We start from the raw sequence: 60,948 nt of genomic DNA on the forward strand, positions 1-60,948 counted from the left end.
CCTTGAGGCCCGTGGAGTCCCGGCTCCCTGCGGGACGCCCCCAGGAGCCAGGGTCCTGCGGGTCCAGCGTGGGAGAGTTGAGTGGAGCCTCTTCTCCCACCTGCTGAGGCCGATTTTCCCCTGGAACACAGCTCCCTAAAGGCAAATAGATTCTGCTCTTCGGCTGGCTTCTAGCCCAAACTTTGTTTCCCGCCTGGTCTTCCTCTCCGTCCTCGGGCACTGAACAAAGCTGCCCCGGCCCTGAGAGTTGTGTAGCAGGGAGGAATGGGAAAGGTGCGCCCCTACGATTTTACGATTATCACATTCATGTAGATGTTCTGTGCCAGGCTTAGCTTTCTCCCATGTTCAGATACTGCCGAAAGATTTCTTAAGGTATTTCACGGAAAGCCAACCAAACCCATGTGGCGATACCCCAGGCGATCCCCTGTAAAACGCCACGAGAAGCACCAGTTGTGTGCAAGGAGCGTGTCTGGAGCTTTTGGAGTCGGGCTGGTGTTTTGGGTTTTTCCACATGGGAAAATGTAGTGCGTTTGCACTGAATGTCCTTGTCTGCCCTTGAGATGGGAGGTGTCTCAACACCTCGGATTGTCGTGATCATCTCCCCTTTTCCTCTGCTTCGGGAGAGACCGACCCTCCAACAGGACCTGGGGAGAAGGGTCCTGATGGCAGCCTTCAGGGAGACGTCTATAAAAAGAGTCACGCCTGCTGCCTATTGCGTATGCAAAGAAAAAAAAAGGAAGGGGGGGCGTTAAAAAAAAAAGCGGAAAAACCTCTCTAAACAAACAGCGGGATCGCACGGCTACTGCCAGAGGTCCCGAGATGTCAAGAGGTCCCGGGAGCAGCACAAAGGACGGGACAAGACCGCTGAGAGTCCCTTCCCATCCCGGCCTTTCTGCTCCCTCCGCCGCGGTGGGATTGCCCCCCTCCACACCCTCCAGGTGGTCGCCCCGGGCCGCCGGGGCAGGGAATTGGGCGTTTCACTGCGGCCGCAAGGCTCCTTCCAGCTCGTTAAAATGCCCGCATGCCCCTCATGCGGAAAGGGATCTCTGTCAGTCGCTGTAGATCGAGATCTAAATCCAGGCACCCTGGAACTGACAGTTGGAGGAAAGTCCTCCAGGGCTTAAGGAAACGCACTTTTACAATACTGGAGGGATTTGTTTAAGTTTCAGTCTCGGCTTTAATTGAAAAAACGCTTCTCATCTGCAGAACCTCAGAGGAGAGGAAAGAGCCTGGAGCACGCAGTTAAAAAACGGAGGAAAAGAACAGAAAAAGAACAAAAGGGGGGGGGGGGGGAATGGACTCCAAGATAACCGTAAACATTTATCTTTCATATTTGTCTCCCATTTTCTTAACTGGTTTAGTCTAACTTATTTCATTTAGCTCACGAAGCAGAGGGAACTGTGTTATGAACATGAAACTGAAACCGCAATAATGAAGAGATTTCCTAGAATAAAAACTATGATTATACAACAACATCTGAGTAACCAAATCTGCCAAAAAGTTTAATTTCCGTATACTTTGGTAAAACAAACCAGTTGTGCTCCGAAACTAGGATCAGCTCAGAAATGGATACACCAACCAAAATAAACATCTCCACAAAACAGCAAATGCACTTCTGTTTAATCACAGGCAATTTAAATCATTTTTTAAAGTATCAGGATCACGTCTTGGAGACTTTTTAATGGTGTGTTTCGAACAAGCATGTGCTGCGAAGAAGAGGACGTTGCTAACAGGTAGAAGATGGAATGTGTTAGCCCCGATTCTCGTATCAGAACTGTGTCGAGTCAGGATTGAAGCAGCACGCGGCTCTGCCACACGGCTGTCTTTCCCGGCTTTGCTTCATTGTCTGTCCTGTCTCGCACCGCGGAGAAACCCGTGACACCCTGGTACATCGTGACATCTTGTGTTGGGAGTAAACGATTTTTCCCGCTCGACTAAAAGTGATGATCGAAACGAACTGTCTGAATCGGGGGCAGAATAGAGTGATTTACAGGCAACGATCCTCCCCCTTGCCTTTAATTCCTTTGGTCTCCTGAAGATCGCAGAGATTATTTGGACGCGTCACCTGAAGATGACATTTAGACAGACATCCCGCCGAGGAAGGTGAAAAAGCACCCTCCCTCGCCTATCTAGAGCAAGGAAAGATGTTTATATATAAAACCACGGATATTAAAAAAAAAAAAAAAGGCAGAATAAGTCGTTACAACGAGATCAGGAATCGCACATCGGCCTCCCTGCCTTTCCAGGGAACAACAGAAGAAAAAAAAAGATAAGAAGTAAGAAGATAGATAGATAGATAGATAGATAGATAGATAGATAAATTCAATTTTCTTCCTTCTTATTTTTCTTTTTTTTTTTTTTCTTTTAGTTATGGGAACAATTTAAATCGATGCCTCAGGAAAGGTAAACATGGTCTATGGACCGAGCGATTATTTTTTCTATTAAAAATGTGTCGTAAACATTGCCGGGCTTGGTAGTGTTTTTCTTAGCTTATCCTCAGATACAATCAAGCCATTTTCGGACACATTCCCATGTATGTAGCAGTGGTGATCTGGAGGAAGCTGTCGACGCCTGTTCAGTTAATTTAGGTTTTCTTTGTCTAATTACTGTGGAGCTTAGGGAAAAGGAGCCGGGCTCAGGGCAGTAAACTGACACTTGGGCTCTGTGTGTGGTATCCAGGCAGAGTTTGATGGAAAAAGCCTGCTTCCACTCAACTGCAGGTCACTGTCTGGGACCAGCCCCACCCCCTCCTTGCCCGTACCCACCAGCGAGCTCTCAGCACGGAGCTGCACTGGAGACAGACGGACACACAGACACACACAGAGCACTGCAGGCACGCTGACACGGCGTCCCGCTCTGCTCGCGTCCTTCCCACCCCCGTTCCTGTGCTCCAGCATCCCTGTCTGCTCTGCCTCTTGTCCTGCTGCCGTCCTCCTTGAGTCTCCAGTTTGATTCTGGAGCCTCCTCCATCATTCGTGAGCAGGCCTGTGCCTCCGCCGGCCTGCCCCCCTCCGGCGCCCCGTTTCCTCCGGCAAACGGCGTTTGCCAGCACGGGTGACCCACCCGCTGCACCGGGGGGAACGTCCCTGGGGCGTGGAGGGAGGGCGCATCCCTGGTCCTCGGACTCTACCCCTGCTCCTCTATAAAATGAATGACATTTTACAGGGCCATGGGAGGTGGCAAGGGGGAGCGAAAAGCCTTAAAAAACAGATGTCTTGCAGGCTTGAGGAGCAGTAAACACTGCTGCCTCGGGCTCCGCAGGGTGGGCGACCCCTTCACACCCATCTACACCCGCACCCGAGCGGATCAGCGCCCGTGTGTCCCGGCACGCACCGGCGGAACTAAGGGCTGGCAGCCGCTCGCGTCGCCTCGGGGCCGTGTCGGGAGCAGAGAGCAAAGCGGTGCCTGTGGGGCCGAGGGAACCCCGGGAAGGCGATAAGAGGGACCGGTGCGAGACCGGCAGCGGGAGCGAGCCGGGACTGGTGCCGCAGCAGCAGCGGCAGCAACAGCAGCAACAGCAGCAGCAGCAGCAGCAGCGCCTCTTGCCCAGATGACGGGTGGACAGAGGCCAGCTGGAAAAGGGGTGGTCTCTTTCTCCCCCCTCTCGCTCCCCCTCTCTCTCTCTCTATCTCTGCTGATTTCTCGGCCGGATTTAGGGGGGTCTGCGGGGAAAGGGAAAAAAATAATAGCAAGATTGAAGGAACTGATAGGCGATCGCGCTGTGCCTTTTACGTAAAAAAAAAAGTATATATGAAAGAGTAACAGTGCGGAAGAGATTGTGGGGCGGGGGGCAGGCTCTTGCGCTTCCTCTTCTTGCCGGATTAGGCAGCGGGATGGTCCCCAGGTGGGGGGCAGAGGAGGAAGCGGAGCGGCGCTGAGCGGAGCCTCCGCGGGCGGCGCGGCGCAGGGAGGGAGGGGGCCGGACCAGGGCCGGGGCCGGGGCCGGGGCCGGGCCGGTCCATCCCGCCCAGTGCCTGGCTCCGGCGGAAAGAAGAGGAGCCATTGCGCAAGGGACCGTGGGGAGGGATGCGCAGGGCGCTGCCGCAGCCCCACCGCCGCCCGCCGCGCTGAGGAGGTGCCCGGAGGACAGCGGCTCCCACCGCCCCCCCCCTCCCCCTTCAGGGCACCTCCCGCCCCGGTACCCACCCCGCCCGGCTCCCCCCCTTTCCCTCCCAGCCTCACCCCACCCTGCCCCATTCCCCTCCCTCCGCCAGATGACCACCGAGAGCGGGCAGCAGCGGCTGGAGCCCCCCCGTCCCTCTCCGCTCCTGCAGCCCGGCTCCCGGAGCTCTCCAGATGAGCCGGCCGCCTTCCTCCGCCCTGGAGACTCCACCTCCTCTTCCTCCACCTCCACCTCCTCCTCCTCCCTCCTCGGCGGCGGCGGCGTCCTCCAAGAGCAAGAAGGCCAGTTCGGGGCTGCGGCGGCCCGAGAAGCCCCCCTACTCTTACATCGCCCTCATCGTCATGGCCATCCAGAGCTCGCCCTCCAAGCGCCTAACCCTCAGCGAGATCTACCAGTTCCTGCAGGCCCGCTTCCCCTTCTTTCGCGGCTCCTATCAGGGCTGGAAGAACTCCGTGCGCCACAACCTCTCCCTCAACGAGTGCTTCATCAAGCTGCCCAAGGGCCTGGGCCGCCCGGGCAAGGGCCACTACTGGACCATCGACCCGGCCAGCGAGTTCATGTTCGAGGAGGGCTCCTTCCGACGGCGGCCCCGCGGCTTCAGGAGGAAATGCCAGGCGCTGAAGCCCATGTACCGCATGATGAACGGGCTGGGCTTCGGCGCCTCCATCCTCCCGCAGGGCTTCGACTTCCAGGCGCCCCCCGCTTCCCTCGCCTGCCCACTCCAGCGGCTACAACCTCGACATGGTGCCCAACGCCATGGCCAGCGGCTACGAGGGACTCAGCGGCGGCCACCACGTCCCACACATGTCTCCCAACCCCGGCTCGACCTACATGGCCAGCTGCCCGGTGACTGCCAACGGGGACTACGGCCCCGACAGCAGCAGCAGCCCCGTGCCCTCCTCGCCGGCCATGGCGAGCGCCATCGAGTGCCACTCGCCCTACACGAGCCCTTCGGCTCACTGGACAGCCTCGGGGCCTCGCCCTACATAAAGCAGCAGGGCCTCCCCGCCGCCAATGCCGCCTCCTCCGGCATCCACTCCAGCGTGCCCTCCTACTCCCTGGAGCAGGGATACCTGCACCAGAGCCCCCGCGATGACCTCTCAGGTAGGGCGCGAGGGGCGGCGGGGGCGGCGGGGAGCGCGGCGCCGGAGGGGGTTTTCGCCGGCGACAAAGGTTTCGCGCGGGGAAGCCCGGACCAACCACAGTGTCGGAAAAAAGAGGTGCATTGTCTGCGAGAGGGAAAAAAAATACGCGTGGGTTGGAGCTGTTTCTGTTTCGGGACAGGGGGGCTGTTTGAGGGGGGCGGCTGTGGGCACGGCTGCGAGCATCCCTTCTGCTTGCCCAGTGCCAAGAAGGAGCACTCCGAGGAAAGCCCGGCTTCGTCCCCGCTCCGCCCCGGCTCGCGCGTCCCCCTCCCGGTGCCAGCGACATGTGCCCGGCGGCGGCAGCGGCTTTGGCCCCTCCGCCCCGTGCTGCGGCTTCGCTTCGCGGGGAGCGCCGCCGGGCATCGCCGCCGCCTCGGTAAACCGCGCTCCGCGGAGACGCGCCGCGGGAGTAATCAAATAAAGGCATCAAATATTACCCTCTATACCCTACGGGGGGAAAAAAGGGAATTAAAAAAACAAAACAAAACAAAAAACAATCTCTAACACCAAAACCACCCGCTTATCTTAAAAAATGCTAGGGAGATTAAAGCGGATCGAGTATTTTTCTGCAACCGGAGGGAAAGAGTTCTCTGGTCGCTGTCTCCCACCCCCTCACCCCCTCCCCGGCCGGTGATTACAGACAATGTCTGCTCAGAAAAATCCGAGCACAAAAATGGGTAAAAGATGTTGGGCTCTTACGGGGAATTTTTCCAAATAGCCCTTTTAAACGTGGGTCCCAGAGGTTAAGCAAACAAAGACAGTCTGGGCTGGACCACACCGAAGAGGATTTTAGCCTGACTTAACCCCTATGAGAGCGGGGTCTTGTTCAATTTTATGGGAATTTCAACAAGTAACAAATACAGGCGACCCTCAGCTCAGGGTCCCCTCCCGCCCCCTCCCTAGGCTCCTGTCAATCACTCTCCTGTCCCTCTGCGAGCGCCGCAGCCTGCCCTGGCCTCCCCACAGCCCGCGGTCGCCGTGGGGAGGGCGGGCCGCCGTGCAAGTCGCTTTGCCATCACCGCAGAAGGGATGTGGGCTGTCAGGGAAAGCGAGCAATTGCAAACTTTGCTCTCTTAAAAACAAAAGACCCAAACCCTGAATAACGCTGATGTGCCTTCTGGGCAGAGGCGGCTGCAAAGCGGGTCGCCGTCTTACCGGCGTTTCGGCGTGGAGGAACGAGGGGACGAGATGCGTCCCCAGGTGGGCTCCACTGTGCCCACAGGACTCTGCTGCTGAGGTTTAAACCAACTTTTCGGAGACGTAGGGAGTCATTCCACGTGCTTTTTAGGGCCGGGGCGTGAGGCCGGCGGGTTTACAAGGGCATCCCCCGCCGAACTACGTACCTTCTCCATTAGGAATTTCTGCTTTGCTTTGTTGTTTTTGCTTGGATCTTTGTTTTCTTTTCTTTTCCTTCCTTTGGATTTTTTTCCCCTCTGTTTGTTTGACTATTTGCGGCCACACAGTCCGCCACGCAGGGCCTGTGAGGCCACGCGTGGTGCAGGAGTAGGACTGGCCGGGGAACGGGACTGGGAGGCAGCTGCCCCCTCCTCCTGCCAGACACTTGAGGTAAGAAAGCTGATTCCTGGAAGAGAAATTTTCATCCAGAAGCAGCTCGAGAATACCTCTTCAAAACAAAAAGCAGAGGGAGAGAGAGCAAGGGTGCTGGTCCTCCCGGAGTTCCACTGCTGTTTCCGAGGCCTGGGCGGTTTAAATCCGAATTGTTTTTGTTCAAGGACGAGTACAGACGCATACGGACCGCTGGACGCTGTCTTAATGCCGACCACGAGCGTCTGTTTCCAGCAGCTCAGATTTAATGCCACCGCTGTGCAAAACGGTGTTTCTCCGCTTGTTTTTCCGTATCTGGGCCCAGGACTTTAGTGAAAGCCATACCCAGTCCTTGATTAACTGAAAAAAAATCAAACCAAACCCTTTATTTTCTATTTTTAAATTTTTGAGTGGATCCAATCCTTATTTGTGCATGATACGTAAAATCTCTGTGGCACAAATATTTCAGAAGAGTGAAAGGAGAAGGGGAAAAAGGATCCGAGCTCTTTTATTTGTACTTATAACCAGCAATAATCTTTCTCCTCCTCGCCCCACTAAAGCAGTAGCAAGTGAAATTGGCCTTTTCCTTTCTCTTAGTTAAATGCAAAGCAAATTGCGTGGCAATCGGTGTTGATCGGTCAATAATACTCTGCCCATGACAGCGTCAGGGAGGACTTAAAACCGTGAATTTCTATCAGACCCAAGAATAAGAGAGGTAAAAATTAGAAACAGGAGGCTGGGTTCTGCTAAAAGGATTTTGAAGCTGGGGGGCGGGGGGAGCCGGATTTTTTTCGCAGACTATTAAATCCTGCTAAATGATTGAATCAGGATTGTAATAAAGTGCCCCAGTTTATGGTGAGCATACCAGCAGGGTTATTAGAAAGCCGAGGAAATCCAGCGAAATAATCACTTTTATAAAGTGAGCTCTGCAGGGTGAAGGAGGGGACAATGCCGGAGGAGAACGGGCTGTGCGCGCCGCCGGCCGACGCCGCCAAAGGGTTCGGCTCCGCCATCCTGAGGAAAACCGGGGACGTTTCCCTCCTGTTTTTTTCTTTTTCTTTCCCCCCTTTTTTTTTCCCCTCCTACCCCCTCACTCTCCATCTCTTTCTTTTGCTTTTTTTTTCTCCTCGCTTTTTTTTTTTTTTTTTCCCTTGACCCTCGGTCATATTTGACAGGATCCCGCTAGCCGAGTTTGACATCCACACGCCAAACCAAAACCCTCTCTGGCTCTACCCTGCGGGCCTTGCTCGGGCAATGCTCCCCTCCCCGCCGGATCCAGTAGGAATCCTGCCAGACCAAGGATCCCAGCACGGTCCTACGGCTCGGTGTTGGGGGTGGGGTGACGTTTCCCACGCGGCCCCCGAAAGGCTGCCTTAGGCTGTGGGAAATTACAATGGGAATTTGCAAGGTCATTTGCATGTCGGTGCCACGGATGTACTTGGCTTGTTGTTGACGAACCGTAGGGTGTATCTTATGTTTAGGAAAGCGCACACGCGAAAAGGCGTGAACGCTCTTACACACACACACATAAATAAATATATACTGTATCAACACACACATGGATCGTGATTGGAATCCAACCTGCAGCCACTCAAACTAGAAGCAAAATCCTCCCAGGAACCGGGTAGGGATCGGGAAGAGCAAGGGAAGGTGGGAATCAGGTTCAAATGGCTGTGGTGCACGCAGGAAAACACGCAAGTGGCATCGTCTCCTCCTTCTCTCTCTCTCTCGCACACACGCACAAAACACACTCCCTCATCTATCCCCCACACAGAGGCTGAACTACCCCTCCACGTTGCTAAGTACCCAGGCAGAGGGTAGACAGACAGCAGTGCGTGTGTGCCCACGCAGGAGGGATGCTCAGGGATGTCCGTGAGCCCGGGATGCGGCCGGGCACGTGTCCTTGGGCTTCCACCTCCGCATGCCGTCCTGTCCTCAGCCTGCGTGCCACACCGCGCTGTAGTCTAGAACCTCCTCGCAGAGCAGGCTCGGGGACTCGTGCGAGCACGGGTGCAGCCCCGAGCCTACCTGCGGGCGGTGAGGGACTCCGGGGAATCCACTTCCCCTCCTCGCTCGGGGCAATGGGACCCCAGGTGTCTCTGCCCTGCAGCGGATCAGACTCTGCCCCCGGGGGAATGTCCAAGTCCGCTTCCAGCAAAGCCAAAGAGGAGTTGTCAAACCTTGCAGGGGGAGCCGAGACCAGGGGTAAAGGGAGCGGTGTGCCAGCTCTGTGCAGGCAGCTTCTCCTTCCTGCGGGTGAGGGAGGAAGGGCTGCTCCACCCTGGCTAAGCTCTCCGACTTCTGAGCAGCTCTTGTTATTTCCTTCTCTTGCAGTGGGACTGCCTCGCTACCAGCACCATCCCTCCCCGGTGTGTGACAGGAAAGATTTTGTCCTCAATTTTAATGGCATTTCTTCGTTTCACCCGTCTGCTAGTGGATCTTACTACCACCATCACCATCACCAAAGCGTCTGTCAAGACATCAAGCCCTGCGTGATGTGAAGGCAGCGCCCCAACAGAGACAATCAGGTGTCACTGAACAGAGCCGAGGTGTAGACGGACCCACGCAGATTAAATATAATGTGCACTCTAATAGAATTGATAGTACACGAGTCACTTAGCAAATTTGCCTAAGGAAGCAGTGTTTTCGGTCCCGCTCCACCCCCTGAAGGACACGTACAGCCGATATAATGCTCCAAAGACCTTACTAAAAGAAAAATGCCTTGCGTGATGTTTTGGGTTAGGGGGGACGTAAGTGTCCTTATGCCAAGTCTGACCACCTTAATCATAAACCGCCTTTCTGTGATCTCCTAAAGAACCGAGCTTTGGGAAAGGGAACAATTCGATATATTTTTACACGAGAAAGTGTCTTTGCATAAGAAAAATAAATGTCTCAGCACCTGCGAGGACTCCCCCTTCTGTTACTGCGTTAGTGGGAAATTTACTTTTTTATTGTGTTCTCTCCCCGAGCCCCACCAAGGACACTTTGTATGGACTTCAGCACCGACCGATTGATATTATTAAAACAGTATTGTTTAGCCCTTTCGTGTATAGACTGTAAGAAAAGTTCAATTTTTTTTCCAGTATTGCAGCAATACAACGTTTTGTTTTTTATTTTTACAAAAGTTGTTTTCTACCACAGTATTTTTTAAAAAATTATTTTAAATAAATCTCGTGTATACTCACACAGTATTGCTTTAAAAGGAGAATATATTTGCACTTATGTATACTTTTTACAGTTTGCCAAAATATTTTGATGTAAATTTCTTTTTTTCCAATAAAATGTATATAAACGACTATCACTGGACAGGCACTTATTTTCCCTTGGCTCCTTCTGAGAAAACTCTTCCACCCCAGCATCCGAGACAGTTAAAGATGCAACCCCAAATCCTCCAGTCGGAGGAGGAGAGCGAGAGGTTGACTCGAGGAGGCCAGTGCCGTGGTCTCCGGGCTGCACGTCCCGCCGTCACCCACTTCCCACCCTGCTTTTCACCGCTGCTGGATAGACTTTGAAATAACCGAGGCAGAGGACGCAAAAGCCGGAGGGTTCCGACTTCATGATCCTCTCTTCGAGGGCGCCTCGAGGTCTGAAACGCCCGCCCCGTTCTTTAGGGATGCGTCCGAGTGTCCCCGTGTCGCCTTTCCCCACAGCCCCCTCGGAGTCGCTTTGTGCCCCCACGGGACTTTGCCAGGTGTGGGGGCAGGAGCCCCTGTGCAGTGCTGGGTTGGACATGTCACGGGTGGGCGGCGAGAGGATCCGTGATAAGACCGTGGCTTGAGAAGGTGTGGGGGAAGCATTGACAGAGGTGTGGGCAGCGAACGGGGCCGGAGGGGGGAAAAGAAAAAAAAGGTACAAAAGAAAACTAAAAGGGACCCCCGAAGTACCCCATGCAAAGCATCTCCTGCGCCCACGATGCCGCCGTGCCCCGTGGATGGCGAGCGGCCAGGAGTCGGAGCCGGGCGCCAGGAGCTGCTCGGCCGCGCGTCCTGCAGCGCCCACGGCCGCGCCAGCCCCAGGGCGGGCGGGTGCGCTCCCAAACCACCCCGCAGGGCCCGGCCCGGCCCGGGGGCAGCTCGGCACGGCCACCACCCCTCGCGCAGCCCGGCCCGTCGGGCGGGACAGAGTCGTCCCCGTACCCCAACGCGCCCCGACCCCCGACTCTGCCCGGCCCCGGGCCCGAGCGCTGAAAAAGGCGGAGAGAGATTCAGCAAAATCCTCTGTGCATGTGTGCACGCATATGTGTGTGTGTGTGTCTGTATATGCGTGCACGCACTCACACACACACACACATATATATAAATTATATCTATGTAATTATACATAGAGATAAAACTCTTCATCTTTAAAATACGTATTTATGCTCAGACATGCCCTTTTCTTCCCTGAGCTTCTCAGGGCCTGTGATAAATTATAAAGTCAGTTTCAGAGTTTGCTCCGACCACAGTGCTGTGTTTACATTCTTTCCGAGGCAAGCCTGCATGGTCGTAATTTATATCCTAAACACTTGAACGTAACTTGTTTACACAGGAATGACAGGACCTCAAAGAGAAAAAAACTGCCTTTCCCTGCCGGCGGCCGGGCGCGGGGCGCCAGTGCCCTCCAGCGGCCCCGCACTGCAGCGCGCCCCGGCCGCCGGGCTCCGCCAGCTCCTCAGCTCCGCAGGCTCGCACAATGTTGTCACAGTGAATTTTTTTGAATTATTATTATTATTGTTTTCCCAATTTTCTGGGTGCTGTTATATACCATAAGACGTGAGTAGTGCTCTCAGTGGCTCTTCTCCTAAGAAAGGGGAAGGATTTGCTCGGGCATCCTTCGTTTTTGGGTTTCTGTGTTCTCCCTTGGTGATTTAAGACTATTAAGGTTCTCTTTTTCCCGTTAAAACTTCTCAAACAAAGGACGTTTCAGAAGCAGTACTCTTTAGACATCAGTATGTTTCTGGGTGCTGCCAGTAGAACGAGCTCAACATCTTTCTTCTGAATTTAAGGGTGACTTAAATGACAGGGAGGAAAAAAGCGGAGAGATTTTTAAGTTAATTTGATCTGATTTTGTTTTGATATTTGATTTTATTGCTGTACCTTCTACCCTAGGAATTCAGCCCTTGTTTAGTCTAAAGAACTCCAGTGGCCACAGAGCCAGTGAGAGTCATGACCAAGAACTATGCCACTGTGAGAACAAGGTATTTACATTTTAGCCATAGCGTTAAAAATTCTCTGCATCTTTTAACATTTGTTAAGAGCCATTGAACATACCCGAATACTTCACATTTCAGAAAAAGACATTCTCTGTTAGAGAACCAGCACACTAAGCCTTCTAATCACAGCAGTAGCTATGCAGCACTCATCTCTGAGACTTCTGGGGACTTACAGTATCAGAGAAAGTATCAGAGAGAGCTGAAATTTCTAGCATTATAACAAAACCAGAAATCTAGATGTGTATATTTATTCTCAGCATTGTGAAAAAGTTCAAGAAGGTAGACCCAAAACTAAGCGTGCATTTGCTTCTCACCTTGTAGGGAAACTTGTAGCTGCTAGGCTGAAATGAGCACCACTTGTTATAAAATATGGGAAGATCTGTGTCTCTGCAGTTCTCAGTTACTGCTCTTTTCTTTGACAATACTCTATTCTCTTCCTCTTTGTCTCTGCATTCCTTGCCTGCTAGCATGTCCCTGACTGCTTTTTTCTCTATGTGTGGATTGTAAGAGGCCTAAGGGATACTTTTTTTCCCTTTAGCTGTGCTATAGCCCAAGTAGCACCCAACAGCAGCCACACACCTCTGCTGTGTCTGAAAACAAAGTCACCGCTGACTTTCAGCCCAGGGCTTCAGCCTCCACAATTCCTTCGTCCTTTCAGGTGGACTTGAAGGAGGATGAGAGCAGAGAACTTCTAGGTAGACTTCTGGTCTATCCCAATGAACAGCTTGTGTATCCAGAAAGCTGCATTAGCTTTTCCAGCCAGATCAGTCGGTCTAATGCATCAGTAATGCAAACCGTGCCTCCGTAATGACCTCGGACCGCCACAGCTACGAGAAAGCTACAACTAAATTACAAATAGTTAGTCATCTAGACTGATGGCATAGCTCGCTTTTGGTGAGGTGCTGAGGTAAATGGATTGAACATAGACTAATCCAAACATTTCCATTATTAGAACACGCTAGGCAGAGTCTCCGTGGGATGGGAATGAAATCACTCTGGAGCGCCTCAAACAGTTTGCGTGTGATCCACTATAATCTTATATATATATTTTCTCCATTCTCTGGTTTCATCACAGCCTTACTGCCTCAGTGGAGGGATTTTGCTTGTGAGGGTGTTTATATTACAGAGAAAGAAACCCCACTCAACCACTTGAAAGCTGGGATCATTTGAGCAATCATTTTAACATTGGCAAAATTAGCCAAATGCTGAGGTATCTTATGCGGGATGTTGAATTTCTAGCTGGTAGTGGACCAAAGCATTCTTTAAAAAAATAAATTTATCAATCCCATTAAATCTTCTTGCCCATTATTCTATTAAGACCAACATTAGATGAATATCTTGCTGCGTTTTGGCTCAGCTGGCAAAGTACTTTTAGCCAACACAATATTTTCAGTTTAGTGTGAGAGTTTTAGCTTGCTTTGGAGGCAAAGAAATGTAAAGATTTTTTTTAACTCAATAACAATAAGCCTGATTTTATTGAACTAGAAAGATTTGCTCATAACATATACATGAGGTAATATTTAAATAAGACTATTCAATAAAATGCTAGGTATGTCACTTAGGCCCTGAGAAAGCAAGGTGCTGTTTTCAATTATAATTTTAATATACCTGAGCATGTGAGTACTCCCATTAAAGTCAATGGGATTATGCAGACGCTTAGAGTTAAAAGTGCTTTGCTGAAGAAGGATGATGGGACTAGAATTAAACACTAGAGGTTCCTCCTATGTGCTGCAGCTGAGGTCTGTATAAGAAAAGGAGTAGAATATACCTGATTCATACACAGGATGAAAATTAATTCAAAACATACTCCAGCTTTGAATAGAGATGTATTTTACAAAACCTGCTGGCATTAATCTGCATGAAATACTGCCTTAGCTAATAAGAACACCCGGGCTTTATTTATATATTGAGCCATTTGATAGATACAAATGAAGAAAGAGGTAAATAGAAGCCAACATATTTTTGAATAAAAGCCCAGAGGTTCTTTCAGAGTTCAATGATCTTTGTGTCTAGATTATAAAGAATTCAGAGCAGCTTCATGTGCCTTGCCAACTACTGAATAGAGCTCCAAAACATCTGTAATATTAAACAACTTCAAGCCTCCTTTTTATGCTTGTTTTCATCCAACAGTGATTTATAGAAATCTGTTGGCTTCTCCACTGGTCTTTTCTAAAAAGAAATATGCAGGGAGGAGGAGGAGGTTTTAAAATATGTTGGGACACGGCTACCAAACTGCAGCTGGAAATTAGAGATATTTTAACAGTGGATTTAGATTTATTTAGGAGATTATGGAGAAATGCTAACTGCATTACATCGATTATTTTAAGCATTGCAAAATGAATTCGTGGTGGTGTGCAAAGTACCACCGAGTTCACAGGTAGTTTGGTGTTTTTAGGGTAATTCAGAGAGACTGTGCTGCTTCTGAGGAGCAGGATTTCTTGGACTGGATCCCCACTGGTAACATTTTCCTTGCAGTAGAGTTGCAGCCCATTAATTCTTACTGTCCAAATATAGGTAGCATTAGTTTAAATTAGAAGTTTTATAACTGATTTAGCTGAGCTACTGAAATCCCTTCTGTACACAATCTTATCTCATTTTCAGAGATCCTCTTTGGATTGGTTTATACCTGTCCCAATTGACATATACCAAACACATTTTACTTGATGAAAAATCTCTCAAACTAGTTTAAAGTTACTCTTTGAGACTGGGTCCCATGCACAACAATTTTCTGATACGATGAAAAGTGTGATTTAGTTCAAACTGCATAACTGATGTTTATGGACACTCCATCACTGTAATCCCTCATTTATACATGTACAGCTGCAAGCAGCACCAATACGACCAACTTTAAAGTGGTATCAGCTCCCCAAAGCTGATGGAAACTAAACAGGGCGGTGTCTGTGCCTAGGAAATCCTTGTGTTAAAGGGCTGTAGCTTTTCCTTGTGAGATAGCTGAATGTTAGAAACTGGATCTAAAGCATGATCAATACTATAAGTTCCTGGACAACCTTATTTGTGGAATCAAGACCTTGAAATCAGGCTTTGGGCCTTCTTGAATTAATTTTTTTTTTGTGGGTTTTTTTATCTGTATGTTCCCTTGCCAGAAATTTGCTGACCACTGATGGCTTGCAGACAGCTTCTGCTGTCTTAGAGAAAGTTATTTGGTTACAGGACAATACTTCTCATCCTTTGTGCTGGAGAGAATATGAAAAAATGGGAGGGGGAAGATGCAGTGAAGGTTAGAGTCACCAACAGGATTTGCTCTTTTTTAAAAAAGGAATGAAGGGCCTTCAACAGGCTCAAATTAAAGACAAATTAAAGTTTCAGAACATGGAAATGTTTCCAGGTTCTTCCACTTCTCCTTCAGCATATGGTCTCTTAACGCTGGTAATGCCAGATGGTCTCTTGGCCATTAATGAAGGGAGAGCAGAGTTGTTCACCAGGGAGGAACAAGGAACATCAGAAAAGCACTGGAGGAGTGTACTTTGATTCCAGGTGACTTAACCAGCAGAGCCATAATAGAGAGGGTGAAGATTCCAGGGTGCAATGTGAGTGTTACCAAGTTGGGGTAATCATTGAGAAAAGAAGTGCAAGAACAGGAGTAGCTTCTGCAGCCACCATGGGACGATCCACTGTGTCATAATGAAAGGCAGAATTATTAGGTGCCTTAAAAAATAGACATCAAGTTCCACTCCTCATATCCTTCTTTAGAAGGATTTTATGAGGAGCTCCTTTCATTTCAGTGTACGCCTTTTTCCTTTCTAAAGCAGAAACAAAGCTGCACTGGGAAGTGGGAACACTTCAGTACATCAGTATATTGGTTTTGCTTAGTGTGAGGCAGCTAGGAGAAGTAGATAGGAAAAAAGGAATAGCTCAAGACAAGTGACCTCTGGTAAACAAACAAGCTTGTTCCAGGGCAGCAGAGAAGCAGGGGGTAGGAGGATTCTGGCTTGACTACCCATTGAAGGTGTCCAAAGTAGTCTGAACAAGCACTACCAGAGTGCAGGATGCAGCCAAGTTACTCAGCAGGCTCAGAGGCTCTGTCAATAAAGCAGTAGAAACTGTTTGGTGAAGCCTATCTTAGACACAGGCACATGTGAAGCAGTCCAGCCTTGCTCAAACTTCCAGCAGTAGGCAGTATGGAGAGACATGCAGAGATGGTAATCCTTCAAATTTCTTCTTTCTAAAAGCATTATTTTTAGCTTGGAAATCAACCAATAGTCTGAATTTCAGAAGACTACTTTATCCCTGGGTATGTGCCATTTCAGGCTTCCCCAAAGATGGCAAAGGCTCAGCCCTGCCAGCATGCTGGGAAATGCATCTGGCACACTGCAGCCCACTGCAGCCTCCAGAGTGAAGCCTGAACTTGCACCCAGGAAAGGAAAGGACCACAGCTCTGTGCTTACCTTCAGGAAGACCATAATGAGGACAAGGATGGGTCTCAGCTGGAGCACTTTACGCCTGGTGTCCGTGTGTTTGTGATGGTAACAGAGGTGAATATCCAGGAAGGTGGCAGCAGCAAGAGCCTTACCTGGCCAACAGAGTGCAGAGAGGTATTCTCCCAGCATGCTTTAGCCTTCAAACTCTCATCTTTTTAACCTTCTTTTGCTGTCCCCTCTCACCTTTCCACACCTGTTGATTACCCCAGAAGATTTCTCTGCCTGCCAATTGAGTTTATTTCAATCCTGGGACACAAACCTTGCTCCCATACTACTTCAGACAATGGCCTTTGTTACCAAAACCATGGAGGCAGGGAATGACTGTGAGTGATTCATACACTACTGTTTCTGTTCTAGCATTATAACACCAGATATGCTGACCTCTGCAAGCCCTTGAAATTTCTTCTACTTTTCCCCACTGATTTCCTCCTTATTGTTACTGATTAATTGCTTGCACTGCAGTCCTGCTGTAGGACCAGGGTTTAAAGACATCCCTCAGTAGAAGACATCCACATGTACTTGTTTTCCAAATCTGAAGAGAAGAACTAGTTTTCCCAAAACCTGTTTTTTTTTAACTGTAGCCTGCTGATTCTGAATTCTCAGTCTCTAAGTTCCCACTCACTAAAGGAAATACCAGTTTCCTCTAACTCAATTTCTGAAGGAAGGGGTCAAGAGAGAAGATGGTCAGAATATATGAGGGCAGATTTGTAGCAACTCAGCCCATCAGACCCACAGGAGACGTAGGGAGGAGCAAGAGAAGGACAAACATTTGATTTAGCCCAGCAGAAGTGGGCTAGTTCTTCTACTCGCCAGTGCTGTGTTTGGTTAGATCCTTCTTGGCCCCATCCTTCAGACTTGGAGGGAAATGTGATCAAAATTCCATGTTCTCACTGAGTAGAAGAGCAGCTACTGTAAGCAGCTGACATTTGTCAGTTCCAGGAGAGTCTTGTCTTCCTTTTCAACCACCACTGGCTGGGCTGGCTGCCTCTCCAGGGATGTATCTAAGAGAAGTGCAGAAGTGCAGACATCTGAGTGGTTTCCACCTGCCCATAGTTGATTCTGTATTTAAGTACCCCCAGGGTCCCCAGGCAGGAGCCACACTCCAAGGGTGAGAAACAGAAAACAGATGGTCATGTGAAACAGACCATCCCATCTAGGGGCATTTCAGGACATATTTATTAGTCAGGAGCATGCACCACAACAAAACATCGCTCTCCTTCTATAGGGAAAAGCCTTTGATGGTTGGTTAGTAATGACTAAAAATTAGACAAATCCATAGTCCAGGCTCTAAGTATGCCAAAAAGGGCCGTGTGCTGGCAAACATGCTATACAGCTTGTTCATTTCCTGTACGCTGTTTGAAGCAGCCAGAGCCCTTTCTCACTATTTAGTCCTTTGAATGCAGAGTAAAATAAAAACAGAAGAAGAAACATGTCGCTAGCAAAACTTCCAAGCTCAGCACTTCAGGAGGCACTTGAACACAGGGAGAGCAGACAGAAGACCCCCCAGAGCTGGGAAAGCCCCCACTTACAGCATCTGTTCTGCATAGTCTGCTCTGTGGAGATGTTAATAAATTTGTCTCTTGCCTGCACAGCTGTCATTCACAAGGTCACTTTTTTCCACCAGAAAGAGGACCTGACAACTCTCTCATGGCCTTACAGACACAAGCAGTGTTATAGGTAGAAGCCTATAAAAAACCAATCAGTCCATGAAGTGCACATGCTTACATGTTCTTTCAGGTGGGATCATGTCAAGTTCCTCATCAGTCCAGTCTCAAAGCCCACATGGTCTAGGATCCTGTGTTTGAAAGAGGAACAGAAAATTGGTGGACTTAAAAAAAGCATTAACAGTCTAACATCCCCTGCTTGCTCCTTGTGAAGTGTCCCTGGAGGGTGTGATCTACATCCTGAATGTCCTTCCTTGTTTCAAGGACAAAGTCATCACACACCATTTTGCTGGGGCACTCATTTCCCAAGATATCCACTTCGCAGTCTAAGAACTTCCAACTGAACTCAGCATTGATTTCTTTTCTGAGCCCATCGGTGAACGCTGCATACATATAAGACATTCAACCTGCTCAGCCTATTCCACCAGCCCCAGGTGCTTCAGGAGATGCAAGAAATCTTGCAGCAGGCAAGTATGCATCCACACCAGCCCCTCTGAGGGTGAGATTTGCACTCAGATTTGACCTCAGCTCTCAGCCTCTCTAGCATCCTGTGCTGGGGGATACCAGAAGCTGCTAGTCAGTATTTTACAGACACGTTTCTTTCTGTGCACTTTGTCTGTGTTTTTTTTGTCTTAAATGCCAAGACAGAAGCTCTTGATTCATCTTAATTAGGTTTTTATTATTTTTAAGTGATTTTATCACATCTGCACTTGTCCCCTTCCTGAGGCAGCTCACCACCATCTCCAGATATCCTAGTCCCTAACATCTTACTGCGATCCTTTTAATTCCTACATCACAGAAAATGAAAACTGCTTGGGCAGGAGACTGCATTTTTCTATAGCATACATATTAATACTAGTTGACAAAACATCTTTTACAGAAAAAGTCAAAATAGGCATCTGAGGAAGAGTGATGGGATCTTTCGGAGGTGTATTTTTTAGAAGAACATAACTCAGCCTCTGCATGCACACTTCTCTCCATTGGCTATGAAAGAGCTCAGATGACAGGCTCAGGTGAAGATGTCTGCTCTGTGGTTAAGGGACATGAAACCTGGCCAAGATGCCAAATCCTGAACAACAAATAATAGACAAAATTGCACTGCTGGCTTCTAAAGTGAGGCTGTGTAGTTAGTTACCACCACTCTCCACAGGGAGCAGAAGTTTCTATCAAACTGCCTTCAGTAGGACCCAAGTCTTTTTTCAGAGCTCATATCAAGTGTTCCAAGTCACATGAATATTTTGCCTGCCCCTCTAGTGTATCTTATTTTGAATGTGCCAACAATTCAGCTTTATCTGCCATTGTATTGGGCCTTTGCCTGCTTTGCTGAAGTCTCACTGACATGTTGCTCTCAGTGAAGCACCAGGCTTCAACTAAAATAAATAACTTCATCAATTTCACCTCCTTATTCCCATTCCCCTCTCCAGGCTGCCAATATATTTGTTAAACAATATTAGACCTTGACACTTGTGTGCCAACAATTTTTCAGACACAAAAGTTTGCTATTTTTTTGTGTCTGTTGCCTCCAATTTCTTAGACAGCTTTTGGTTTATGGCTTCTCATCATGTGAGAGCTTTAATTTTTCTTTAGTAAACACTTAACCAAGATCTTATCAAAGTTCATTAATAGAAGAATGTGGGATGCTGGAATTTTGGTTTGGTGACTTTTATTTGTTTGGTTCAGATTTTTTTTTTTTTTTGGTACAGAAATCAGGATGGAAACACATAGATGCAATTGCAAGATCCATTCCCAGAGTGTATGCAGTGTATTTCAAGTCCATGAATAAACTTCTTCTCATCTTAGTTACACCAGTGCAAACTAAGAAATCAAGCAACAGCTTTGTTAGTTTTGGCTGATTACTTGGGCAGACTTAGCCTAACTGAAAGAAAAACCTGCTAAAAGTCTTTCGAGAAGTTTACAGTCTGATCAGATAGCATATTATAAATATAATAAGCTAGTATTTTCAATAACAATTTCATTTATAAAATCACCTTGTCCAATGCACTGGAAACACTATATACTTGCATATACCAGTACTTTGTTACTGAATGCACATGTTAATGCAGTAACAGTGATCTGGAGAGCTCAGTAAGAAGAGATGAGAATGAGAAAGAAAACCAGCAAACATGAAGAACCCAAAGAAAATTTAAAAAAAAATATTTGTTATGAGATATGTCACTGTGTCTTTCCTTGCTGTTATTTTCTGTACAGTGCAAAACAAAGGAGGTGGGTAGGAGGAAATGCGCAGGAGATTAAATAACGGGGGTTGTAAGATTCCTCCAGAAATAGTGCACACCGCCCCAGGGCATTGGGAAGCAGCTGATCATCCCAGCACTGGCCTGTTTGGCCCATGAGCTGGCACGTCACCAGCCCCACCGAGACCCAGAGCTGACAGACATTCCAGTCTAACACCATTTCCGACAGAAAGACAGAGAGTTGTGTCCTGCCTCTCCCAGCCCAAGAGCAGAGGTGCCAAGATGATACGGAACTTGACCAAAATCTGGGAGGGAAGAACGAAGCTTAAGCCGTATTCACGCGCGCAGGCCTTCTTTTGTTATTTTAACCCAGTTATCGAAGCAATGTGTTCCTGTTGATTTTTAAACCCTATTTTGTTTTGAAAAGGCCAAACTGCGTCACTGGATGCATTGTCTGGTAATAGAGCTCCCAAGAGAGGGGAACTTCCAGCCAAGGTCCGAACCGGCTCAGCAAACTGAGGAGACGTGGGGATTTGAAACCAAAGATCTAGTCTGAAAGGGGTGGTCCCAATGTGAAATGATGGAGAGCACAGGGAAGGGGTGCCCATGGAGAGGCTGCAAAGGCATGGGAAAGCAGCAGGCACATTGGCCATGGAGGGGCCACGTTGACATTGGCAGATGGATACTGGCTCTCATCATAATTTGGGGCTGTGGCATGTTGATGTGAACAAGCCTTTCACAGCTGACATGTTTTTTTCCTTTTTGACTTGCAGTTCTACATTTTGCAGACCCAAAATTGCCTGGAAAATAAGTCTGGGGAAAGTATGACATCCACTTAGTCCTGAGAGGTAACACTGAGGGGATGTATCATCAATAATGTTTTTGGAAAACAGGGAAGCCAAGAGAGATGACTAGAGGAGGAGGATCGCTTTACAAAATGCTAGCCTACAAAGAAAGACTTTTGACCTATAGGATGGGGAAACACATGTGGGGTTAGGGCTGGGAAACAGGTATGAATAAAAAAAAGACAAAGGAGAAGTGGTCAAAGTCATTCTGATGGAGAAGGAGAGTGGGAAACCCAAAGAAAGGAAAGCATTATGCAAAGGGCAGGGTAGGACAGAGAGAAGCTGAGGAGGCTGGAAGGAGTGAATAATATGATGATGCTGGGAAGGCCTTTCCAAATGAAAGAGGGAAGCTAAGATGGTGAACCTGCAGGAGGGGAAGTCCTTCCTGTTTGGTACACAGCAGGAGAGGAACAGCTGCCAGTCATGGGAAACTCAGTCCAGGGAAGGAAACACAGAAATGCATACAATAGGGGATGGAGAAAAGACAAATCTGCATGGCAATGAAAATGATCTTTCATTTATCCTGGACAGGACATTTGCTGCTCATCTCTTTGGACTTTTTATTTCCCTTTCTCCATTTTCTAGGTTACTACAAGCATATGAGATCCCTGCTGAAGCTCACATGGTTTCTGTGCACAGAGGGACATGGAGATCTCAATATATGGTGTCTCCTACTAAAACCAGTTTTTGCTGCCACATGAAAATGCATTTAGCTTGCATATGGATGACATTTGCAAATTCCTTCAACGATGAGCTTTAGCTGTCATAACTGTCTCAGTATTCCTGTTTCCCTTATACCTGCAGTCTGTCTGCAGAGATAAAGCAACTGAGAAAGAATATAGATTTTCTTCTTCAGAAAATCCTTATTTTTGTCTTATCAGTGAAATAAGTACATCCTGTGCACAGAGACTAGAAAAAAAATTTAAGAATCCAAGTTGCTCAAGACCTTACCATTGGCTTACACTGCCAGATTATTATAAAATGGCTTAAGTAAATAAATAACATTGCATTGTCCAAAAAATCCTTTCTTGGACAGCTTTGTATCCAAGCTCTTTATGCAGTGAAGGTAACATTAACATCTTCCTGGTCCTTTAAAAAGTAGTCTGTTACATTGCTATAAAAAACGTGGGGAAAAGATACTCCAAAATTATTCCATATAAGGAAAATCTGAAGCATAATTTATTACAGCCATAAATTCTCATGTAAATGTCAGCAACCAGTAGATCCCAGACTTCAGTGATGGCAACTCTCCTAGTAGGAAAGATTCAGTGTTTAGTTTGAGGCCGTAAAAATGCTCATCTGTAGCCTTTGGACTGCCTGTATTCAGAAACTGCCTCCCAGCCAACAAAAGAGACTCAAGTGTGACAGATTCCCATTAGGATTTGTGTCATGGCAACAAGAGCATTGGCAAAGCAGGGTGGTCAGCATGGGACACTGTGTGTTGTCTCTCAGCTTTCATCTGGGAAACCTAAGACACCTTTACTATGGAAACCATGTGCCACTGCAGCAAGACAACAGAAGCCTGTTGCCTAAAATTGGAGGTTGTTTGTCACTCATCACTCCCAGGGCTTTTGGGATCCACAATACCATGAGACACTCAGTTTGGAGAAGATATGAATTCAACTTGAAGGCTGGTACTGGAGGTGCAGGAATAACAACAGGGCAAGGGAAAGCAGAGTGTTGAGGTAAGGAGCCAGTTTCTACCCCTGGGCTAACTTCTCGTGTGTTTTTTATTTAATAAGGCTGACATGTTTCACCTGTGCTTTCTTTAGCCCAGGGGAGTAGAGTCCTCGTGCCCATGGCCACTTTCATGCCCTTCTCCTTAGCTCTGTCTCTGCCCTTACCTTGGCCTGCTCCCTGGCATGCTTGAAAGAGCCTTTGCCTCTGCAGCAGGGTAATTTAGGTGCAAGGCAGGAGATTATTCATGACAAAAAGCAACACCAAGGTTGCTCCAGCTTGTACTGTGTTCAGTTGCAATACAACCTGCCAAGGTAGAGATGCTTTCCATGTTCAGAAATAAAAATAACTTATTTACAGGTTAACATTCTCAAGGTGAAAAACCAGCACATATTCAGTGGAAGGAGCACGTCAGGAACCAGGATGCTTTTCTTTTCCTTGTTTTCTCATTTCTCATCTCCTTTGCTTCAGGGTTGCTCTCTTTCTTTCTCTACTTCACTCCCAGCAAATTTGAAACTCTTCCCTTATTTCTGTCCCCTGTTGCCTTTCTCTGCAACACCCATACCCAGTCCCAAAATTACAGCTTTCCAGCAGTGGTGGGAAGGAATAATGGGGCTGGCTCACACACTCAACACACAGCCCTTTCCTGGGATGATGGTGGTGGTGGGTCTGTGACTCCAGCTGGCCCAGCTCACAGGTTGTGGCTAACCTGTTTTATAGGTGAGATGACACCTTTGGAGCAAACGTTCTGGAGATGCTTACTATACACTTTGCAGCAGCAAGGCACAGTCCCTCCCTCCAGGGCTACTCAACTGGCTTTGGAGAATGCAGCCTGACCACACAGTATCAGCCATTGACTTTGAAGCCAAATTCCTCGCTGATTAATTACTCTTTTTTTCCTCAAAGATGAATGTTTGTAGGCAGTAAGTATGAGGTGCTCAAACACTCTTGCTGTTCCTTCCCCACACACTAAAAATGACTGGGAATTTTTCAGTGAGTACCCTTTCACGTTAGTAGGTGCACAAGACCATCAGAGAGAATGGAGCAAGCTGTATTTTTATTTGGTGCAAAGATGTCCAAAACTAAGGCAAAGATCCAGGGAGGATTAGGTACAAAAGGAGACACTGTGAAGGTAGGTGATGTGGGGAGCACCCTTCAGAAGGTCCTCTTCAGGCTTGGATGGGGCTTTGATGACGTTTGGCACTCACTGAAAAAGGTCTTGTCTGCATCAGCCTATTACTCATGTCAACAGCTTGCTCTTCAAGTCAGCCTCAGGACCTGCTGGGGCCCCAGGTCATACAGGCAGAAGAGCTGCTGCCTCAGATCTTCCTACTGGAAAGCAAATGGAAAGGTGCAGCTTTGGGGAAGAATTGGTCCCTAAACTCTAGAGGAATGGTCAGGTACTTACAAAGAGGTCATCACTGTTTTTGCAAGATCAGCCTTCCTATACATTTTAAAGCTACACATTTAGATTTGAAGCCTTAGAAAAGAAAGATGTCTTTTAAATGATTGTTTTAATTTCCAACCACCATATTTTAAAGCCAGTCTCCTCAGAAAGTGAAGGCCGTTTGAATGAACGTCTTAAACTTTTTCTCCTTGCTTCTCCACTTCCCCTTTCTGCTCCTGTCAAGAGTGGCTCTGACTGCTTCAGCCTTTCTTTTGATTTTAAAAACACAGATGTAAGCAGATAATGAGGCCACAGGAGGAGAATCCTTCAGGATGTCTTGTTTGGTTTGGAAATATTTAAATGTCTGCTGCATTTCCTTTGAGCACAAGGCAGGAGTCTGTGAAAGGGCACTGCTCCTTCTGCTACCCACAGTACTGCTAGGGGTGGGAGAGTGTGCGTGCATGCAAGCATATGTATGCATGTGTGCATGAGAAGGTTTCTAATCTTTTCAGCATGGTTCTTTTTCCTGGGATAATGCAAAACATTTCTGTAGGTCACATTTCCCTGGAGGAAAAGATTTTAACTCAAGTAATTCAGGTGAAGCTTGTTCTATCTAAATAGTCTGTCAGTTTCACATTATTACAACAAATTCATAACTTTCTAAATCACAGTGAAGAATGATTTTTTTGTGGTTTGGATAGGTTTAAGTGCTTGTGGCCATTATGAATGATAGTTGGTTGTTTTAGATTAAGATATCACAATCAAGATGAAAATTTTATTATTGTGTCCTACATAAAACAGTGAATGGCTGTTGGATAAATTACATGATGAGTCTGAGAATCAGAGTCAATCACCTTTGCAGTGTGGGTGGTACAAAGCAGTTGCCCAAGAAACCCTAACACAGGAAGAGAAACATTCCTCATTTTTCTCCATGAAGTTAAAACTGCATTGCAGGCTGCTCTCAACTTCCTATTGACAAACACCTTGTGGTCTGACTACCACTGATGGTCCCTGGGCAGAGGTGGAATATAACTGATTAAAAGGCAAGGACACTTCATGGTAGACAAATGTGCAGAGAAGATCCATGGGTTATACCACAGACAAAAAAATAAATTTAATATCCATGGACTTTTCATAAGATTTGAAAAGTCAGTCACATACAAACCATGGTTTCATCCAAAGATAGCTGAGGTCTATAGAAAGTATTAATAATAAAGTGTTGTATACAGAAATGTTCAAAAGAATTGGCAGTATTCATGCTAGAAAGAGTTGTGCCATTGCCAAACATGAAATATCACTTGTTGGCTTCACTAATCTTGTTTAGGCCCTGCAGTTCAAATTTAGAATACAGCTATCGATACAAAGAGGAACAGAATAAATTTGCAATACATAAATAATAGAAAATTACAGTCTGATCCAAGAAATCTTATGAACTTGAGAATGCCCTGACCATGACAAATGATTGTGACATTTTGAAGTGATTTGTTTGGATTTTCAGAAATAAGATTGTTTCAAACGAGCATAAGTTACAAATACTATTCCACACTGGTTGTGCCCACATACACTATCCCAACATGTGCTTTTAAGCCTCATCTTAATTATGTTTTTTTCACTGTGTCTTTTATTGCCTATGCCTTTGTATGTCATCTTAATCCTTGCACACTGACATATCAATGTTTTTTTACCCATCATAAAGAAACCTCTCAGCTTCCTTTTTTAGCTCACACATTTTTCAAAACAAACTAGTGGAAGGATGAAAATCTCCAAATGTTTTATTTTAATTTCTAAGGAGACAATAAATGTGAGGAAATGTTTTTAATGTAACACATTGTATCAGTGGAGACTGTATTGTAAAGAGCATTTTTTTTCTATTTCAATTCATTGTGCCAACAGCTGAGTGATGCAGCTACTCCGCTGTTAAAAATAGTAGTACTATTACAAGTTTAAAGCAGGATACCACGAAATGCACTCTACAACCACAAATGCATTCCAAAGTGCTGTTGCTAGTAAATACATGTCCTGGGCTTGTCTTGTGGGCAAGCCAGAGAGTGGGATAAATCCATGTACTAAGGATGGACATTAGATGAGAGCTCAGTGAACACACACAGGCACGCAAGCCTGCACACACACACTCACACACGCACTCACACACATGTATAAAAGTAAATATTTATTAAATGGACGTCTCAGTGCCAGCCCTGCTCTGTACGATGACATGATCCAAGTCTAGAAGCCTCAGCTCAAAACAAAACAACCTGTGAATACTTGACCTGGAAGCAGTGAGAAATTCTTCTGAAATTCACTGATCTTCTAACATTTAACCCTTACCAGCTCCACTTCTGGTGTCTGCATGGATATTTGAGGCAGACCCTGAGTGGCAGAAAGTGAGATATGATATAATTATATATCTCCAATAGATTAACTGCCTTAGGAAAGTAGGGCCAGATGAAATAGGATGTGTTCTGAACAAGGGAAGAAAAAACACACAGAGTACATGCTGCTCCCAGAAGGATAAAAAAGAAAGAAAACCTTTGAAAGAGCAAAGATTGTTACATTCAAATTACTCCTTCCCAAGTCTGTAATTTCTCAGCTAGGTCAAAACAGAAAATGAGTGATTACTGTTACAACTGGCATACACTCTGCACTTTGGCTGCATTTAAGATACACAACATTTTCCAGAGAATCATGTTGGACAATTTGTCTTGAGTATTTTAAGCCTTTTTCACATGTCCTGAAAGACATAAGCAATAAAATACCTTAAGGAGTGCAGTGGCTGCAGAGGGGAGAAGGCATGGGCCCAATGTCAGGGCACCCGGGTGCTTTCCTGACTCTGTTCCCATCTATCATACAAACTCCAGATGGATTGCTGACACCGATACTCCCCAGCTCGGCTGCCTAAAGTTCAAAATCTCTTTGCAAGAGTAATTTCCAGTGTCAATAGTACTGTTTATCTTCACCCAGAAGAAAAAGTAGCTGCGCCTAGATACCTAACTCCAGATTGACAGGCAGAAATAAGCACTGTGGTTTGCAGAACTAAGCTCCCACGGGGTCAATGTGTGGTGCTGTACCTGTTTGCATATCTGTGCTGCCTAACTTGCATGGTAAGGAGAGAGAGTCCTCAAAGAAGTTTCTCAGCAGGAAATGTACTTTGGTTCTAGGCAGACCCCACATTCCCAGTGCCCTTGTCATCCAGGCTGGTCATCTGCTGTAATGGGGTCTCACTTCTCCTTGCTGAGGTTACTTCCTTATGGAAAACAGATGAGGAGGGGGAAGCATTGAGGATTAGGGGGGCTCTCACCTTGTGTTCAATATGGGTGATCACACACATATATAGGAAACCAAACGGCACTACTGAGTTGCCCAGACCAGACCCAAATTTGGCTTCTCCAAGGGGGATCCTGTCTCTCCCCACTGCCTTCATACACAGCCTAGGGACACTGGGCTTCCACCTTTGGCAACTATCCAGTATTTTCCTTATCCCAAATAATGTGCTGTATTCTATAAATTTCTTTGAGCAGCATTCCCCCGATTTCTTCTATTATATTAAAATCCCTCAAATTCATTTAGATAACTCCTAGTTTAGCACTAAAGAAGCAATCATGTAAAAATATTACACCATTCAGCCTTCTTATAAGGGCATCTTTATACTCTTGTCAAACTTGAAATACGTGCTCTGGCCATATTAAGTTAAACACCCTTCCACTTTGTCATAAATCAATTACTTTCCTCCAGAGAATTTCTCTTTAAATTCAGGGTTACAGTTATATTCCAGACTCAAATTTAGTTGCTGCTATTAACATGGAAATGGACAAAAAATTTAAATTCTTCTTTGTGAAACCAAATTCCTCAAGCATGGCTCTAGCCAGAAGAATGAATGTAAAAGTAGAATTATGGGTTCCACTGTCTTTGTTCTCCCCATGAGCTCTGATCCACTTACTGGTAGACATCTTTTTACCAATTGCTAATATGGAAAACCTGACGAGGCAGGGACAATAAGGATGATCTGGAGAACTACAGTCTCACCTTGATCCCTGTGAACATGATGAAACAAAATATCCTGGAAATCATTTCCAAACACATAAGAACCAAGATTGAGAGTATTCACTGTGTGTTTATGCAGGGGAAATAATGTCTGACTGACCTGATGGCTTTCTACAATGAAGTGACTCAGTTCATGTAAAGTGGTGGCCAATACCCCAGGTGGGTGTGGTGCCTGTCAGAGGGACTCAACAGGCTGGATAAATTGGCCGACCTGAGGCTCATGATGTTCAGTAAGGGGAAGTGCAAAGTCGTGCATGTGGAAAGGAATAACCCCATGCACCAATACAGGCTGGAGCCTGGCCAGCTGGATATCAGCTTTGCAGAAAAGGATCCAGGGGATCCTTGTGGACCCCCAGTTGCCCATGAACCTGTAGGAGCTTTGGGGTGTTCAGTCTGGACCGGGCGTAGACGGACGGGGACGGTCGGTGATGAGAGATCTCTATAAGCAGATCTTGGGACATGCGGTTTATTGCAAAGGGCGTGGGTATAGGGGCACTGCTTAGAGCTGCAGCTGACAGCTCTGAGCAGGCCCAAGAGAGCAAGAGTAAGCGGGTAAGAGAGAGAGAGAGCGAGAGGAATGAGAGTGAAGAAGAAGTGATGAGAATAGAATGGAAGGGTGAAGTCTTGGTTACAATACAATAAATCATCTTCTGTACTGAATATTCTAATTGTCACTAACCAATCTAATACAAGATACAAATCCTATAGCATTTACCTACAGCCTATAAGAGTTCTTATATTACCATAGAGTGTTACATCTTAACTTCTAAAAACTACTCTTTGGACCCCTTCTGCTGAGCTAGTAGGGTCTGCTCTGACCCTTGGACCTGCCTGCAAGCAGAGGGTATTGTTCCATCAAGAGGGGATTACCTTCAGTCGGCCATACCATTGTTTTCCAGTTGTTCAGTAACTAAGACTTGGTATTTCAAAAGCGGCTTTCATTTCGATGTCGCTTATAGTTTTCATATTCCCAAAATCTTTTGTCAGGCAATCATATTTATAAGGCTTTCCTGTTTCATCTTCCCCAACTTGAACCAGCAACAAACCCACAAGGCAAAGAAGGTCGACAGCATCCTGGGTTGAACTAGGGAAAGCATTACTGGCAGGTCAAGGGATATGATCATTCTCCTCTATTCATCACTGGTGAGACCGATACGGAGTGCTGGGTCTGGATCTGGGCTCCCCAGGACCAGAGATGAGTGAACATTCTGGAACAGGTTCATCAGGGAGCCACAAAGGTGGTGAGGGACCGGAGCAATTATCATATGAGGAGAAGCTGGCAGAGCTGTGACTGTACATTCTAGAGTAAAGAAGGCTCAGAGGAATCTCATCAATCTAGATAAATACCTGAAAGGAGGGAAGATAGAACCAGATCCTTCTCAGTGGTACACAGGGACAGGACCAGAGAAAATGGGCACAAACTGAAATACAGGAAATTCCATTTAAATACAAGAAAAAAACTTTTTTTTTTTTTTTTTTTTTACTGTGAGGATGGTCACACACTATAAAAGGCTGTCCAGAGAGGTAGCAGAGACTCCATTCTTGGAGATACTCAAAACCCAAGAAGACGCAACCCTGAGAAATTTGCTGTAGCTGAAACCACCTTGAACTGAATGGTCTGCAGATCTGCCTTCCCACTTCAGTTGTTCCGTGGTCCTGTGACCCATGCAATCCTTTTGTCTAATCTCTTGCTGTGCACAGGCCACAGAGTTTCATTCATGGCTTCCTCACACACACGAGTCAGACATGCTAACTGAAAAAAACATCACTTTTAGAGAGGCATCTGCACTTGGATATAAGATTTCGACTGATGGTAAAATCCACTATGCCCTTGGTGGAGTTATATCTCCAGTAATTTGCTTTGCTATTAAGAAAACACTCTTCACCTTACCTAATCATCATCCTCCACCATTAATATTTAACAGGTAATAATTTTTAAAGTTTCAATCAACTAAATTAAGCCCTCATTTCTGCTTGTGCAAAAATACTGCATGCACTGAGTTCAAACCCAGTACAGGTGACTTGAACTATCCAGGCATTTCTGAGGGTGACACATCACCAAGAATTGAGGCCAACTATCTCTTTCAGACTGAGACAAGTTAAGGAGGGGACAATGGACTGCCAGACTAAAGAGAGAAGTGGATTGGCTGAGCAAGAAGGTAATATTTTTAAGATGCTTTTCAAAGTAAAATTATGCCCTCACTAATGAAATTACTACCCAGATGTGGGCAAAGGTTGCCTGTTTGAGATGCACCTCAGGTGCTGATGACTGCACCTACCCCTTCCAGTTTCCCCTGAAAATCCTTTCTCTCTCTCCTTAATGCCACCAAAAATTTCCTCTGCTTGGTTATTGCAGATCCAGAGCCTCTTGCAGAGAGTGAAATGCAAGCTAGACCCTGTGCTGTTATGATGTCCTTGAAGATTAGAAAATATCTGTATAGATTGTGTAATCCACAACCATTTTACCTGCCTTGAGAACACATACAGCTTCCCACTCATCAGAAAGGAGGGCATCTCTGTTAATTGGGAGCCTGAGGTTTCAACCTATTTTTGTGAAACAAAGGCACATGTAATCCACTATTGAAATTATTACAATAGCAAACTCACATTTTCACTTTTAATAGTTCACTTTACAAGCAAGATTTTGTATTCTTATTACTCTGCCATCCTGGTTTGGCTGGTGTCTAATCCCTACCACAGTACTTATTTTAGCTAATCATCATCATTTTTCTTTAAATAAACCCACGTTAACCAAAGTGGTGAGGGAATTAAGTACATTATTTCTTTTGTAGCCCAATATCTCCATCTTATGGTCATAGCATGTATAAGGACTGAGCTGAGTATTCATTTTACCATGAATTGTAGTGGAGACTGCATAGCAGGTAAAACACAGTTTAGTATCTTATCTGAAATAGGTGAGATTTTTGTGGTTTTTTTTCAAAACTTTTAGGCTTTTTTAACTGAATTCTTCTACTGAACCTTTTTCTTAGGGAAGGGCGCGTACAAATTACTGGTGATTAATACACTTTTCTACTTTGGCCTACCCTTGTCTACATCAGTGCTGCACCTCATAAGAAGACAGAAGCTATATGGACAATACCTATACATCTGTAGCTATTGTCCAGCGAACCGTGAATTGTCACCATTGTGCTTTTCTTCCACAGAATTCCAAAGGGAGAATAAGCCATGCCATATTTGCAGTATATTTTCATTAATGTTTGGAATCAAGGTCGTAGGGGACCAGGCAAAATCAGAAGCAGATACATTGCTAAAGTTTGTTTAGTGAATGCCTTAGTGCTGTCCTAGGTTGGCTGCTCATGATCTACACAGCCTAGAAAGACCCAGCTGAGCAGAGAGCAGAGGAGACCTGGAGGCAACAAGCTTGGCAGGAAGCAGCTGCTGGTAGAGAGATGTGATAGACAACAGCACTGATTGCTCTCTCAGAAATGCTCCCCACCATGTATTTCCATGGTGATATGGTACACTGTGGTTCACTGAGAGCAGTTTTGTTTGCATGGGACTAGAATATCAGCTCCTATCTCCACAGGAAAGAAGGATATGAATATGCTGAGGCCTCAAGATCACATGGGAATCTTGAAATTGGGCTAGCATACCAGCCAGGCTAGGGAATGTGCACTACACATCCAGCATACCTCCATTAATTATGTACACCTCTTCTGTCACATGATATTCCTGTCTTGTCTCTGAATGGCAGCACAAATTGATTTTCTGGGGAGAGGGGAAAAAACCCCAGTGATATTGGGCCTAGCTAGCCTCAAAACATAAACTGTTTTATTTACCCATCTATGCCAGTCTCAGCACAGAGCGGGTCAGAGAATGTGCAAACAAGTTATTCTTTCAGGAATGTCAAAGAAAACCTATTTCTGCCGCAAAGGTTTCCTCTAATCAGAGAACCAGGCAAGCAGCATACACTGTTTTACTTACTTTGACCACTTTGGACTGCTGCCTCTTCACAAAATTCTGAACAGCAAAACCTGCTAACCACACAGTATCTTTTCCCAAGACCAAACATTTCTTCACACACTTGAGAAATTAAGTCAAAAGCCTATATTCGTCAATACCACCTGGCAAAATTTGTACCGACAACACATTTTGAAGTGGGATAAGGAATAATTTTGACATATGAGTTAAGCACTTTCTGTCAGTCTTAATGAAGTCTAATGAAAATGGCAAATAAACAGTAGACCATCCAGCTTTTCTACCCACCACAGCTCTTCTGTTTGGTCAAGTGAGAGTCCGTCACCAAGTGTATTGCCAGGACTGCTTCTAATAACTTAGGACACATGTGATGTTCCCATACTAGTCAGCGGCTGTGTTTTGAAAGAAGGTCTAGATTTTTTCCAAGGTTCATTTTAATACAAGCTCTATTGCAAAAGCAGCACTGAGGGAAATTGTATCATAAGGAAGCATGCAGATTCCTGCTCTCATACAGTGCCTGTGTGGGCCCAGGAATAGGAAAGGCTCTGTAAGTGGGATGTAATACTTGCGCTTGTTTATTTAAAATAGTACCCGACTACTGAAAATCTACGAAGTATGAGTTACATTGAATTGAAACATTCCCAATCCCACGTAAGCAGGAGTGAGTCCAGAATGGTTGCGTTCCATGATGCATACCATGGACTGAGGGACCACTTCCAAAAGATGCAAGCAGCATATACCTGTTTTCAGCAATGCAGACTTTCCTCTAAAATGAGACATCGCTACCTGGGCTTTATAAACAGAGTGATGGCAAAATGAAGGAATGGGAAGCCATTACTTCATACTTTGCCTTATCCTGTATTTTTTCAAGCAAAATTGAATCCCAGAATTCTCTGTTTAGTCCAATATTTACCAAGAAAACCTGTTTTGGATTTGTTGGTTAGAGCAAAGTCATGGCAGGGGCCAGAATTCGCAGCTTTCCCAGCTCTCTGCAGAGCAACTTGGGTTCCCACTGCTTTGAAAACCAGTGCAGGACCATGCAGGTAATCCAGCATGACAGCCCAGATGGGACCTTCTCACTCGAGTCTCTATTCATCATGTATTGGTGGCTGACAAACAATTTAAGTGATCTGTGAGTTATTTCTGGTTATGGGACCTAGGGTGGCTCACACTGCGTCTAAATCTGCATGTGACGACAGTCAAGAATAAAGCTGAACCAGTACACAGCTCATTCTTGAATGAAAACAAATCAAGAGACTCAAATAACATCAAGTGTAATTGCAAGGAAGGAAGGTGGATCTAAAAGAGATATGTAGGAAGGACAGTTGCCATTCCAGGTGTTCTTTAATTGTAATGCTGGTAAGTTATAACATGGTCCTAAGTTCCAGAATCACCTCCTTGTGTAATCCACACATGCAGAATAGCTGCTACACTTACAAAAAAAAATTGAGTGTTTTTTTACCTAGTATATCAGTAACTAAAAATAGTCAGTGGCCATTTACCACTACCAGAAAATCTGAAACATTAATTCTCTGTTGCTTAAGGTACAATGCTTTGAAACAAGACACCAACCACCTTGCTTTGATTGCATCAGTAAAAACAGGCAGCTGATCTTCCTAAAAGATGGTGAGGGTCATTGTTCCTTTCCCAATTTAAATCTGATTTTCTCAGTTTGCTATAGAGAAGTCTCATATGGGTCCCATAGCACACAGTCTGGCATTCTCCCTGCAAGGTCAGGAAAGGCCTTCAAAGGGTAAATAATACAGGAACACTTCTCTGCAAGACAAACCCCAGGGGAGCGAGTTTTAAGATTGTGGAGGGATAATGCCTGCCTTGAATGCTGCACTTTTTCTTCTGAAACAAGAAAAGCTGTTCACAGAGCTTCTGATCTGAATTGAAGGGCCCTTAAATAAAGGTATCTTCTGGTTTCTTGTAGTTTATTCTTCTTGGTCTGAATATAGTGTTTTCACAAAAATGCTCATGAGTGCCATCTTCATGGCTTAAAGGAGATTAAGGGTATTGATTCCCAGGAACAGTAGACTATAAAATATCACCACAGAGAAAACAGAACTGTGCAAATTCTGTATCTATTAGTACTTGCAGTGTCCTAGTTAAAGCCTTTCCTGGCTCATCAATAGATAAATCGTTGTGGCCCGTGAGTCCTTATTACACTAAGCATTATCTGTTTACACTGCCAGAACAGTACTGCCATGGCAGATATATCCTCCACAGCAAAACTGGGTGTGAGACCAACTATTTATCCATAGGATTTTACAGTGAAGCTATCTCAGGAACAAAATGAAAAAATAAAGAAGGATATGTATTTTCATACAGAATAAACATCCCTGCACCTGCTCCAGTGTAGTGGCTGCAGGATTCTGGCTGGTGTTTCTTTGCACAGAAGAGTCAAAATATTTTTGAGTGCTGTTTGTGATTTCAGACTTTTAACCTGACATAACTGAACTTCCTGGGCATTTCCTTGGTGATATTGACCTTTGTCTTGCAATATAGAAAAATCTGTTTTAAAGTAAGTATGTAACAAGATTTCAAACACTCACAAACTCTTGCTGTGATAGAGAGTAAAAATTCTGTTCTACTGTACAGATAAGGGATCTAGGAAAAGTGCAGTAGATTTATTGAGCTGGCTTTCTTTGAAGAGGTGAAGAGTAAAAAATATTCATGGAACAAGATAAAAACTGAGCCTTCAGCTCACAGCACACTTTAGAGAATACTATGCATGCATCATACTTAGAGAAAATGTGAAGGATACAAACCACAGGTAAATCTAAGGAGGGTGTGCATGGAGCAAAGCACGGTAGCAGTGAGTGCGAGAAAGCATTGCTTTGGCAACTGGTGAAGCAGCATTTGCATAAAAGCCTTTTCCCAAGGAAATGCAACAACATCAAATAACTGAAGGGCAGGGGCCAAGGCCACACGCTGGATCCCCACAGGTGTGCAGCTCAGAGTTCACAGGTTTCTCAGCCACCCTCATTTACAACGAGGGCCAAGGGGGACTCCCAAAGGTAGGTTTTGCTGAGTGCTGTTGTATTTCTGGGGCTGAATCTGCTCAGCTTTCCACATGACAATTGCTTCTGAAATCTCAGAATTGCACAGGTCCCAGGGCAGAGGGGACCTGTGGTGGCTCCAAGTGTTGGTGAGGCCAGTCTCCCAGCACAACTGGGCTGCCTGAGCAGTCGCAGCTCTTACACATCCGCAGGGCACTGGGTCCTGTGAGGAGCAGTCTTTCTGAAGGGGCCCCGGGAGCAGCAGGCACAAGGCACAGAAGGACTGATTCCATAAGTCCTTGTCTTGCCTTCACCCTCAGCAGGTAAATGGGCTGCTTTGCCCTGCCACTTGTGTAAATCCCCTTGCATTCCCCATGCTAGCTCAGCTGGAAGTGAGCTGTTGGCACGGCACAGTCTCTTCTTTTTACCCACTGTCTCCACCCCCAGGTTCGCTTTCCCGAGGGTGACTGACTCATGGGCTGGAGAGAGGGCAAAAAGGCAGAGTCCTCGACACTGGGAGACTTGCAGCAAACAAGTAGTAAAGAAACACAAATAGCTCAGGAGGTATACAAAGGATTTTTCAGGAATATCATTAAATGTGGATTCTGAGGTTCTTTAACGGGACTTAAAGCAAATGGCATTCCATTTCCATGCACCTCATGTGTGTTTTGCATTAAGCATTAATCGTGATCATTGAATATTTAGGCACAAAGAATTCATGTGTTTTCTGACACACACAGTGTTGATGTTGGATTTACAGTTAAGATATTTTAAAGATTAAGAGCTCCCGTTAGTGTTAGCAATTTAGAAGGCACATAGATATTTCCTCTCATCTAAATATGTGATGATGCAACAGCCAAAATAAATACCCCCAAACACAGTCAGGTTGAAGTGCCCGTAATATCAATGAGACACAGCTCTTATATTAGTAAAATACTGCTTATAAGGGTTTGGCTGGATTAGAGAGAAAAAAAATGTAAGCATAGAGCCAACATACACTCATAAACCATTGCATAGGAAAAGGGATAACTGCAATTTAATTTGAAGAATTTTGCAAAGAGATGTCTTTAAATTAGAATTATTAAATACAAGCATCATATTTACACTAGTATAAATAATTATTTCAAATAAGCATTATTATAATTGAGTTATTAGAACTAATTATATTTATAAAGCTCTGAAACTTTGCCTGGTGCCTTTGGAGAAACACAATACTAAGCAAAAATCTAAAGTGATGCCTTGGCCCAAAGACACATTCCCCAGCTTGGGCCATCTGGGGCTTCCTCCGTGTGAGTGAAATGCTTGCTTGGTGCAGGGCCTCTGTGGTGGGAAGAATTCACACCCTTTAAATTTTTCTGCTATGGAGCATGACTGGCATGTTTGGAAGAGAAGTAGGGAGAATGGGAAGAGATTATGGCATCTGGGGTGGTGGCCCATGTGGTACAAAACCTCAGTAAACCAATTGCATGCACCCTTCCCCATACAGGACCAGGAAATTAGGGAAGCACAGAAGCCATCAAGCCATTTTTCCTCCCTTGCTTCTCAATGTTTTAAGTGGTGTTGTGGCACAGGTGAAAATCAGCACCACAGAGCTTGGTGGCACAAAGCAAAAAGGATAACAGTGGTTATACCAAGTGTGAAAGCAATGGTTGTACTGGTTTTGTATTGGCTTCATCCTGTCAAATAAGGTGGAACTGCTCCTTGCCAGCCCTAACGAGCACCTTTCAAATGGTTGCATTTTATAAAATAGGAGGGCTTTTCAAGAAGTGATTTGAAGAAGGAAATGGAGGGCACTGACACACATTAATCAGTAGGCAGCGTGGAAAGAGGCCCTGAGGCAGGACTGGGAAAGCAGAACAAAAGGAACAGTCACGGCAGATCACCAAGGGCAGGAAAGAACACAGCAGAAATAAAAGCACTATTTTCAGTAAAGTATGAAATGCAAAGGGCTTAAGGAGTTCAACCACCTCTGGAGGGAAAAGAAGAGATGAAGACAGCATAGGCATGAAGAGCCAAGGAGACAGGGAATGAATGGTATGAGGTGCTGAGCTTGCCAAAGGGATTTGGGACAGGCCAAGGGACCGTGAGCAAAATGGGATCAGCCCAGAGACTTGGATGTGATAATTGGAGGCAGAAATTACCGGAGAAATTCTTCAAGTGTTGGCAGAGGGAACAGTAGGAGACTATTCCCATTGGAGCACTTGGGAAAGAAGGCAAACACCATTTAAAGCAGTCCAGGATAAAGTGGAAAGAGAAAACTCCCACTGAATGATGTCACTTGGCCTTTGAAGGGAAGGAAAAAACCAAACAGGAACGTCAGGGTAAGAAGAGCTCAAATCAAGTACAGAAAGGGACTAAGAGTAAAAAAGATACACTTATACATGGAAAAAGACTTAGGAAAGAGAAAGGCCTTTTGACTTTCAGGAATAGAGCAACTGGAAAAGGCTTATGGGACCTGTGAGATTCTTGCCTCCTCTCTGCCATGTAGATGCAGCCCATGCTCTTAGCTGCATGGGCATGGGGCCATGGAATGGCTGCACACACACATGTGACTCCCCTTCCCACCCTGCCCTCTGTAAGGGATGTCTGCACCCAGCGCTACTGGGGACCTGAGCTGTGGCAGGGGCTGTGTGTCCTAAATGCCCACCAAGGTTACCCAAGGAAGCTGCTAAACACTGGGAAAACAAAATGCAGCAAAACTGATCCTACCACAGCCCCTCAGCTGGCTGGAAACTTTAGGCCGTGTCTTCAGCTCATATAATCTGGTATTGCTCCACCACCACCATTGGAAATGCTTTCACTTACAGCAGTGCTGAGCAGCTGACCCTGTGTTCCCATCATTTGCAGGAAGGAGTGTGTGTATCTCTTTTCTGTGAGTCGAGTCTGAGCCCACACCCTTCACTGAGAAGCAAACAGAACACTGCACTAACAAAAGATATCACCCACCAGTAATTTAGTAATATGAATTTCCTTATATTTTCTTTTTAAGTATTCAAAATAACTACTGGATGTACGACTCTTCAAACCCTGATTTCTCTCCCTCCATCCCTGCTTTGATTTTCTCCTCCCAGCCAGTGATGAGGTCCCAACAGTTACAGTGCTTTATTTCTCATTTTCTTTTTTCTGATTTCAAGACATACTACTTATTTCAGAAGTAACCTTTCTTGGCATCCTCCTATAGTCAGGTCATTAAACCTGTTTACATTTTCATTTAAAATCTTTCCCTGTCTTAAATGAGTGAGATAAATAGCTCTGTTGTACAATTTCTTCATTTTACAGTGGTTTTATGTCACTTTATATCAGTGGAAACACGGTTAGGCTCTTTCTTCAGGAGTTTGGAAAGTAAATAGCTGGTGCACATCTGTTTAAATTTACTTTTAACCTATTAGTTCCAAACTGAAAGTAAAATGGGTAGGGGGGGGAATTGGTGTTTATCAAAGAAAGTAGATCAGCAAAGTTCTCTTTTATTTCTTATTCTCCTATGTAATTATTAATTCTCCCAGATTTTATGAAAGTATTTCTGAAATCTGTTACTTTCATTCCATTATTTCAGTTTCTTTTCTCTTCTTCTCTACCACTCCTTAGAGCTGTTACACCATATATTTTTTCCCACTATATATTACGTTAATCCCTCCATCTAATGAACACCTGTAAAATATAATTCCCTCCTTCTAAAACAAATGGTGTTGTATTTTAAAAGTCAAAATCCTGCCTAGTAAACAACAAACCTCATTTTCCAAAGTGGGGACTTAGAAGTAGCCCAGTGACACTACAGTTAGCTCCTGCAGCTCCAGCAGTGACTGGGAACTCCACAGGGCTTGGGAGCAACGGGAAGACAAGAAGGTCACTCGAATCCTTGTAAAAGCCACCTACATAACCAGAAGGAGAACCATTGTGGACACAGGCTCTGGGGAGAAAGTGTGAAAAAGAGGTGCATAGGGGAAACCTGAATTCTCATCCCTCACCAGGTCTGCTGGGAAGAGACCAGGCATGCAGCAAGGCATTTTCTTCCACTTGGAACAGCAGCCACTCAAAAGCCTAGTTGCTGTGCCCACAGCAGGTATTTCCCCCTACTCCTTCTCCCTCACTAAGGATAAATGAGCCACCTGAAATGTGATTAGGAACACAAAACAGCAAATAAAATTACTCCTTGCTTCAGCAGCCAGCTTATGAGCTGAAACAACACCAGGCCTTTTCTAGTATGGGGCCTTCCAGCTGGTTTCCCAGGTTGAGGCTGTCCAGCTTTGTGTGAATAAGAACAACCAAGTCTCAGACAGCCTAAATATCCTCCTATAGAAACGAACACCCTACTCCCCTGTGGGGAGAGGATGAACAAAGCTTTCGTGACCCTTTCTAACAAAACCAGCCTCTGACTCAGTTTTTGGCAGAAGAGAGAGAAAGGAGGGATCCTTCTCAGTGGGGGGGCTCCGTCGAGGGAACATCAGAAGGACCCACCAGATGGACTCTTGGACTACATCTAAAGCTTTCTCACATTTCTTTTCCTTCCTCCCCGCCCTCCTTCCCCACACACACACACACACACACAGGCTGTCAGTTTACCTCTTCCCTACTCATCTACAAAGTGGCTGTTCAAAGCACCAGGGCCGGTGATGGATGCCCACACGTGCACGCAGGAGCACAGTGGCTGACACTCTGCACGTGCTGGCTGCTGCAGGAAAGGACCTTGGAGACTGGCGAGCACAGCAGGCACCAGACACATTTTTCTCCTCCAGCCCAGGCCCACACTGCCCATTAATCCCTTTGGACCAGGCTGGCCTGGGTGCCCTTCAGCCAAGCCTCCTCCAAAACCTTTTCAGACACAGCCTGGGTGGAATGGGACCTTGCATGAGTGTGCTCCTTCCAATAGGCAAGACATCACACGGGCAAGGCACAGAGCATGCTGTTCCTACAGACCCTCCAATGCCACCATTTAATGCAGAGAAAATGATGGAGGGGAAGGAGAAAGGAGGAGTGGAAGAACAGCTCTGTGCTGATTGCAGTGGGATTTGGAGCTGATTTAATGATGAAAATTACTCCTGGATCTTAAATTGCTATGGTTTCCTCTTTGATTGGATGTTGGTATTCCTTTAAGCTTTTAAAGGAAAAAATATGATTACAATATGCATTTGATAAGTGAGTATTTCTGGTTCTTTTCCATGTAATTTACCTTGTTAATCTTTATTCTCTCTCAAAACAAACAATGGTTTGACTCTTCCTCATATTGAGGGCATCAGTTTGCTAATGGGCTGAAAAGCATCAGTTCACCATTTTGAGCAGATCTATTTTCTTCAAGTTCTTGGCAAGAAAAACCCCTTCGTTTTAGAAGACAGTGAAGTGTCCTGTCTTGTCTTGTTATTCCACTGGGAACAAATCATTCTTTTATGTATGCTTTGATGTTGAAATAAAAGGGGTTTTAAATACCATTTCACTGTACTGGTTATAAAAATGCTGTAATTTCCTTGTTATTTGTCTTATTGGAAGTAAGTCAGCGACAAAAGCACAAATACCATATACACAGAAACTTCCTAAATACTCCTTTTATCCACAGTGCTGTGTTTTATTGAAAGGCTCCAAACCTATTGTCTGTGAATGAAACTCCATTGTTATTGTCTCCATGTTGTTATTCTCTCTCCAAGCCTGAGTATAGACATACACATTAACTTTCTCACTCTGCAATAAATCACACCCTCACTCAGGCACAAATTTAACAGGAGAGGTTGAGTGTGGTGGGGATTGTGTGTTTCCAGTCATGTGTTGCACTAGGGGCTGTAAAAGGCTTCTGTATTTGGCCTTGCCAATACCAATAGTCCTAGAAAGCACCTTGGTTCACAGATACTAACGTCCTGTTTGTGACTCCAGTGGCACTTGCACAGCAGAGGTCAGTGGACACATGTGTGAACATTTACAAGTCATGCATTAAATCCCACGTGGATGAAACTAGCACACAGCATAAATTCAGCCCACCACAGATGTCTTGAGTCATGAATGCAGTTCATGCCAAGAAAACTGAAGGCTATTAAAAACACCTTTTATGCAAAATTCAAAACACCAAGTCTTACGATTCACTTGCACTCATACAACTGCATTGACTCCTACAAGGCTTCTTCCCATTTAGACCAGCAGAAGCAAGAGAAGTATCAGACCTTTGTTTTTATCTTCATTGCAGAGTCGTACAGAGATGTGTACAGACCTGTGCTGAGACCCAGTGCAACAGAAAGCATGTTGTTCTGTTACCTCTGTGACACTCTTCTCACAATGTGTAAGCACTTCCACTGCCAAAAGCCAGAATGACTTCCCACTGAGACATAAAGTGCATGACATTATGTAAAGGAAGGTAATCAGACTGCTAATTCTTAAATAGATCTTAATGAAAGGCAACAAAAAATCAGTGTCAGGAAGAACAATAGCCACATAAGGAAGAGGAAGATACAACTTTTATTAACTTTTGCTCACAGCCACAAAGAGTTCCTCTTCTATAATCTGCTACTATTCATAGCAAATGGGGTAACTCCTCAGACATTCATGAAACACCACAATATAATTGTACTGTTGACAGTACAAGTCAGTAAATCTTGGACAAGATTCATGGTGAAATCTCGAATAAATTGTGGTTAAGGATGTGTACTGGTCATGGACTTAAAACAGTCATTGAGAAACAATGACTACCTTAAAACACAGAAACAGGCCTACACATGCTGCTGCAAGACTAAACTGTGAGAAATTCAAACAATTCTTTTGCTTTGTTTTGCAACAAAGCTTGTGTCAGAATCACCATGGAAATAACTGAAATAATCTCACATTCAGTTCCAGAGAAGGGACAGAAAGGTATGGCTGCAACAAGCTAAAGAGGAGGAGTAGAGAAGGTAGTGTGACAGACTAAAAGTGTCTCAGAATGCTTTGTTTTACCTTTGGAAACCACATGCTGAAAAGAAAACTTACGGGCAATTATGCAGTCCGAGCTATAGGGGGCTGTCAAGAAACATACAGAATCGGCCAGGGTTGACAGTTTTAATCAAATCTCCATTTGTGATCAGTAGACACAAGATCAGTGTACCAAGGTGGAAAAACATTTTATTTTTGGATTTTCAAATACTTCTGAATGAAAGACCAAATAATAAATGCTTAGCTATATAACAAGGAACTCTGTATTTCACAGGTCTTTAAAAAATGCGTCATAACGTTTAACTAGTAACGTAGGCCTGGTTTGGGTATTAAGAGTACAACCATTGCACAGCCAATTTTAAACACAAGAACCTGAAATACAAAAGAAGTCCAACAAATTTTAAATCGGGAACAATGTTTCATTGTCAGTGACCAGGTTTAACAAGTGTCTTTGGTATTTAGTATCCCAATATCTACACATTCCTTGGCTTCCCTGAGAGGCTGGGCTGCATCTGAGGCATGTAGAGACTTCCAAGCTCATGGTAGAGCAGAAAATTCTACATTTCCGGGTGCTTTAGCTTACTGAACAATACTGCCTCTTCTAGCTCATACAGTTCTTCTCTCCTTTGGGAGGCTCCTTCTAATCTGAGAGCAGAAAAAATTTACCTGGTATCTACCCAGTCTGGGCTGATTTTGCCTCAGTCTTGTCCTCTGTTTTCTTCATTTCCTACCTGCAAAAGGGAACACCAGACTCTTCCAGGCAGCTACCATCATACCACTCAAAAGGTGCAAACTTGAAATTGGTGGCATGTTAGTGCCTGCTAAGTTGCAGTATGGGAAGGAGCTGGGGCAGCTTGTCTCCAGTATGGTCCTTTCTCTTCTCCTGATATTTTCCTCAGTTGGCTGACTCTTGGGGGCCCAACAAGAGAACTAGAGAGAGACTTTTTACAAAAGCATGTAGTCTCATGACATGGGGCAATGGCTCTAAACTGACAGAGGATGGGTTTAGAACAGATAATGGGAAAAAATTTATTGTGTGGGTTGTGAGACACAGGAACAGGCTGCCCAGAAAATGTGTAGATGCCCCCATCTCTGAAAATGTTCAAAGGGTGTTTGGATGGGGCTTTGAGCAACCTAGTCTGGTGGAAGGTGTCTCTGCAGATGGCAGGCAGATTGGAAAGAGATGATCTTTAAGGTGCCTTCCAACCCAAACCATTCTATGCTCCTTTATATATCATAAGTGCTTTATCTTATATGTAGCATTAATACATAGGTAAATGTTCACTTGGAGTGCTTGAGGTATTGTCTGATACCTCTGCAGGGACTGCTAATTTCTTCCAGAACTTCCACAGGCTTCCAGAGAGAGAATAGCATGACAAGATCTGCAGGCAATATGAGCCAGGGTAGCTTCCAGTAAAGTGAGGATCAGGTCCAGAAAAGCAGTGCATTTCCTCTGCAAAGGAAAGCCCCCCACCTCTTGCACTATAAATATACCAGACTTGTGTGCTTTGTTTTGAGCCCAGTTTCCTAAGGAAACAAGGTCTATGCAGTCATGCTGTGTCTGTCTGTTTCTGTTCCCCACTCCTAACTCTCATTAGTTGTCTTGACCAGATTTGACACTGGGAGCCACAGGCTCCAGTACTTCAAGATTTTTTGTACCTCTGTGACCAAGAGGAGAAAGGCGTTTGTTGTTCTTTATGTCTCCCCTAAGAGAAAAGCTTTATCGTATGCTTTTTCTGAGACAGAATCCAGAGGGGGAAGAGACCTTGTGAGACAGGTTAGCAGGAAACCAGGTTGTGTTAGTTCCTCTGTTCCAGGAACTACTTGTTTAGTTTACAATCTCCACAGGAAGTATCCAGCATGACAGATACCATGCAGGCAGTGCCCCAAAATACCTTTTTGAAGCTGGATGTTTCAGTTTTCAAAAGTTACAGATCTTTTTAGAGATCTGAGAGGGTACACTGTTAGCCTTTGAAGTCTGAAGAACATCTGGTGCTTCTTTGTCTACCACCTCTCTGTCTTTGTGATGTCTTTATCTTCTTGGGGAGAGAAGACTTTGGGGTGCACTGGAGGACCTCCCATTCCCAGGTCCCCCTGCCAACACAAACCAGGCCTTGCAGATCATGCAGACATTTGTTGCTCTGCAGATTGAGTGGATGACAGGAGTCCAGTCATGGTAGCAGTTTGTATTCACCTGCTCATGTGCATTCAGCACAAATTAGAGGAAAATGAAACCTTCAGGATCCAATAAGAGAGCGTTTTATAGTCAGTCTGCATAGAGCAAAAAGTGCACACAGAAAAATGCAGAAAGTCTACTCTCAAGAGAGCCTTATTTGTGTTAGAGCCATCTATTAATCATAGCAGAGTATTGTGCTGTGATGTATACGCATAAAATCATCACTTTTTTTTTTTGGTGTAATGATGCTGCTTTATCTACTGCCTCTGCATCTACATATAACAAGCACAAAATCTGAGCTTAAAGAATGAAACATATACTAACAAGAAAAAGAACAACAACCCGTAATTCAGAATTGCATTACTGGTTCCATACAGGATCATATCTCATCTACTTTGCTTGACAAACATATCACGTAGATATATCTATCTTAAGACAGACGTGATTATTCATTGCAAAAATGACAGCTATTTTTATGTAAAGCAGAAACTAATGAAGTAAGAAAATGTATTGAGAGATTTTTGGCTACAGATTTTTGGATTGTGAGCATGGTGTTCACATGGCAGCTGCTTTGCTGGATACTGCCTCACTGATGGCTTGTGGCATTGATTTATTGACATTCCTGAACTAGAAATTAAGGCAGCCTCAGGGGAGGATATCAACTGACCTGTAAATTGGAACATGTGTTTTGGGTTCTTTTGTTGTGTCTTTTTTTTTTTTTAAACAGGACTTCTGCCACTGACTTCAACGTTTTCCATATAACACAAAAAAAATTCTTCCACGTCCCAGATGTATTCAGACCATAACAATAAATTAGGACAATGGACTCATGCTGACTTCTGTCAGTGGAAGATCTAGCTCCTGTGGTTGAATTACTTTTTCCTATGCAGCATTAGGAAGAAGATCTACCTTTTCTTTTTCAACAACTTTTTCCAAAGTCAAGATTAATCTCAAGTAATGAAATGTGAGGTCAGTGAACACTGAATTCTACCCAGGGTATTAGCAAGTTGGTGAAAGAGCATTCTCATGGAGCTGTCCGCCACATCTGCTAATGTTCCACAATAGAAGAGACTCCCCAAAGTCCCTGTCTTGTATTACCCCTACACCAGGTTTCTACCAGTCAGTCAAATTTTATCTGAGTCATTTACCCACCCACTCTGACAGGAGGAGCGTGGGAGCAGTGAACAAAGGGCAGGCATCCACCGGGAACGCAGCCAGAGTGAAGACTGACAGGCCACGCTGGGCTCAGATGATTAGATACTGCATTTTCGTAACCAAATTGTGAGGCAAGGATGCTGCCTGCCTTTACACTGGCAGGATTTATCCCATGATGGGGCCAGATACTGCAAGGAAAGAAAATTATGATGATAATTCTGTCATCCAGGCTACTTATGAAGCATCTACTAGGCATTTTTGAGGCAGAAATGGTATTTCTGGAGCAACAGAAACCTAAAGCCAGGAGAAAGTTCAAGGGAATGGTTCACACTTAGGAGCATAGTTTCCAGTGGACGTCAGTGTCTGGCCACTAAAATCCAGCCACCCTTCAGCCACCACCCATGGCAGATAGCACAGGCACTTCATGGTGTAACCAACATAGGCTGGCAGGCACCCTATGAATCCTTCCTGGGCTCCACACCTCCTCCTGCATGGTCAGACATCAGTGGTGGTGACTGGTAGTGCCCTTGCAGCATTGCACCTGTGCCTACACTGCAGCTTTTGGCTTGTGTGTGGTGCTGGCAGCTCATCAACAGTGTAGTGCCTGGGATATGGCTGAGAAGCACACATGATCAGAGGCAAAACACATGTCACAGCAGCCATCATCCCAGGGAAGTGCTTCACAGTATCTTCACTCCAGTTTTTATCCTTGCCTCCAGCCTTATCATCTGGGTCACTTCCTGTGTGCTCATACCCACAGGACAACATAGAGAAAATCACCTTTCATTTTCATTTTACCTTTCTAATGAAAAGGCAAAAAAATTCCTAACCTCTGTATTTTCCTTAAAATTTGTGCATTGAACCATTTGCACACATTACAACACTGCCTGACTACTCTCAACCACCTTAATCTGATTTTCCATCTCTGTCTTACATGGCTGTATTAGCAAGCATTATTTCACAGAAAGACCAAGTTCCAGTGTTGGTTTACCATTTTTGTGCTGGTGGATGTGCTATTTGTTCCTCATCCTTCTCCAGTCCTGCAAGATCTGAAACTAAATGTTTTCCCTTTTGAGGCCCACCATCTTTGCATTAATTGCAGTGCAACACAGGGGGACGTGAATTTCTCCAAGCAACTGCTCTGACATGCTGTGGAGTCCTCATGGTAAATACCTCACTGGTCTTGAATTTCTCTTCCCGTTGTAGATTTACGGTCTCTTCAACAAGGAAATTGCAATAGCTTTAATGTGCAAAACCATATTCAGTGAATTAAAGAGTTTCTTCTTTTTTCTTTGGTTTTACAGATGTCTACAGCTGTACCCATACCAGACAATTTTTGCTTCCACTTCTGTGGAAAAGCATCTGTTTGAAGAAGTACTGGAAACTAGTTTTTGTTTACTCAGTAAGCTCTGAATGCATTTGGACTGAAGCTAGAGTGAAAGGAAAATAATGGCCTTGATCTCTTCCTCTCCACCAAGACCAGAAGGTGAAGGAAATCCACAGCCTGTCCCTAGATCTCCACCTCCAACATCAGACAGAAGAAAACAATTGCCTTCCTTGGAGACCTCACAAAGAATAAAGCTGTAACTAAATAGAATTCTCATGCCAGCGACTTTGGGAATTACTCTGTTGTTATTGTTACAGCAAGATCTTCATTGATGCTGAAGGAATTTCATGTGAATGGGAAAGACTGAAAAAGAAGCTGAGATGACAGGAGGACACAATTCCTACGTCACTTCTGCTGCTGCACCTCCAGGGCCTCGTGGTCCAACCAATGCCTTCTCCAGCCTGATGACACCAGACAGCCTTTCCTTGATGTTTGCTCTTGGTTTTCTTAAGTGACTACAGCTGAGAGCCTCCAAGGTTGGGCACAGGAGAGTGCTCATGACTTATGAGTTATGGACGTCAGGGTAGGAAGAAAAGCTCATGGTAAGAATCACATGCCATCAGTTATTCAGTCATTATATATCACTAAAAAGCAAAGAGAAAATGAATTTCACAAATAGAAACACAACAGATCTTAGCATTTTAACAGCACCAACTTTTTTACTCAATAATGGTCATGCTCAGAGAAAAGGTATAGGTCTAAATTTAGCCTTCAAATGCAGAATTTCTAAATATCCAGAATAAGCCCGGATGTCTATGCTTCCCAGCTCTCAAAACCAGCCATCAGGGCCCCTTGCAAAGACCTGTACCTTCTCCAGCTCTTCTTCAAGCCAGCCAGGCTTTACCAACTCCAACCCGAGGTGCCCTGAGCTTGCATGGATACTGCCTACCTCCCCTACATGGTGTGTGAATGGATCCAGACTGCCTCAGAGGAAGAGCATGAGGGAAGAAATTGTAACTTCCTCCTTGCAGAAAAAAACCTGAGAGATTTATTATAAGCTGATGTATGTGAAAGTACTGGCACCATAGTGATGGCCTTGCTGCTAAGATGGAAGGCAAAATACTGTGAAAGGACATGATGGGGAGTGCTCTAATTAAAATATTTATAATTTGTAGGTCTACAAAAAAGGCGTTTTACCAGTTTAGAGCATCAGCAGGAGTCAAAAAACTGAAGCTCCACCCATGATTTGTTATGTAACTTGCAAACGTTTATCTTCTCCAACACTCAGTTTGGACGCTTAGAAAAGAAAGAATTAAGAGCAGTAGGAGACACAATACATTAATGCTTGTAAAGTTCCTTCAGATATTTGCCCTACAGTAAATTAAAATATAAATTTTAATGATCTCTTACTTATTGTGAGTGAGATAGATGGAAGCAAGGCCTCTGGGTAACCTTAAGGTATTGCTTTCATTGCATAGTAACAATTTATTAACGTTCTTTCATTTTCATTTCCCAAATCCATTGTAATTTACTCTGAAACATTTCTGAGTATGCGCAGTCTTTTATTCAAAGAAAGGTGTCCTGCCCCCAGCAGGCCCAGAAAAGCTGGCTCGTGATTAGAGGGATAGGTTTTTAACAATTTATAAAACATTTTTCTACAGTTTTAAAGAAATTTCTCAGTCACCTCTGCTTAGAAATTGCTCCCCACTTGAGCAGCGGAAGGTCCCTGGCTGCGCCTCCCGGCACAAGCCTGGCAGGCGCGCGTTTATGTTCTCAGCCTTCGCCGCCGAGCAGAGACTGCCAATTGTACTGCGCTGTACTTCATTAAGCAGCAGTTTTACGAGGTGGGCTGCAGCACACGGGGGACAGGCACGAGACCACCAGATTTATGGCATTTCGGTGTTGAGCTGACAGCGTGGCAGTATTCACACAACAAAAACCATAATACAAGAACGTTAAAGTCGCGAGAGAGCCCTGCCAAGAAAACACCCAGCAACCCAATGAGGTAGGAAGTTCAGGGTTAGGCATTAAAAACCCGGTACCCAGGATGGCAACATTCAGATGGCACACCTCCCCCTCTGCCTATCTGCTGGGGTCCTTAATCCCTGGCTGTGGGTTAAAAAGCCTGGCTTTTAGCGCAGCTTTTAGGTGCTGGGATCCGCCACCCGTGCACAGAAGGCAGGTACCATCCCACCAACACCAGCTCCTCACCACCATCTCTGTGCCGGCCACACTGACTTCTTGGAGCAACAGCCCAAAGAGGTTATGATATATTTAGTATCCACATGGGCATTTATCAAACGGGAAAGGAAATACAGAATGCCTTCAAACCTGTTTTTAAAAATTGCTTGTCTCTCTTGCCCATATCTCCCACCAATGAATGGGTTCTTATTTGTCTCAGTGAGAACTACCATTTCAGAGGTACTTTCCAGAAAAAGTATGGAATTATTTAGAAGAGTAGGAATGAAAGGACTATAGTAGATGTGAACAGATAATTGAGTTTTTGTGTAGAGTGAAACTTTAAAAGATCTGGATCACAGGGAAACTCAGCCAACACACACACACATGCACACACACAAAACTTTTTAGACCAATTAGAGGGAGTGTTCTCCATCTTTAGCTTAGCATGAAATTAATCCTGGCAATTACAGGCTAGTGGTGTCAGCTCCATGTATCTGTCACTGATTCTTAGTCCCACAGAGGATAAGAGAGCAGATATCTCAAGAATATTTCTCTACAGGACCTTGTTCAGGAAGAATTGATTTGGAATCCACTTGGAGAATGGATTACACCAACCGGAACAAGGAACCCTGTCACAAAATTAAATGTGCAGTTAACCCATTTTGCACTTTAGCTTGACACCTTTGCATTAATCTGTAATGTAGATTAACTCAAAATCCTGATGGACATAAGGGTTGCAATGCTCAGTCCAACCTCTGTGCACCCTCACAGGCCAGAGGTGTGTACATACAATTTTATCCTGCCTGCCAGGGCAGTCTTTAGATGCAAAAGAGCCCAGAGAGGGTTTCTTGGGACCAAAGGGCACTTGATCCCTGGCTTCCTGGGGCACCCTTTATTACAGCCCCTTTCCCACGGCAATGTCTGCTGCATTATGACAGAAAAGGGCAGCAAGAAACCCCCAAAACAGATATTTCTACACATAAAGAGAATTTTTGCTTATTTGTCTTTGGTCTTATTTGGACAGAATTTGCTCTGTGCTATCAAAGGGGACTGAAACCACCAAAATGGGCCTTAGCTCCAGTCCCAAACTGCAATAATGCTGTGGCTCAGACAGCGGGTACCTTTGCTTCAGCAGCCTGGGTTTCATTATCTCATCCAAGAACTGCATAAGGCTACTGTAATTTGACAAGGAAACACTTTGCATAGATACTGTGACTTGATCTTGTTTGCTCTAATCAGGCTTAACGCTGTCCCAGGGCAACCTGGAAAAATTCAGGTTTTCACACCAGCACTTGATTTCAGCAAACCAAATCCAGGACTCAGACAGCAAGTATTACCATTCTGGCATCTCCCACTAAACAAAATTAGCCCTCCTGTCAGTCTCGCAAGATACCTCACTTTGTTTCTTGTCTGCCCTCTCCTGACCTGGGATCTCTACCAGGCATGTGTAGGAGCTCACACCTCTCACAGATACCTGCAGCACACCAGGCCCCCTCACAGCCATACCCAGCATGTCATTCCTGTGAGGTGCCACAAAAAGTGCTTACCTGGGACACCTCAGGGAGCCAATTAGCTCCAGCAAAGCACGGTGCTGATGGGACTTCCCCTCCTAGTTTTGTTTTTTGAAACTCAGTGTACTCAGCTGTCTAAACCTACTCAAAGCCAACTCAGGGGCCTTCAACAAATCATTCCATCCAAGTGCAGCTCCAGAGCTCATCCAAGAGGCAACTGTTTCACACTGAGACCATCAGGCTACCACGAGTGCCAGAACAGACCCATGGCAAGGAGCAGTCATGGAGCTGCTGCCCACCGTGCCTGTGTCAAAATGCAGCACCTCAGCCAAGGAGAAGGTCAGGGCAGTGCCAGGAGGTACTGTGGAGGAGCAAGGGCTGCGCACATAAGCTGAAGTCACTGTGGGTGATATCCATGTACACACCATTCATCCCACCGCTCCCACCACTCACTCAAAGCAGAGCTTGAAACTGTGCTCCAGATCATGAAAAGGCTTCCAAGACCAGGACCATCTAGTGAAAACTCACTGCAAAAATGATAATAGAGATGAGAGTTACAAATAAACAGTTCATTGGCAGAATCTGGCCAAAGAACAACATAGACAACCTACCTACTATGAAACAAATGGACAGAACAGGACTTTTGTGAGCTTTACAGCTGAATGGACATCATTTCCCCAAGTACCAAAAAACTGACTTTGATCACTGTAAAAACAGGTCAGTAACTTTGGTTTCCTCCATATCCTTCAAGATAAAAACTTCCTGAAAGAATTGGAAGGCCAATGTCCTGCCATCAATATGATATATTGGGATACATTTTGGAGATGACTTTCAGTGTAGTTCTTGAAACTCTCAGCCTTTGGGCTTTTTATATTTGGAGTGCAAGTCAGTCCCATCTACAGTGAAAGGGAGTCCACCCATGAAGTTTGCACGCAGATCTGGAGTCATGGGTGGATCAGGTCAATCCAGCAGTATGATAAGCTTTTGGAGATAGATTTTATTAGCTTCACATCACAGGACTGAGAATTTTCACATCAAACCCCTCCAAAATATTTTAGGTCCCTATCGGTGACAATTTCCACACTATTCTTTCATGAAAAAGAAAGGTTTAGTGATTCTCAGCCTTAAGAAAAGCAGACTCAGAGGAAATCTCATCACTTAGGATAAATACCTGGTAGGAGGGTACAAAGAGGATGAAGCCAGAGTCTTCTCAGTGTGACCTAGTGATAGGACCAGGGAAATGGGCACAAACTGAAACACTTGAGATTCCCTCTGAACTTTAGGAAACACTTTCTTACTGTGGGGTAGCAGGACGCAGGAATAGCGAGTTAGTGCTTAGAGGTATTCAAAAGCCATCTGGACGTGGTCCTAGGCAAGTGGCTCTAGGTGGTCCTACGTGAGCAGGTGGGCTGGACCAGATGACCTTTAGAGGTCCCTTCCAACCTCAACCACTCTGATTCTATGAAGAGTTTCAGCCTGGAAAATACAATCCACCTGAGGCATGAAGTAGAGCAGGATCATCTCCTCACACAGTGAAAGTGCTCAGAATAAACCCAGATAAACCCAAAACAGCCACATCGACACAGACATGGGAAAAGCACTTATCCACTGAGGGAAAAGAAGCAGCACCATGAATGCAAATGAAAACGGAGGGTGGCTGGTATTCAGAGGTCCACCCCTCCCCACCACACCACCACCACCGCACTGCCTGGTTCTGCTGGCCCAAAGCGTGCCAATACAGCTCAAAAAATCATTTATCCCCTCCCGGACAGGCAGCTCCGGAGCTCGGTGGCTGCAGGCGGAGAGCGCAGCACTAGAGGGCACCAGCAGGATGTGGCCGCTCGCGGCCGCTGGAGCTCACCAACCTGCCTCGCCGAGAGTTAAGCACATCATTTTTCCCCTCTTTTATTTAAAAAAATTAAAGAGATTTTACACACTCCCGGAAAGTAACACAAGCCTCTCTTCTGCACAGTCACGAGGAACCTTCCGTTGAAGAGAAAAGTTGGGTGCTAAGACCCTGACAGAGATTTTGTAAGTCCTCACAGCTCTGTGGAGAGGCACAGACCTGAGGGGGACTTCAGACCTCTGGGCAGCGTGGCTTCCTCCCAAATAGGAAAACTGCTTATGTAGCAAAACTGAAGTTTGTTAATTCAGAACTCCAGGTAAGGAAAGGCAACCGAGGAAACGAAGATAGAAGATGGAATTCTGTTAGCCAGGCTCCCTGTTTCCCTGCTCTGCTCCTGGAGAATTCTTTAGTATCTGCAGTAGGTGCTGCTCTGACACTCTTGGTATCCAGGGCTACCACTCTGCAATAGCACTGTCCCGTCCACCATACCCACACACGGGCAGTGGGACTGATCACCCCAGAAAGTCCTGTGCCAGCACTCCTCGGCTCTCCCACAGGGACCTGCTGAGCTGTCACCCGCCTGAGGCAGCTGCTCACCACCCCAGGCTCGTCCCTGGGGGTCACCCCAGCCAACACAAAACATCTCCGATTTGTCATTTTCAGCCAACATACAACCCCAGCCAAACCACCCTCCCCAGGCTGCTGCCACTCCTCTGCAGGCATCACCTGTTCTGTCAAGTCTCATCATTTCTTTCTCTGCATATATGCACTCCCGGGGTGTATCTGCACCAGGAACGCCATGTCCCACGTCCCCACAGGAAGGCAGGAGAGCTGCACTGGCAGCCAGAGCTGTTCCCCACCTCCCTGTCACCTCCAGCCTCCACCTTCAGGGAGCAGGAGCGGGTTTATGTGCTTGCTGCTAGGCCTGGGCTGAGCAGAGACTGCCAATTGTACTGCACTGTACTTAATTATGTAGTAGTTTTATGAGGTGGACTGCAGCACACAGGGGACCAACGTGAGACCACCAGATTTATTGCACTTTAACTTTGAGCTGACAGTATAACAGGCTCTAAGAGGTAAGTACTCAGTGCTTTATTCACTGATCTTTTGCCCTCTCCCTACATTTTCGTACAACGTTTTTTGGAGCCTGTCTGGGACGATGGGAAAGATCTGGAATAGTGAACAAAAACATGAAAAGACGAGAAAGGTAGGCAAATGGACAGAGAGACCCAAATAGAGACCCAAAGTATAGCAGAGGTATGAAAAAGGAGGAGGAGAGGTAGGTTCATGCACAAACCAGGTGCTCCAGGCCCTGAGTTAGCATGTTATTTTCTTTGTCATGAAATCACAAACTGGCCTTGTCAGCAAAGACAATTCCCTAATGGTTTCAGCCCTGTGGGACTCCTAGCTCAGTACCTATTTCTTAACAGCAACACTTATATTTTAACAAAATAGTGAGCGTAACACCTTCAGGGTTTTCGACTGGGAACAGCCCCCTGCCACCGCCATTCCGATGAAAAGTGGCTGAAGCAGTGACTTCAACAGGACATTTTCACTGACGTCCTTTGAAGACATGGACTGGATTTAGCCACATGTGCTGAGGGTTTGAGGAAAAGAAATACTGCCTGGTTTTGGAACGTGGTTGGCTATATGCAGCAGGAGAATGGAAAAACCATCACACTTTTTTTTTTTTTTATCTGCACTTGTTCAATATTTAAAATATTGCTTTGAATCTATACAGATTTTCAGTTATTGGACCACTTGGATTTTTAAACCTCACTGACTCTCAGCCAGACTGCCTCCGTCTGCATTGAAAGGAGCCATTCTTCTTCTTCTTCTCTTTTTTTTTTCCTTCCCTTCAGTGAAACTGGAGCCTTTCCCTTCCCGTAACTTTCAGCTGGCTGAGCCATTCCTAGATCTCTGCATTTTTCACTTTCCAGCCTGACCCCCAGGACTTCGGGAGACGCGTAAGAGAAGTTATGTGACACATTGGCTGCAGTGAAAAGCTGTGCAGCTGAAGGGAAAATGCTACAGATGTCAAAATAAAATAAAATGAAATTTTACATCTACAAGGAAAAAGTAGGGTGAAAATGTTCTGTCAGGAATAGTATTAGCTACAAACTAGTGGAAAAGCACAGACACAGAGCAAAGTTGTACTGTGTAAGAAATAAAGTGCATGTGCTATTTTTCATTTTACTTGCTTTTTCTAGAAGACCACTAGGAACTGTGTTTTAACTGTTTCAAATACAATTTTAAAGAAATAATCACATTATTAGAAAATAATCTAATTGGGTTAAAATTGTAACTTTAAACTAGTTCAAATTAACAGATGTAAATTGTTACAGACACTTTATAGGGAGCAGCACATTTTGCTTGAAAAAGTAAATATATAGCATTATTACAGTGGGGATAAAATTATTAGACTGCTTAGAGAGCTTAAAACCAGTCCCAGAGCATGCTATCAAATGTGAGATCACACAAACCATTAAAATTTTAATGAGACTTAATGTTTGAGAAAGTTTAGTAAAATCCCTGGGATGTCTTATGATTTTTAGCACTGATTCATTGTAAAAGTATTGTCAAAAAAGGAGCTCCAAGTTTATATGTTGCTATGCATAAGAGATTCACTAAATTAATTTCTCAATCAAACACAGTGAATAAATACTCTTGAGTCCTACATGGCCCAAATGTGGAAACTCACATTTTTCTCTGTACTTTTCAAAGAGCAAATGCTCTTAGATGCTGTTTCATCTAGAATAAAGATAAATCTCTCCATTGCACCAGCTTAGTAAGAAGATAGATATAGTACTGGGATTCTCTTTAATGAAACAGTTTTGAAACACTTCTCCTGTAAAACATCAGTATACCATGCTGTAATTTTATTTCTGGAATTATCTGGGGAAGGGCCATCACTGACCTTACCACAAGAGCAAAAGATAAAGTGTTTTAAGGTCACAGAGAACTGTTGGTCAATTGTTGCCTGGATATTTATACTGTAATGTGTTTGGGCCTGGAGCTGTCTCTCACCATGCATTTATATCATTTGTAGCCCAGAAGGACTGTGATTTGTGTGGGGCACCTGGCCGTTAGAGGAATATGAATGATGAATAGTAAAAATATACTAAATTCCTTGACAGGTGATCCTATGTCACTGTAAAGGTTTATGGGAAAGCTTTTAATACTCTGCTGCCTCATCTGAAATAATATCCCCCCTCCACCCCAGATCTGCTAATACTGAAATTTAGGAAGGAAAAAGAAGAAAAAAAAGAAATTTGAATTATTTACATTAGGTATATAAGAAGCTGGTAAACAAGATAACTTTCAGTCTTTCCAGGGTTCTTATTTTATTCAACTTTGCACAGATCACAGTGACAGATACAGTTTCAAACAAAAAAAAGTTAAGACAGAGGTGACTGTAACAATTAAAGAGAAAAAAGGGTTTTAACCAAAGATCATTAATGAGATCTTACTTAGCTTATCAGTATGCAACAGACGAGAAGGAGAATCTTTTAAACGGTGGTGGGAAAATCTTAAAAGCTTCCATTTAGCACCTTCACATGTGAAAAAGGTTGCTCTGCACCTTGCTGCTAGACCCTTCTGTCAGTAGCACACATTAACATCGCCGGCACACAGAGAAGTCCTGTTGGATCAGCTCTGCATACCAACCCTCATACGTAGCACTCCATACCGCCATGGCTGGGAGGTTTTACCTATCCATCAGTGGCTAGGAAATGTGAGATAAGCGGACAAAGGAAAACGTCAAAGCACGATTAGGTAATCTCTTTTCTTTACGAAGTGGTTTCTCATACTGGGAAGATGAATGGGACTCCAAAAAAGCACGTGCCCTCTCCTGTCAGGAGCAAAACATTTTTTTTTCCGAAAGCAGGCGTCCCACAGCTCTCAGATTCCTGGGCACAGAGGACGCGCTTCCCGTTGAGAGAATCCCGTTGATAACCATCCCCATCACCCAACAGCTACTTTGTGTCCCTCCTACGCTCGTCTGCCACAGCGACAAGTTGTTTCTCATCTTCCACTTGTCCTGCTACACTCACCGGGGCATTTGTGAACAATTTGGATCTGCATCCCAAGGACATCTTTCAGCACCACCTATAAAAATTAAATGGATGAATCATGCACACAGGCTGCGTCTAAAGCATGGGTGCCTGTGACTCCCTAGTAATTTTACAACCTGTTTTCCAGTTTCAGCCAAGTTTGATAGGGGGGCGAACACCTCCCAAGACACAAAGTTCTCACAAGTTCTGGAAAACAGACATCCGCATAGAAGAAATTGGCAATGTAACTGCAGGAAAGGCAGCAGGACCAGCTCTGCTCTCACAAGACCAGAGAACACCCCACAGACACAAGAAAACCACATTTCACTGGGTCTGCAGCTCATGGAGATACTTGATTCAATGGTAAAATGTGTCCCTGCATGAGTGGTGGGAGATGTGCCCTGTGTTTTCTTTCCTATGGGTGCGTGACCAGCAGGGTCAGGCTCACCCTTTCCATTCCCAGAGGTACCCTACCCCGTTCAGGGATGGAAAATGTGAAAATATCTATTCCTGCTAAAGGGAATCAGTACCTGCCTATTGGTGTGATTTAGAGGAAGCTCAAGGTGAAACTAGACATGCATCCCTTCCTCCTCCCACCCGCATGTAACCTGACTAGAGTTGCTGCCCAACTTAGCCCAACAGAACTTCAAATTTAGGTTGTTCCTTCCTAAGTCCCACATTTGCTACACCGTAACCAGGTCCCAAAGCTTCATCTTAACGAAAAGCCATCTTAAAGGGGCTAAGAAGTGGAAAATGCTCCTGTAAATATCAGTGAAATCCAGATCCACCCACAGGAGTTCAGAAGACATCTCCAGAGGGAAGAAAACAGAGCAGACACCCAGCAGACAAAGTTCTCTGAAAGAAGGATACACAGCTCTGTGCAAACACCACATGGGCCAGGGCATCAATGTACAAGTGTGTCAGTGTCATCCTGTAATTCTACATACACATCAATATACCCAAGGGTCTCCCGCACTGGAAAAGGAACACAACTATGTGGATCATCAGTCACAAATTCAGCCTATTTTAGGTCAGACCTTTGCTCAGAGGCTGTTCCTCCCCGCTTTTCTCAGGACTATTTTTAATACACATCACTTTCTAGAACTTTGTTTCTTATGTCCCTGCTCCTGAGAAGCTCTCTCCTGTTTTTCTGCCAGAGAAATGCCAATCTCTGCCAGTGGACAAAGTGCCCTCTAGCAAAATTCCTCTGCACATGGAAACCAACTCATCCCTTTATTTTGGACAGTACCTGGTTTTAGGAACGGGATGGCTATTATTTCAGCCAGCTCATTTTGTAATGGAGTCTAACTTCGCTTTTTTAAAGAGTTGTGGAGAAGTGATCAGGCCTGAGCCACAAGACCACATTGTGTGTTCACTTTGGAAATACTCATCTTCACAGCTGTCTAGCTAATTGTATGTGCGGACTAACAGGTTTTTGTATATAGCCATATATAGAGAAATAGATAATCAGCTACACAACTACACTTTTTCTCCCCAAAACTGCCCAGAGTTTTTTTTTACCTCCCTGACAATGTCTCTGTGATTGTACAGAAGACAAGTACAGGTAACAAAACAGAATTCATGTGCCATACCAACCTCTGTGACTTATGAGTATCACCTCTACCATGCACCTATACCACACGAAGTACAGATCTCTGGGTATGCACCTTCAAACACGCAAATTTTCCATCCCTTACCTAAATGGGAATCTCTGCTAGTGGTGCCCGTTGTTGGCTAAACCAGAGACCAGAGAGAGACACAGACGGGAGCAGGTCTGACATTCCACCAGGCAGGAGGCAGCAGTGACCTATATACCCTTGTCAATACATTTCACAAGAAACTGCAAGTTGCTTCAGCAAAATATGACTCCTTTGCTACTTTCCTGCTTAATTTAATACAGGCTTTTAGTATCCAAAGAACCCCACTGCTTTGAAATGAGGAAACTCGGTCAAAGACTTCGGCAATCAGCCCACAGCTGGCAAGCACAGTTCAGGGGCCTAAAACACAACTGCTCACTAGGTTTGCACTCACAGACAATGGAGCTTTTAAAATTAAGGCTTGTATACACAGGCAAATTTATCAGCCTGATTACACTAGCATAATTAGGCTGATAAATTTCCCTGTGTAGACAAGTCCTGAGACTCTCAAATTCATAACTAGGCAGGTCTTTCAGAGAGAGTGAGTGAGAGAGAGAGAGAGAGAGAGAAAAGAAGGAGAATTAGCAACTCCTGAAATATCCAAGGAATAATTTTTTTATCAGTCTCTCATATTTCTTTTTTTAGATTCCTTTTTTCCCTACAAGTGAAGGTATATTTCATTTCTAATTTAAGATTTGGATGACACATTGGTACACCAGTTTTTAGACAAATTAGAAATAATAACAATCATCAACATTCCCTCAGCAGAGAGGTATCTATCTCCAGTGTCAGACAAACCCATGGGCATTGACAGAGCCCTGTCAGGCAGGCCAGACTCAGAATTCCAGTTTAGAGCACAGACTGGAGTGAGTTGCTCATCTTTTAGGACCATGCATCTGACATGAGACTCTCAGACACCCCTGTCCTTCCACAAGCATCGTGGGAAGCCCATGCTGTGGAGAACAGCAGTCTGGAGACCCACCAGGAGCACCTCAATCATTTAACTGTCTTCCTTTCCATCCCTCCCTCACCAATCTTTTCATTCAAGAGTATCATGTAATTCCCTTTTGAAACTGCCAACTCCACAATGAAATAGATCAAGACTCAACCGGAAACAGCCCAAGACACCTGACCAGGATAAAATCCCTCTGGTATCTTTGTGGATGGGAAGAGTCTCTCATCCCAGGCACCTTCTGCAATTCACTCTGCCTCCATGTCCTGGTGCCCTGAAGCATTACTTCTGCAACAGTAAGGATCATGTCGGGGGGAAGAGTCATGGCAGGACAACCACTCTGAACCTAGCCTCTCCATTCTTCCTAATGGAGAATACTGCCTGCACTCTCCTGGCTTCCCACAGTGTGATCTCACCCTTGTACTGCAAATATGAAGTGACAAGGGCTTCATGATCTATGCCAACACAGCTGTTACCAAGCTTCATCTATAAGTGCTGACATCAAATTCTCATAATCTCCCTCAATGGATTTGGAAGATTCAACCTTCAGCTGCTTCCCCAATCCAACCTTTTATCTCTTACCTATCTTCAACCTCCATCTTCTTCCATACCCCTCCTTGTCAGAAACACAGCTCTCTGTCTTGGCAGAGGAAAAGACTCTCTTGATAACCCAGAGTTGTTCCCAGTCTCTCCCTCCCCTTTACGCTCTGCTATCAACATAACACCAAGCAGCTTGAAGGAGAATGGGAGCCCCCATTATGCTAGGCACTGCACATGCACACACTGGAAGAGAGACTTGTCTTCTTGATCTTACAACCAAAACAAATAAGGCCCAAAGAAATGTTATTCCCTTTTTACAGATGGGAAACCAGGACCAAAGATATTAAATGTCTAGCCCTAGGAAGCCTGCAGCCAAGGCAGGAACTGACCCCCTGTTTCCTGAGAGCCAGCATTTGGTGTCTAATCGCACATGATCAGTCTTTCCTCTCTACCTCCCTGTAGGCACGAGGAATTTGTGCTCTACATCTCCACATGTTTCTTTTGCTCTGTACTGCACATAGCCATACACACCTAGATGGGACTCCTTAATAAATAATAGCATGTGGATTCCTGCACTTCTCTTCTACTTGTCAGCCCATGCCTCCCTTATAGCACAGGAATTAGTCTTTCTTTCCTGTATTCCCAGTGTAATTATCAAACAAACTTTCCTCTGGCATAGACTTCCCACACCAAGGACACTTTAAATCTCACACATAAATCTCTTTCATTTCAGCAGGTCTCTCTCCTGGAGAATGACATTTAATGGTGATCTTTTTTAAATCAGGTTCAGTCCCCTGTTTCCCACCCCCATCTGGTGAAAGCGACTTTCCACTTAGAAAGGAAGTCAGTCTTTGATTTCATAAATGATTATAAGAAGATTTAACATCCTCAGGAGCACAACTATTCTGATTAGGATGTATTTGCTCCAATACCTTTTCCAGCTGTCCTGCTTCTTCATACAAACCCCAAGATACAAAAATCTTTCTGAATTCACCCACAGACACTCCAGTGAGGAGACAGGCTACTCACCCTCTCATCATTTGGACTCTGGCTCCATGTAGTGCAGCAGAATAAAGCAGAGAATTGTCAGCACACCAACTGTGTGCTGGTCTCTGCCTCGAGCCCTGGCAGGCAGTTTGCTGAGCATGGATATGTGCGGGCTTGTTTGCTTTAGCTCGCTGACCTCTGCTTTGTTACTGCAGCCCTGCAGCTTGCTGAGACTGCCACCATGAAGAGCAGCTTGTCTGGAAAGGCAGGGGAGCTGGACAGATGAAGGTTTCAGAGGAGTATGCATCCACTGTCACTGTTGCAGGCAAGTTGGCATGAGTGTAACTTTTACAGGCAAGGGTAACTTTGCAGGTAATACCCATTTGTGCACAGTCTGTCCCTCTTCACACTGTGGCCAGCTGAAGGAAAACATCAGATGCTGTTTGCACAGTGCCGTAGTGGGTTGGAGTTTTCTGGCTTCAAAGGCAGATTTGAACTGTAAGATAAAA

The 60,948-nt window shown here is 45.0% G+C and overlaps 1 protein-coding gene and 1 long non-coding RNA gene across 2 annotated transcripts; one reads left to right on the plus strand and one right to left on the minus strand.

Moving 5' to 3' along the window:
• Positions 1-4,026: 4,026 nt before the first annotated feature.
• Positions 4,027-10,136, plus strand: FOXF2 (forkhead box F2). Its single transcript, XM_039550133.1, is given in 9 exon segments — positions 4,027-4,050; positions 4,052-4,165; positions 4,167-4,247; positions 4,249-4,327; positions 4,330-4,366; positions 4,368-4,839; positions 4,841-5,090; positions 5,093-5,227; positions 9,148-10,136. Coding segments are annotated over 9 exon segments (1,359 nt in total). The 3' UTR covers positions 9,315-10,136.
• Positions 10,137-16,416: 6,280 nt separating this feature from the next.
• Positions 16,417-60,563, minus strand: LOC120411692. The gene is made up of 3 exons (XR_005604196.1): positions 60,482-60,563; positions 18,169-18,238; positions 16,417-16,535 (listed from the first exon to the last, which is right to left on the minus strand). It is a non-coding gene; the product is annotated as an uncharacterized LOC120411692 (long non-coding RNA).
• Positions 60,564-60,948: the final 385 nt, after the last annotated feature.

This window comes from Corvus cornix, chromosome 2 (genome assembly GCF_000738735.6).
Source record: "Corvus cornix cornix isolate S_Up_H32 chromosome 2, ASM73873v5, whole genome shotgun sequence".
NCBI classification, from domain to species: domain Eukaryota; kingdom Metazoa; phylum Chordata; class Aves; order Passeriformes; family Corvidae; genus Corvus; species Corvus cornix.